General features: G+C 48.1%; 1 protein-coding gene across 2 annotated transcripts; it reads left to right on the forward strand.

The window, feature by feature from the left end:
* The first annotated feature begins 10978 nt into the window (after window positions 1-10978).
* KDR (kinase insert domain receptor) lies at window positions 10979-54843 on the forward strand. 2 transcript variants are annotated; one of them, XM_058667290.1, is made up of 30 exons: window positions 10983-11341; window positions 15530-15623; window positions 17422-17618; window positions 20377-20501; window positions 21087-21255; window positions 21797-21936; window positions 22821-22992; window positions 24552-24666; window positions 24756-24919; window positions 26840-26996; window positions 28361-28484; window positions 29071-29179; window positions 30528-30869; window positions 32827-32973; window positions 33272-33403; window positions 36763-36869; window positions 37304-37439; window positions 37783-37887; window positions 39406-39519; window positions 40110-40198; window positions 40695-40848; window positions 42623-42720; window positions 44663-44785; window positions 44927-45038; window positions 45284-45383; window positions 45735-45840; window positions 47251-47402; window positions 52112-52211; window positions 52712-52797; window positions 54442-54843. In XM_058667290.1, exons 1-30 carry the CDS (start codon window positions 11275-11277, stop codon window positions 54662-54664), a joined length of 4059 nt encoding a protein of 1352 aa, XP_058523273.1. In that variant the 5' UTR covers window positions 10983-11274; the 3' UTR covers window positions 54665-54843. The 2 variants fall into 2 exon arrangements, with proteins under 2 accessions (XP_058523274.1, XP_058523273.1); XM_058667291.1 differs by lacking the exon at window positions 54442-54843 and having other exon boundaries at window positions 10979-11341; window positions 52112-52215.
* Window positions 54844-70660: the final 15817 nt, after the last annotated feature.

Here is a 70660-nt window from a genome sequence, read left to right on the forward strand (position 1 = left end):
GGCAATCACTGGGTCTAGCACCTGCTCTGCCTGTTGTCTCCCCATCCTCATCTCATTTTTCATGTGCACAGATCTTGAATAGTTTAGTCATGAGAAACCCTGGGAACTGGTGAAATCCTGCTCAGCTGTGGCAACTCATGGTTCCCCTTGGTGCTGGGGCTTCAGCCGTGAGACACGATGATGCGACGGAAGCACTTTGTCAGGAGTTCTGCTACTCCATGACTGGCTGAGTGGCCTGGGAAAGGCTAGCTAATTTCTCTGGATGCCTCTTTCCTAGGAGGAGACGAATCAGGTGACATTTGGAAGGTAATGGATTCTGTTATGGATCAGCACACCCACTCAAGAGCATGCCCACATTCCCTCTTGAGTGTGGATTTTGGCTTTGCTTCTAAATCTTTGAGTTTGTTTATATGTCAAAGACAAGAACCTGGACCCCTGGCCCTTCTCTGACATCTGTGGCAAGTCAGCTAGAAGGGGAAAACCCAGAGACCAACACCCCCAGCATCACCCTGCCTGCTCTTGCGAGCCAACTGAAGATACAAGTTTATCTTCAAAAGACCTAAAGATAAGTAAAACTTGCATTAATGTGGCATTTCCCCACTGGCATCCTCCTCCTAGCTTTCCCAGGAAACTGTCATGGGTAGGGAAACTCTGGTAAACATTTGCACCATTTGTTTCATAGCAAAAGGAGAAAAGTCTCCCTATGTATCACAAAGTCACTTAGGAAAAACTGTCTACTGCTTTGGGAAACGTAGCCCAGGCCACTGGACTGATGGATGACCAGATTACAAGATTCTTGAGGTTTCTTAGCTAATGTGGTGTTAGGTTGTTGCCTGGAAAGGAGTTCTGAAAGACAGCCCTGACCTAGGTCATCCACTGGCAGGACTGGGTGGTGCATGTGGAGTGCTGAATGAAGCATGCCGCACGCATGCTAGCAAGGGTGAGCTGGTGGAGGAAGACACGGAAAGGAACTGTGGTCAGGCCAAGCATCCCCACAGCTTCGGTAGTGGACAGCGCTAAGCTTCCATCAACTGGGAAGCAGTTACAAGACTCCTCATTGGCTGGCAGGCCTTTCTCCCTCTTTGTTGGTTCAATTATACATATCCTAATTATCCAATCTGTCTCTGCCGAAGTCCAGCACTTTCAGTTAAAGGTAAGGTTATTCAGGGATTTCAGTTATTAACAACAGCTAAAGTCAAGCTCTGGCTCCTCCAGTGGAACTTCTAGATCAAACACAAGGGATTTCCATTCCCTGGCTAGACAGAAATATTGTCCTGACAGCACAAAGAAGTTACAGAAAATGTGCCCTACTTTGACCTTCTAAAGGTTTAAAGGATGAAAATCTCTGAAGGGGAGAAAGATGCTGGAGATATCAAGATAGTTAAGGATCAGAGAAAGAACTGGAGGAAATAGGTCAGCCTATCCTCCCATCAGGGTTAGCTGCAAAGCCTCCTGTGGTCGACTGCTCCAAATCAGCGTTATAGCAAAGCTGCTGCCCCGAACCAGCCACAGCCGAGAAGACCCCGCATTGGCTGCTGGCCACATCCTTGTCTATCATGATATCTTTAGGATAAAAGCACCATAGCTGATATTCTTGCTTCCGCCTTAAGCTTTGCTAATAGGGGGCTGGCATTATGCCAGAGCATGTAAAACCACTGCGTGTGACAATGCCATCCCATAGGGGTGCTGGTTTGGGCCCCAACTGCTGCACTCCCAATGAGTCATCTGCTAATGGCTTAGGGGAAGCAGGGGAAGAGCCCAGGTCCTTGAACCAAGGCTACTCATATGGGAGACCCAGGTGAAGCACTCAGTTCCTGGTTTTGGCCTGGCTCCATGCTGGCTGTTGTGGCCATCTGGGCAGTGACTCAGAGATAGAAGATTACTCTATTTGTGAATAACTCTGATTAATCTTTTTAAAATAAAATCCCTTTTTAATAAAAGGATTTGCAAATAGTCCAACCTTAACAAAAACCCTTGTATTCTATATAATAAAAAGAACAATTAAAAAATGAAATCTTGGGGCTGGCATGATGACTCAACTGGCTAATCCTCCATGTGCAAGTGGTTGCATCCCATATGAGAGCTGATTCATGTCCTGGCTGCTCCACTTCCCATCCAGCTCCCTGCTTGTGGATTGAGAAAGCAATGGAGGATGCCCTGGGCCTTGGGACTCTGCATCTGCACAGGGGACCTAGAAGAAGTTCCTGGTGTCTGGCTTCGGATTGTCTTGGCTTCAGCCACTGTGGCCATTTGGGGAGTGAACTAGCAGATGGAAGATCTTTCTCTCTGTCTCTCCTTCTCTACAAATATACATTTCTAATAGAAACAAACAAATTTTAAAAAAAGAAATGAAATCTTAAATGCATAGCCATTTAGGGTGGCATCAGAGAACATGAGATTCTTTGGAATAAATCTATCAGAACATAGTCAAGATTTGGATAATGGAAACCAGGAAACACTGATGATGGAAACTTTTATCAACTCCAAGATGACCTTCCCTAACCTCTGCTTCCTGCTATTCGCGCTCTGTTGTTATTTCTCTACTGCACTGATTGGGGCTGACTTGTGAGCTAGCAGGATACCTGGCAGTGCTTCTTATGGCATTCACCTTGCTCTCTTTGGTCATTTGCCATGAGGATATTAAATTCACTTATGAGAATAGCCAACTACCCAACGGAATTCTCAACAGTGAGTAAGGATCTGGGTCATTATGCCAGTCAGTGTGAGAACGGCACACACAAGCAATAGACTCTTCAGGCCAAGCTCTCACATGACTGCATCCCTGGTGCGAGTCTTGGTTCACACTGATGGGAGACCCCAATCGGCACAGCCAGTGAATCTGCTCCAACATTGCTGTCCCACAGAGATGCTGAGATAAAACCTTCCACCGGGCTTGAGCAGCCTTAGTGATGCAGGAATCATGGAAAGCTAGCCAGATTTTGACAACTGAAAATTCAACATTGCCAGAACAGATCTTTAAAAATGTAGGACTTTGCAAAATGCGAACAGAACCCTCCAAAATATGGTAGAGATTAGTTGTACTAGCCTGATTGCTTTTGATAAGTTGCTAGTGGGGCCTTGGAGAGAAGTGGAGACAGTGTTGTTGGACACTGGAGGAGGGGAAGTTTAGGATTGTTTCAGGAGATTGTTCAGGCAAACAGTAGAGCTTCTAAGAGACTTCCTTCCTTTGTGTCCCAGCAGTGTTGGTGGTACCCCGAGGCAGGGAAACAGATCACCAGGGATCTGTGGTTGTGGGTTTTGATGAAGGAGACTCTCAAAAAGAGTTTGAGGAGACCCAGAGAAATTTTAAGAGAACCACATTGGCAGAGACACCACTGACTTGGCGACTATCTGGTTACCATTAGCATCTGCTGATGGCTTCACAATTTAGGACACTGGCTCTGAAGCCAGAAAGGTGTAGATTTATATCTCAGTTCCAGATCTGGTAAAAGGAGACAATGAGATCATGTATACAGACTCTTGGGACAGTGTACATCAGGCATTTGTATGCATTAGGATTGGTACTTTAGGGCTCCTTGAAGGTCATGATTTGGTACCTACTGTAAACCACATGAGGAAGCTGGCAGTATCGGGGGGGGAGTGAGGCTGTGCCCTCTGAACGAACAAAGGTGAGCTCCTTTGTCCACCTTCTGGGAGGATGAAGATGTTCACCAGATCATCTCCAAGAGAGAGAATGAGATGTCCTTCACAGGCTTTTTAAACACTCAAATGTTAACAGCATTAATTTGTTATTTAAGTTAAGGTTTGTCGTATTTTAGGAAGTATTTATTTACTTGAAAGGCAGACCAACACAAAGAAAAGGAGTGAGAGAGGGTGAAAGAAAGGCAGAAGAAAGGGACATAGAGGGACGGGTGGAAGGAGGAAGTAACAGTTCTTTAGCAATTCACTACCGATTCACCCCCCAAATGGTTGTAACAGCAAAGCCTGGGTCAGGCCAAAGGCGAGAACCAGGAGCTCCATCCCAGTCTCCACATGGGTGGCAAGGATCCAACCCTTTGGGCGACCACCCACCGTCCTCCCAGGTGTATGAGCGGGAAGCTTGATTAGAACTGTGGTAGCCAGCACTTGAATAGAGTTCTGTTACAGGGTGGCTTAGACCTCTGTGCTACATCATCAGCAACTAAACTGTGTTTTAGAATTCTAAACTGTCAATGTTTTGAAATAGTAAATACATAAGAAAATATGGAGTAATAAATGGAATCCCTCTTATCTTCCCACCTCTCTACCCAGGTCCTTTGGAATACTGATGTTCCAGTTACATGTGCCCCACAAGACCTTTTGTCTGTGCGTGTGTGCATGCAAAGCAGTATGTGATCCTCAAAGAAAACGTAAGTCACTTCCTGATTTTGTGACTGAGGAGTAATCACTGTTTAACTGCTGATAACTAAGCACATGTACACAGATGCTTGTATGCGTCTTGAAACTCAAGCTCGTATGACACTTGAGTAGTGCTGTGTCCTCATGTTGGACGTTGGATTCTTTTTAACTCGATGTAAGGACTGACTCCACGTCTTAGTGTAATCGCAATTTGGCTCCTGACTTGAGAAACTGGGGGTGGTGACGGCTGATGTCACACACTGCACAATCTCCAGCAATGGTTCTGGACTAGAGTAGTGGATTTAGTGGATTTATCTTTCTTGGAACTCAACTTCAGTGTCTTCCTCCCACCTCATCTTCCCCAAGCAGTTCTCCTCCTGTCATTTGTGGTCGTATGTTAGCAAGGCGTAACTCAGGAAGAGCAGGGGTAGCTGTCATCAGGCCTGAATACAAGACACTTAACTTCTGTTAGAGCTAATCATGCAAAGTTTAATTCTTTCCTTCAGAATGAGCTATTATTTCCAGACTTTTGATTCAAACACTTCTACTTCTTCCTTGGAATTCTCTTCACTGGTAGATAGAAACATTTCATGCTGTCAAATGTTGGATCCTAATTTGAAGCCCTCAAGGATACTGGAAATGTTGTTATACGGGTTGGGTTGTGACATAGTGCTTTGGGCAACATCCCCGGCTGCCACCTGCAATGCCATCATCTTACATTGGAGTCTTGGTTGCTTTGCTTTTAGTCTAACTCCATTAGGGTGTTTCTAGGAAAGCAGCAGAAGACCCCAGTGCTTCAGCCCTTGCCACATGTGTGGGAGACCTGGATGGAGTTCCAGGTTCCAGACTTTGGTTTGACACAGTACTGGCCACTGTGGCTATTTGGGGAGTAAGCCAGTGGATAGACTCTTGCTCTTTCTCTTGCAACTCTTTTGCTCCCGCTCTTTGTCACTCTTTCAAGTGAATACATTTTTAAAAAGACATCAGCTGTTGATGATTGAGATTATGTCTGAAAGAGGAGTACAGAAGCTAAGAGAATAACGTGGAATGAAGATTATAAGACCTTGGTTATTCTAGAATTCTATCCTGGAGATGATCAGAATTTAGATGACCAACCTACATTAAGAAGAGATAAAAAAGAACAATTATGTCAGGAAACAAGAATTGGCAAGATTAAGTGATATAGGTGCTGGCAATTTTGGGTGAAGTTTCCACCTGTGACACAGGCATCTCCTATGGGGATAAGCTTTGAGTCTTGGCTGTACCGCTTCTTATCCAGCTCCCTGCTAATGAGCCTGAGAAAGCAGAGGAAGATGGCCCAAGTACTTGGGTCTCTGCACCCACATGGGAGACCTGGAAGAAGCTCTACTACTGGCTGTTGTGGCTATTTGAGAGATGAACTAACAGATGGAAGATCTCTCTGTCTCTGTTCCTATTTCTCCTTTCTATAATTCTGCCTTTCAACTAACTAACTAACTAACTAACTAACTAACTAACTAGTGTTGTTCTAAGATTGAGTGAAACAGCACAAGAGAAGGCAGAAAGACAGCAGAGCTTTCAGGGATGGTTTCAGCAGGTGTGTTTTATGGAGAAAAGCGGTATCTACGAGCCAGTGTAAATTGCTTGGGTGTAGACCTTGGATTCCCACTGCGTGGCTCCCACCCGGGCCCTGCCACACGGGAGCTGATGCATGCTAATTACTGCATGATGACATCACTGGGGGAAAGGAGGAAGATGTTTTTGTATTCAATGAATGTAAGCTTAATGAAGCGTCAAAGCTGTGCTGTTGCGTCCTCTACCTCATAAGGCAGCAAGGAAGACAAGTGCATGTGTTCCAATCATCTGATCTAAGGCATTTTCTACTAAAGCCTTCAGACCTTCTCTCCAACCAACAGTCCCTTCTCCATGTTGTCATGCCATTTTAGTGTTGACTTCATCTCAAAGGTGGACTCTGATGGATCTGAGTCTCTCAGATCCTTCGTGGCCTTAGTAGTTGGTTTAGAAATATGGAAACAGAATGTAAAATGTTTGGCTAGAGCAAAATACTTCCGTTTTTTTCAAGATGTTTTCTGTTGTGGATGGTATGGAATGAGGATGTGAAGTCTGTTTTGCTGTTATTTTAACTGAGGGCAGAAGTGACAAGGCCATGGAGACACATTGCAGGCTAACTCAATGAGACTGGATCAAATCGAGTCTGAAGCCATTTCATGATGACATCCACACAGCCTCTATATTTAAGCCAGCCTAAGTTGGTTTTCCTATGGTTTCTAACCTAGGGAATACTGACTTAATACTGCAGTAGTAAGTCAGATGTGGGAATGGGAATGGGCTGTGGAGATCTCTTGGGGCCTGATTTTGAAGAAAAAAAGGACAGCCCAGATAGGTCAGTCCTGGCAGAAAGCACTAAGCAGAGAGAACACACTGGCCAGAGACTAGAGAGCACGAAGCGTCTTCTGCAAGAGGCAATGGCTCCTTCATGGTGCGAGTGTAGAGAAAGTTTATGGTATTACAGGAAGCTGCATTCATAAGTAGGGAGCAGGAAAGAATGAAATCCTTCAACACCAAGCTGAAGACTATTTCTCTGTGTGTGCATGAACAATTATCAAATGTGAAGGGCAAATGAGCCCAGTGTTTTAGGAAGATTGTGTGGATAGCAGCGAGATGACTGAACTGAAACGGCCCAGGGAAAGGTAAGGGAGTTATGAATCAGGGTTGTCTGAGGAACAGAAATAAGATGACAGGAGAGATACACAGGTTTGGAGGAGGTTGGGTTTGGGTGACAAAAAGGATCAGGAAATAATATGGTCTTGTAATAGGGAATCCAAGCATCTGGAAGGGTCTAGATGAGCAGGCTGAAGCAGACAGTGAATGGATGGAGACACAGAGTTCAGCTGTGGACACTGTGAGGCTAAGGAACAGGTGGAATGTGTCCATGGAGATGTCTGAGGACTGGAGGTTGCAGCCTACTGCTAAGGTGGGAGGTCGGAGTTGGAGAGTGCTGGTTAGGGAATTGTCTCTCTAATAAAGACAGCTGAATGAGGAAGCCCTGGAGGAGCATGTGGTGGGTGGAATCCCTGTGTTCAGGGTTGAGCCACAGGGGCTAAGCCAGGGGCAAGCACTGACAGCGTCAATGTCAGTGTCAAGTGTCAGGTGATGAGCAGACCTTGGGGTGGGGTTCGTGGAGGGACTGGACGGGGTCACGACTGAGAAGAACTGTCCATCCCACTCTTGGACTCTGCTGTTTCAAGAACTTTCCTGAAGGAAGAGTAAAAGCATGAGATAGCAGCTTAGCTTTAGGGAGAAGCAAGGTTGAGGTTTCTGAGGATTGGGAAGCGTCAGTGCTGCAGCTGCAAGTCCACAGACAACGTGAGTGTGTCCTGTCCTTGTCGGGGTGCTTGGTGACAGCACATCTGGAGGTGGGGCTAACGTTATGGCGTCAGACATGTGAGCCCATTCTCCAACAGCCTGTCACCTGCCCACACCAGCCTGGCCAACTTTTAGAGGCTTATTAATCAGATCAGAAGTCAGACTTTTCATTTTATTTTAAAATTCCCCTCTCTGTGAGGTGTTTCTTGCTGAGTGGTTTTATTTTATCATGTGCACCCAGGCATGGTAGTTAGAAATGAACGGTCAGAAACATTGCTTTCAGAGAAAATTTTTATTTGCGCCTCTAGGGGCTATTCACAATGTTTTGGAAACTTTGGCTTCCTGAATTTATGTACAAAGAACATGTAACTTCTCTGCTGTCACTGACTATTTCTCAGTGTTGGGGAAGGATACCATTGGGAAACATTGTCTTTACCATGCAAAACCAGGAACAATCCCGCAAGTTCAGAGAGGATTTAACATGAAAGTGGGTATGCCCTTCCTGTGGGGGACTAGGGATTTGTGACTCTTCTCTGGGAAATGGAAAGAGTTTCCTTCTCTCTCTCTCTCTCTCACTCACTCTCTCTCTATCTGCATCATTCAGTTCAAGAGAGAGAATCAATCTTCTCTCAATCTTCACTCCTCAAATGATCCCCAAAGCTACTGCTGGGCCAGGTTCAAGCCAGGAGCCTGGGTTTCTACACCTGCATGGAGGACCCAGAAGAGGCTCCAGGCTCCTGGCTATGCATTGGCACAGTTATGGCCATTGCAGCTGCTTGGGGAGTGAATCATTGGATAGAAGATCTTCTTCTCTGTCTCTTCTCCTCTCTGTATATCTGCCTTTCTAATAAAAATAAACAAATCTTCCAAAAAAAAGTAGGCAGAACAGTAACATGAACTTTTATGCAACTCCCACATTTATTAACCTTCTGCCTTCTTCATATTTACTTGTTAACATATGAAGCCCAACAAACTGGTGGTGATGTAACCAAATTTGGGGCATGCAGAGCATCATTTATGTAGCCTGCTCCAAATCAGAACAATGTATATCCTGTGTGCAGACATCTCAAGGAGCAGCTGGAGACAGAGAGTACTCTGTGACTAAATCAAATTTGCCAGGGTGAGGTTGCTGTGGTGACCACCCCTTGGTGCTCCTAATGCCATGGTTTTCTACACAGGAACTCCAATTCCTGGTACAGTGCCTCGTGCATAGTGGGTGCTTAAAAGTTGTTGCCCAATGAATGAGTCTCATTAGCAGCTGCAAGCAGGAGTCAATGGGTTATAGCAGGCAGCCTTTGCAAAATGCTGAAGGTGCACCTGCTTACCTGTGCTGGGTCCTAATCCAGGGACCTTCCATACCGTCACTCAGTTAACCTTTGCAAAAACTGTGCTATGATATTAAGTTGGTCCAGACCACACCATAGAACTGATAGACTTGGGAGTCAAACTTGTGCAGGGTGGCCCCAGAATCTGCACTTAGCGGTCACTGCTGCTTCTCCATGGGCGGCGGGCGAGCACCACCTGTGGAGCCCTATGGAATGGCTATATCTGTCCGCTTTACAGTGCAGGCAATGGCAAGGCGCTGCATCAGAACAGACCTTTTAAAAACTAGGCTTTGCTATTTCTTCATGAACAGACTAAGTGCTGCGTGGGAGGAAACGGGGGTAGACTGATTTCATTGAGACTCTGCCAAAATCTGGTCTCGTGGTCATCAAAGACGCAGCGTTTCCTCTGAGGCTTCTGAAGGGGGCTATTACTGCGAGGGTCTGCAGGTTCTGGTTTGCGTTTGGAGGAGACGCTATCTTAAGGGAGACGTGTGTCACAAATTGTAAATAAGGCTGAGGGAGAGGCGGAGGTGGGGGGAGAACTGCCCGCTTCCAACCATGTTTCACCTCCCTCCCCTTTAACCAGGTCTGTTGGCGCCCACATCAGGAAGAGACAAATGTCTCCCAAACACCTTCAAGATAGATATGAGTACATCCCGTGCAGTGAGAAGAGGTGTTACTGTGGAAGAGATGGGAGCTTGAGGTAAGCTTTGCTGTGGTATGCTCTCCAAGGTACATTTCAAAGTGGAGGGGGAAAAAAAAGCCAAAGCTTAAAATAGCGTTTATACTAAACTACCATGTGTGGAAAGGGCAGGAACAAACTACATCCACGGGTGCGTAGAATTGACCAGGAGATAAGGAAACTTTAACCTATTTGTTTCTGCAGAAGGAAAGAGCTTTTTGTAAAGAATTTTAAGTTTGTGTCTCCATTAGGACTTCAGAATTAAAATATTCCAAGAGCCAACCAGGAAGCTTGGAAGCACACAGTAGATGTTGCCAAAGCGAGGCAGAAAAGTCACATTTGGCACCCAATGAAACGAGTTTGCGACGTAGAAAATAGTAATCTTGCGTCTTCATTTCAGAGCACCTGGATGCACCCCGGACGAGAGACGTGATGCGGGAGGCGCACATTCTCCAGGGGAGAAATGGAGGGACGCCAGAAGGAAGGGTGGCGATCAGAGCACTCAGACCCACAAAACGCCCGAGGAAGGCCCACGCGCGTGAGGCTTGGCCCCTTCGGGCGCGGCCGGGGTGAAGTCCGCTGTAGTCTGGCTTTCCTCCAGGGGTGCCTGAGGCTGACGGGGCTGTATGCTCTGCCGGGATAGGCCTGGAGCTCTTAGTCGGGCAAGCTACGTCTCTTAGAGGGGCGAGCCGTGGGTAGCTCCCACTCCCGGATTCCTGTGGTCGGGTTTTGGCCAGAGGCAGGCAGGGAAACGCCTTCCGGGGTGCGCAGGATAAATCCACGCAATCCGAGGTCGCCCGGACGCCGCGAAATGCGCGTAGGCAACTACCGCCGCGGGCGCTAAACCAGGCAGAACAGACAACCGATAGAAAACCCCAAATCATGGTCTAATCCGCTGCCAAGGTGAGCCAACAGCCCTATTCAAGATCCCCCGCTGGAGAGGGGCCCCGCGCTTCGACGCGCCTGGCGAGGGCGCAGCGTCCCTTGCCGCGCTCCGAGTGATGCTTCCCCAAACTAGGGCACCAGCAACCGCCCGAACCTCGCGGTGGCTAAGAGCCCGGCGCGGACTCTGTGTGCATCCAGCGAGCTGCTTCGCCTGGTCTCTCTCTCCCAGGCACCACGCAGGGTACTGTGCAGGGTTGGGCAGGTGGGAGAAGGGGCGCGGGAGCAGGCGTGGGGAGCCGGGGTCTCAGCCCAGTCCCTGGCAAAGGGCGGAGCCAGCTGCTCAGGGAGCCCCGCCTAGACCCGGTCCCGCCCTCGGCCCCGCCCCGCGCTCTAAGTTTTGGGCCCTGCTCCCGGACAACACTGAGTGTCCGGACCCCGGGAGCGGAGGTTGAGTGCGGACTCTTGTGCCCACGCGGGGCATCCCTGGGGCACGCTCCACAAGAAACCCCCAGAGCTCGTCCCGCAATCAGGATAGACTTTCCTGCAGCAGCCTCTCCGGGCCAGGGTGCCCTTTGCCCTCTGCGCTCCTGGGTCCTGCACCAAGACTCTTGAGTCCGACAAGGGGAGTCAGGCGTTGGCGCCTGAGTGGTGGGCACTGCGCCTCGCGCGAGTTGCGGGATGGCGAGCAAGGCGCTGCTAGCCGTCGCTCTGTGGCTCTGCGTGGAGACCCGGGCCGTCACTGTGGGTAAGGAGACCCCTTCCCAGGAGCCCAGGTGGAGAGTCGGGGTGGGGGTGGCAGCGATGGAGAGAAGGGGGATGCCCAGAGGACCGGGAGACTCGAATCAACTTGGAGTCACTGGCTTGGAGAGTTGGAAGGGGCTCAGCATCTTGTGTTCTTTCATTTCTTAATGGGGAAACTGAGGCTCCAGCGAGCACCCTCGCCCAGGTCTGTTCCCACTGTGCTGCTCTCCCATCAGGGCCTCTGCTGGAGCGTGTCCTGTACACACCTTCTGACGCTGGGGGACGCAGGAGTGGACCTGTGCCGCCGGGGATCACCCCGTCCCAAGATGCACTGTGCACTCCGCTTCGCCTCTGGGGGAGTGGAACCGGCCTGGGTCCACTGTCCCCCTCCGGTTCCAATGCAGGTGCACGCCCATTCATTGTAGGAGCTGAGGTTCGAAGTGGAGGAAAGTTTAGTTTTTCCTTTGGTGCGGGTCCGCCTGTCTCCCAGCAGCGAAGTGGGGAGAGAAATTGGGGCTGATGTCCCCTGTTGTGACAGCTTCCCCGAGTCTCTTAGTAACAGTGTCCTGCATAAAGTAATTTGACATCTTTCAAAGGGCTTCAGTGTTTGGGATTAGAGCAGGGACAGAAGCTGCAGTGCCGGCTCCACTCACCTCTCTTGCCATCTAAATCCCAGCTCCCAGAAGATGGGAAGCACACACATTTTTGATGTGATGGCTGTCGTCTCTCCTCCCACCCCACAACTCCTCTCTCTCTTCTTCCTCATCACCCCTCCTCCCTCCCTCCTCTCACAGTTTGCTGATTTCCAGGTTTTCTGCTCTTTGGAGGACAAGAAAGGGAAGGGACATCAGAAAAAGAAAAAAAAAAAAACAAACCCAACCCAAACCAAACCAAACAAACCAAAACAAAAAAGCCAAAAACAAGCCATCCCAGGAAAAAGTTTCTAAACTTGGATGGGTAGAAATGGCTCCAATGTCTTCCAAGATACTCACCATACATAGTGCCAAGATCATCTGTCAGCAGTTACTGAATTTTCTTAATAATGCCTTGGTTCATCAGGGTCGACTCCAGCAAGGACACAGGTCTCTCTCTCTCTCTCTCTCTCTCTCTCTCTCTCTCTCTCTCTCTCTCTCTCTCTCTCTCTCTCTCCCCCTTCTCTCTCTCTCTCTCCCCCCTCCCTCTCCCTCTCTCCCCCCTTCCTCCTTCCCCCCCCCTTCCTCTCCCTCTTTTTGGGAGGAAAAGGACAGGGGCATCTCGTTGTTCTACATCCCACAAAGAAGCGAGTTGCTTGGAAGGGCTGAGTATTTCTTAGCACTGCCAAGCGGGATGAGGGGTTGCCCTTTGGGAGTGAGTGACTCACCTGAGTGGACAGGACTGTCATTAGTGCCACCAATATTTGCAGACAGGGGCACTGTTGTTTTCCTTCCTGGCTTTGAGCCGGAAGGTACGGTGCAAAAATGGAATTCATGTTGGCGCTGGGGTTGGACCATCGAGGGCTTTTTAATGAGTGGTGGTGTATATAGCTCTTCGAATTATTTGCTTAGAAGTTGCTCCAGAAGAGAACTCAGATTTGCAGGTGAAAATGAAGGAGGATTAGTGGGAAAAAAAATGAGTGTTGGCTGTGCCATAGGCCGTTGGAGAGATGGTGGCCTCGTCAAAGTGTTGCCCTGGTGGATACATGTCTGGAATGCTCTGGTGTTCTCCTGGCTTCCCGTGAATAGAGGACATTTTTATTTTTGCATAGCTAATGTGTCTAGAGTGTGAGATAAGCTGTACTACTGATTTATGGGAGACTTCAAGCGTTCCTCTCTTGGTGTTGGGGTGTATATAGCTTACTGAAGGAGCCCACTCCTGCGACTCACACAGCAGCATGCTCACAGAACAGACTCCTTCCTGCGAAGACTGTGTGAGTCGTAGTAAATCATTGTTTGCAGCGTGTCCCTCAACCTAGAGTTCTCAGTCAGATTGGAAATCTGTGTCCATTCACTAGAATTGTTGTCATTTGTTTTTCTTGTCTACAGCTAAGGGAAGACTTTTCTTTCACTTTTTTGTTGCTGTTGTTTTCTGCTTTGGAGACAGTCACTTTCTTCATAATCGAAAGTGTTATGCTAATTAATTAAGTGTGTTGGCTGCCAAGATCCAGAGCCGTGTGTGCGTGTGTGAGCTTTCTCTGCTAGTTCCCGGGAACTCCTGTGAGAGTGTGAATGTGTGGACCTGGGGCTGGGGGTGGAGGATAAGGTTCAAGACCCACTGCTCCAGTCAGTACCAGTGTCAACTGGTTTCTGAGATTTCTTGATGTAATTCAACTTCCAGGTCATTTTAAAAAGAATGATTTGACCTACAAATCTACAGTTATGGCAGCTGATTTTGCACATCTGCGTGGCTGTGCGAGCCATGTGCAGTCAGTTGTTGCTGTGCGTGCTGGGGTGCAGGGACTCATTGCCCTGGGCATTCGTACTGAATAGTTGCTTGCACTCTCTTTATTCATACTGGCTCAGATTTGCTTGTACCCTCTTATTTGCACAACAAGGTCAATGCTAGTTTAGACCTCAGGAGTCATTTGTACTTAGTTGGTTTGAGTTGGAAAGCTTGGGTAATTACTTAAAATTTCTTTATTGTTTATATATTTGGGACACAGAGGGATAGGGACAGAGATGGAGATAGAAACACACAACCAACCCTAGCTGCTCATTCGTGCCCCAGACGCTTGTGATGACCAGGCCTTGCGAGCACTGAAGCTGGGAGCTAGGAACTTAATCCAGGTTTGCTTCATGAATGGCAGGAGTCTAACGGCATGAGCCTTTTTCTTTTTTTTTTTGGTCTGCTACTGTGTTTGTTAGCTGAAAGCTGCAGCCATTAAATCTCTAACATGGGATGTGGAATTTTTTTTCTCAAGACTTATTTATTTAAAGTCAAGTTTACAGAGACAGAGAAATAGAGATCTTTCCTCCATGGGTACTTACTCCAGAAAGCTGTGATGATTAGGTCTAGGTGAGCTGGAAACCAGAAGCCAGCACTTCTTCCAGGTCTCCCGCGTGGATGGCAGGGCCCAGACCGTGGGCCATCTTCTACTGCTTTTCCCCGACCATTAGCAGAAAATTGGATGGGAAGTACATTCAGCTGGGGCATGAACCAGCGTTCATATGGGATGCCAGCATTGCAGCTGGTGATTTAGGTTGCTGTGCCACAACCATACTTCCAAAGTGTTGCTCTTAATCTGTCTCTTGACCATTCCAGATGTCTACCTCAATGTTTAAGCTGTTATCTTGCAGATCTTGATGTCTGTGAACACCCTAACTTGATGGATGGGTTTGCTTTCTTGGATGCGTTTTTAACACATGGTAGTCCATCATGTGTAATTGAGCAAAACTCAGCCAGCCTATCTGGTGTTAGGGTGGCAAACGGTGAAGAGTCTGTCCTGTGACGTTTTCCTGGCTCTTTAAGACTTTAGGTGAAGAACCAGTTTCTTTTTCCAAGCCGGCTATCAGGTTAGGCTCTGAGCTTTGATGAGTAAGTTGAGAGCTCCCAATGGTCATTCATCATCATCATATTTTAGCACTCTCGAGAAAAAAGTATGTTAATACACATGCTTGCATATATGAACCTGGAAGATGCCTCCTCTTCCACAGCCCCTCTCTCCAGTTCAAAACACGGTCTTTAGGGGCTGTTGTTTCTGCCCCGACACGGAGGTTAGGGAGCAAGTGTGCCAGAAAATCCGTGAAGAAACAGGAGACGAGGCATTGTGCCCCTCCCCCAGCTTCAGGAACGGTGGCGCGATCTCCCTGGGCAGTATGCATTAATCAGCAATTTAAGCAAATGTGGACATCCTATGCTTTATAAGAAATGTCAGTGGGTCCTTTCCCAAGGGAGTGAGATCATCAGCTGAAGGTTCATTTGGTTTCAATGTCCCATATCCTTTTGTAAGACCTTGAAGTTGGCAGTGCAGGAAAACAGGAACTCCACCCGAGCTCCATGAACTGCAGACTGTTGTGTTCATTTATGAGCATCTGCCCATTCTTCCTGTTATGACACAGCTTGTGAACTTTTACTGGGAATGGTGAAAAGCAAAGTCCCATTTTTATACAATGCATGGTGCAGAGGCCTTTTCAACTATAGCGTGTGCATTGTTTCTGGAAGGTGTTTCCTAACAGGTCCAACTCAGTGGTCATGATATTCATTTCTTTGTCTCTAGGTTTTCCCAGTGTCTCGCCCGAATCACCCACTCTTAGCATACAGAAAGACATACTTACAATCATGGCTAATTCAACTCTCCGAATTACTTGCAGGTAAGGATTCATTTTAGATGGATATTTTCTGTGTGTGAAATAGTTCCTTGCTTTTTGAGGGAAAATCATTTTCATGACAACAGAATTCTAATAAAGTTGTAGCCATTGTTCCCAGCGAGGGAGATGTCTAAGAACTGATGTCTTCATGAAAAAAATGAGAAAAGTTTCCTCTCAAACATTCTCTACCATAGGTGGGTATCTTTTTCAGCTACTCTGTGCGCGCACGCACACACATACACACACGTGCACACACACATGCACGCTTCTAAACCAGTAGAGTACCTAGTATGTGATAATCACTCAATAAATAAGTCAAGTTGAAGACATACCATTAAGGTTTTATATATATATATATATATGTATATATATATATCCTGTAACAACATACTGTATGATAAAATTTTTACTGTATTAGTAGCAATTGAATAGGTAGCCAGCCATTTGACAGAATATTCTGCCCAAGGGCAGAATGACATGGGTTGCATGTGTCTCCGAATGCCAGTTACAAGTCGTCTTCACGGGTCTTAATGAGTGGGAAAACGTCTCTTGGACGAGAACTAGGGGTCTTTAGTTTTTATCTTCCTAGCTCTGCCCAGTTAGGAAGACTGGTGTGTAATTCAGTGACAGTGCACGAAAGACTTGTGGTTTGTTGGGGGCAGAGACCGTGATGGGAAGAGGTCCTGCTGCCCTTCAGGAAGAGTGTTGGGGCAAGCATCAACCAAGGACACATGACTGCTTTGGTGTCACACTTGCTGAATACCTAACGCTCAGTAGAATGATGCAGATCTACTGCCAGTTGCAAAGTGCACAAGGTTACTCTATGACCCTTGTCAAGGGCCAGTTGCCCATCCCCAGCCCTTGAGAAAGAATTCTGTGCAGGTGCTGTTTCCACAGTGTGGCTAATTCAAGGCACACTCTAGTAGACGTCCTCTTTGTTACCTTTGCAAACAATTATTGTTGAAGATCCCCAGTGGTTCTTCCATGTGCTGTCTGTGTAGACCTTCCCTATGTTCTGAAGAAGCCATGAAATGCGTTCACATAGTTGTCACTTCATTCTTGGCATGAAGGTATTGTTGGTACTGATTGTGCTCCCTGGGACCTGGGGGTGTAATGGTGGGTGGAAGCTGTCTGATTCTGAAGGGATGCTTGCAAGATCCTATAAGGCTTGTGGTCCCCACTTCCTTTCTTCCCAAATGTACCTCTTACTCTGCCCATGGTCCCCCTCTCATCTGCTTCCCTTGGCTTCCTTGCTAGTCCTAATCCCTCCAGATGTGCTCCTGTGCAAAGGCTTTGTGTATGCCGTTCCCCTGTACGGAGTCCTGTGACCCTCGAGGCTCACATGGCCACCTTCATCAAGCCCTTTCCTCCAGATCGCTTCACTCTTTGCGTCTTCTCTATTTTTGCTCCACTGTCCTAATGACCAACCTTGAGTACTTTTTGATTGTCTGTCCTCCAACTGGATTAAGTTCCCCTAAAGGCACTGGTTTTTGTCTGACCTGTCTACTGCTGTATTCCCAAGTCCTTAAAAATGCTTGGCACACAGCAGGTGTTTGGTCAGGTAATGAATGTGTGGTTTAATGAGAATGTTTAGAAACTCTTTACGTGGTGAAGTGGTTTCTGACATGGAATATGTGTGATTTGTATATGTATTTTTGGTCATGATCTAACCTGCCAGCATGAGTTGAAGGCCTGGAGGCTTTGGCTTTGAGGAGTTGGAGATTCAAACTCTCTGTTTTCTTAGAGACAGCCTCATAGTGCAGCACTTCCCACTAATAGCTCCCTGGAATGATTGTTTCAGAGGACAGAGGGAGCTGGACTGGGTCTGGCCCAACAACCAGAGCGCCTCTGAGGGAAGGATGCAGGTGACGGAGTGCAGTGACGACTTGTTCTGCAAGACACTCACAATTCCCAGAGTGATTGGAAACGACACTGGAGCCTACCAGTGCTGCTACCAGGATACCAAGGTGGCCTCCACTGTCTACGTCTACGTCCAGGGTAAGTGGGGAACCAGCATGCATTTCCCACATGGGCTTTCGGGTGAGAAAACGCAAAAGGTGTGGAGCAGAATCGAGGTCAACAGAAGTCTGGCACAGAGGCTGTTGGTCAGGCGGAGTTTACAAAACCCATCCTCTCCGTGGCCTCCCCCGAGAAGTGACTCATGGGCGAGCTGTGGAGCACAGGTCACGTTGCCTCACTTTCGTCCGACTTGTTTGATTCTGATCTTGGTTGCTGAGGGAAATCTGCATTCACCTTTGGCTGCAGAGGCCTGTAAGGAGCCTTCTGGTATTTGCCATGAGCTGGAGATCTTTGAGCTCAAGGCAGATTTGGAGGTGAATTATGGGGAGGTTTCTGTGGCGAGATAGGCTATCTACAACCCGAAGGAGATGTTCCCAGGAATGCAGAAGGAAAGCATCGTGGGGCCTGGAGTTCTGCTGTGTGTAAGAATTCTTCTTTTCCTGCTTTGGCTGTGTAGAAACGACCATCGCTGCCGTGTGTAGCTAGATTCAGACTGCTTCTAAGGTCCTTTGGTGACACCGTGTCCTTCCTTCCTTTACATGGTCTAGTTGAGTTTGAACGTTGGGCATGATACCAAGGAGGACAACTTCACCATCCTTGTAACACAGCAGTGCTGTACATATTTGGGATTCATGGTATGTGTGTGCTTGCTTCTGGATGCTTATGCTAACTCAGCTTTCCTAGGAGAACCCAGCTTAATTGAGATGCCAACAATGCCATATAGTATGAGGGCATGCAAGCCTTACATCTTATTTGGCTTGGAGATGGACTTATAAAAGACGTGGCATTTCTGTTTCTTTGTGTCCCAGAGGATTTGAGGCAAATAAAGAGGATTTGGAGGGTCCCCTGGTCAGGAGCATTCTATTTTTTGCAGAACACGTGCAACATCAGCTTCGAGCAACATCCTTGCATGTTCCCAGTTAGGTTTCAGTTGTGTGCTTGATGGGCAGGGCCAGGCAGCGGAGTAGTGGCGAGCACGTCAGGACAGCCTCTCTTGCTGCTGTCTTGCACAGCGCTGGAGACCAGGTTTTAGTTTTTGCCTGGGGTAAGCAAAGTCTCGCAGAACCCTAGGTGCCTCCCCGCTCCTCTGCAGGATTCTGGAGAGGCGAGGCTGGAATCTTGGAGAATTTCTTGCTCCTTTTGATCTAGCAGCCCTGGGGATGAGGCTGTCTTGGAAGATTGTAAGGATTTCCGGCTTGCAGCCTGTCTGGAAATGCACCAAGCTCGGCCTCTCCCACCGTATCCCCATATTTCCTTCTCTCCAACTCAGGAAACCTGGAGACAAGCAAAAAATCCATTCCACGAGTTACAGTAAATATTTGATTTTGAGAGGATGGGTGGTTGTTTTTTTTAATTATTATTTCCTTTTTTGTGGGGAGAGGAGTACTGAAATAGAATTTGGTTTATGGAATAGCTTTACTCTTATGCAAAGGATTAATTCAGCATCCTGGGGCTTGCTCTGTAAACAAGTTATGTCATATTTCATACCACAAGGGTGAGCGGTAGGCAGAGTTAAGTAGTGGCATCCTCCGGCACTGTTTATTTGTGTACTACCTGTCATTGGTATACCGTGCAGTTCTGCTTCCTGTGTAAGCCTAGTGTTCTAGGAGGAGAGCTGTCCAAGATTTTGGCCACCAAGGCTAACAGTGGGAATGCAAACACTGCAGCGTTCCCCGCGGATAAGCCTTTCATGTCCCTTCCGCTCCCCACCTTATTTCCTCCGTCTTCTGACTCCATTCCCTCCAGTCGTGGATGGAGCCAGGAAGTGAGTGCTGGCCTCCCAAGATAATGGCTCAGGCATGTGGGGAACTTGATTGACTGTGTTTTTGAGTTTTCCAGCTGGGAAGGAAGGAAGACTTGGGCTGCTGCAAGGGTGTTAGGCGCCTCTGTCCCCTTGGCTTGAATTAGCTCTTTCCCTGGCATAGACATCACCCAGTGCTCTGAAAACGCTGGGTTGGGCAGGCGTGCTGCGGACAGGGAGATGAGCTCTCCCCTGTCTGAGATTTCCGGTGCAACTCCACCCATGTCATGTCCGTCTAGGGGTGAAGCGACGCCCTGGCCACTCCCCAACGTATGAATTGCATTGGAACAACTATGGCATCTCTTCAGGTTTCTTCTCAGCTTTTTGCATGGTGGCATTCCAAATGTTGTTGTTCAAGAGCTTATTGACTGTTGAACCTTAGACTAAATGCAGTAACTATGTCAGGAACATCTCTTGTTTCTGGGGAGCATCTTCTGGGTAGTCCTCAGAATCTTATAACGATCCCCTAGAGAGTCTCTTGTATAACTGGATCAAACCTAAAAGTTGATGAATTGTTTCCTGTTCAAGATCTTTGGTGATCATTCATTTATTTTTATAATATTTATGCTATTCATCCGAAGATTGAAAATTAGTTTTGTAATGTTAGTAGAAGTTGCGGGTCAAGTCTACAGATTTAATTTTAAATTTGAAAGGAAAAGCGTTTTATTTTAAAAAAGAGTTTTACAGACTGTTAAAATGTGATGTCAATAAAATGTGTTTTATTTGATGAAGGGTCTTACAAAAGGAGTTGTCTTTCTCATTTTATACACAAACAGGGTCCGATGGCTACGAGAAGACCAGCCTGGGACTTCCTTGTCTGGATGAGGTGTAATATCTAATCCCTCACTTCTTCAGCAAGAACTTACGCACCTGAAAGGTGATCGGTTTTTCTAGCAAACAATATTTATTTACTGATGGGATTAATTTTCCTTCTAGATTACAGATCTCCGTTTATTGCTTCTGTCAGTGATCAACATGGAGTTGTGTACATTACTGAGAACAAGACTGTGGTGATTCCATGCCTGGGATCCGTTTCAAACCTGAACGTGTCACTTTGTGCTGTAAGTTGCATGTTCAATCACCTTTAAGTTTTACATTTTTAAAAAAAAGGTTTGTTTTATTTATCTTAAAGGCACAGTTACAGAGAGGCCGATATATATTTAGAGAGAGAGAGAGAGAGAGAGAGAGAGAGAGATTTTCCATTCCAGATAGTCATAATGGCTGAAGCTGGGCCAGGTGTCAGGTGCTTTTTCTGGGTCTTCCACGTGGCTGGTAGGAGAGCAGGCACTTGGTCCGTCTTCCATTGCCTTTCCCAGGTACATTAGCAACGAGCTGGATCTGAAATGGAGCAGCTGGTACTCCAACTGGTACCCAGATGGGATGCCAGCGCTGTAGATGTTGGCTTTACCTATTGCATCACAATGCTAGCCCTATGTTTTATAATTGTGAGGTAATCTTAAGATGAGTAGTCTATTTATAATATAATATCCACAGTGAGTTTTAAAAGAATCTCTAGGAAGGGTTAAAATGGCCATGAATAAAACCAGTTGCTATTAAGATGAATTCTTCAGTGATTATCAGACATAGGTTCCGTTTGTGGACAGTCCTGTGTTACATATTTGCTACTTTTGTTTTTAATTTCGCAGAGGTATCCAGAGAAGAGGTTTGTTCCTGATGGCAACAGAATTTCCTGGGACAGCAGGACGGGTTTCACCATCCCCAGCCACATGATCAGCTACGCTGGCATGGTCTTCTGTGAGGCCAAAATTCACGATGAGAGTTACCAGTCAATTATGTACATAGTTGTGGTTGTAGGTAAGATGACCTCGCCTTGGCATATCGCGAACACTGGACAGTTCAGTGCGAAATCCTGTGCTAAGATCCTGGCTATGAAGACAGAGGGTCAGGGACATGGAATATTAAAACAAAAAAAAAGTCTGAACTCAGGACATGCTTTTTGGGCAAGCCATTACACGAATTCATCTCTTCCATGCTCCTGAGGTTTGCTCCTTCCTTGCTAAGGGCAAGATGGAAAAAGAAATGTTCTCACATGAGTGTGTGAGCAGTTCAGTGGCATGACCACGGCTTGGCATCAGTTTCTCTCATTTGGATCTGTTCTGTGGAAAGTTCCAGTCTCCTGACCACTCAGAGCTTCCTTCTTTTCCAGCCCACTGGGACCCTGGAAGCACTGCTTTGTAAATCTATAGGGCCCTTTCCCAGAGGCTCCCAAATATTTATGAAACCTTTGGGGGGGAAATGTGGTGGAAATTTTAAAAGTTGCATTATTGAAAAATAACTGTGCCAAGCTCTAGGCGTGCATTGCTCACTGTCTGTCCCCCCACCCACTCTGCTTTAGGGTACAGGATATATGATGTGGTGATGAGCCCCGCTCACGAGGTGGAGCTATCTGTGGGGCAGAAGCTTGTCTTAAATTGTACAGCGAGAACCGAGCTCAACGTGGGACTGGACTTCAACTGGGAATACCCTTCTCCAAAGGTAACACTGGCATTTCAAAACCAGATCCCTGTAGGCTTTGATAATAAGCTCAACGAAGTTCGCTGGAGTGATCGGGGTTCTCTGGTCAGATAAAATGTAAGGGCCTCCTCACACACATACTCACATATGCACACTCGCTTAAAAAGAATTGCATTCAATGTTAGCCAGCAAGAAGATCTGCCCGTCACTGCTCCAAGCAGCCCATGAGTGTTGGTTTTCTGTTACAACTGCATCTTTCCATGTTGAGCTGTTTGCCCTCTGAAGGTTTTTCACCCTAATCTTATTTATTTGAAAAGCAGTGTTACAGAGAAAGTAAAAGAGAGAGAGAGAGAGAGAGAGAGAGAGAGAGAGATCTTCTATATACTGATTCAGTTTCCAGATGGTTACAATGGTTAAGACTGGGCCAGGGTTAAACCAGGCACCTGGAGTTCTGTCTGGGCCTCTCAAGGGGTTGCAAAGGGTTTCCTCTGCTTTCCAAGGTGCATTAGCAGGGATTTGGATTGAAGGTGAAGCAGGCAGTATTTGAATCTGCACTCATGGGATGCCAGCATCATAGGAGGTGGCATAACCCACTCTCCTCCAAAGTGTTTGGTCCATTTCCCCATTAAGAGCTGACACGACACAGCTCCCTTTAAACCAAGGTCATATCTGCTTGTCCTGCAGTTTACATCCATCTCATGCCTGCTCCTTAAGGCTTGTGAAATGGGTGGTTCCATTTGAGTCTCCTGAAACCTAATCTATTTGTAGTTTGATGCTAGAAGTCCCTATTAGTGTTTGCTGATGGTGAAGACTTGGTTTTCTGGGTCTCCAGAAGCTTCCAGGTCCTGTTATGCTGGGCTTTGGCAATTGTATCAATTCCCTTTTTTTTTTTTTTTTTGCATCAGCATAAGAAACCTGTAAACCGGGACCTAAAAACGCAGTCTGGGAATGAAATGAAGAAGTTTTTGAGTGTGTTGACGATTGAGAGTGTAACCCGGAGTGACCAAGGCTGGTATACCTGTGCAGCGTCCAGTGGGCTGATGACCAAGAGGAATCGCACTTTCGTCAGGGTCCATGGTAAGGCATAGTCCTCTCGGGAATGTGGCTGTGCTGGGAGAATTTAAGTAAGTTAGAGTTGACTAGTGAGAGAGAGGGAGAGAATGTATGGGTTTTCATTTGCAACAGCCAGGGCTGAGCCAGGCTAAAGCAAGAGTCAGGTGTCCTACGTGGGTGGCAGGGCACAGCTAATGGAGCCTTCACCTGCTACTTCCCAGCGAGTACTTGAGCAGGAAGCTAGGACTGGGAGTGGAGCCAGGATACAACCCCAAATACTCTGTTACAAGTGTGGGCCAAATGTCCTCTCACCTTGCTCCTGTTTGGCTCATTCAGAAGAGACTTTTGAGCTTTTAGCAGAGAGGCCACAGGGTGTGAAAGTCAAGAGCATAGCCATGGAGTCAGGGACTTAGTTTCAGAGGCACACTTTAGACACAAGATCAATTAATCTAGTAAATGTGCCCTAAATATTGTCACAATTGTCGCTGCTGTTAGCATGATTACCATGGTAATCCAAGGCATTTGTACTAATTTTACCACAAGCCTGAGAGGCATGCTTGAGTAATCATAAGCTTTGCAAATTGGAGAAAGTAGAATTCAACTACTCTCTGTGGCATTTTGAGTGACTTCATTATTCATTTATTCTTTTCCATTCAAGGCCATGTTTCAAAGTTCATGGTGTTTTATATGGCAACCTACTTACAAGCTTTAGTTATGATTCTGGATTCTATAAAAGGGCATGAATGAACAAGATAGAGAGAGGTGTCCTAGCTTGGTTTTTATAGGTTTCTCTGCTATAGGTAATACTTCGGGGAGGTAAGGGCAGACCTAGGCAGGCAAGCTAGGAGGCTAATGGCAATGATTGAACTGCAAGGTACAAGAGCGGGGTAGAGGTGCAGTTAGTGACAAGTGATATTTTCTGAATGAATTTAGAACATGTCCCCAAGACCTGCTAGTTGGTTCATTGGCTGCAGGTGCAAAAGGAAAATAGGGAAAATAGAGGAAGATGACTTTGAGCTTGATGGTATGATTGAGAGAGGGAAGATTGGTGGGACTGGGGGAGAAGAGAGAGGGATTTGGGGAGGCCATCTTGGGTGACATCCTGACTGGACACACGAGTGGGAGCTTCAGTATATAAACCTAGAACCTAGAGAAATCAGGCCGGAGCTAGAGAATCAGGAGATACACAAATGGTCATGTAGCTCTGAGGTTGGAGGATGGCGTAGAGAGTCCTGAGGGTGGGTCTTATGGCACATCAACGAGTGGTATGAGGAGGGTGGTGCGTAGGGAGTGTCAGGGGAGCAAGGTAGAAGGGGCACCCCAGGAGGACTTAAAGCTATCGAGAGGAAAAAGTGCTAAAACTGAGTTCCAAGCAACCAGCAGGCTTGCAGGGGTGCGCACTGGGACAGGAAAAATGGTATACCAAGTCAGGGGACATGGATGGAGTTACTGGCATGTGACCTGGGCAAGGAGAGGGTGGGGAATCCCACAATCTTACCTATTTTCCACCCTTAATCACCAAGGCAGGCACTCCTCCCCACATGCTGACAGTCTTGACAATGATGACGTCTATTTTCTTCCAGAAAAGCCTTTTGTTGCTTTTGGGAGTGGCATGGAATCTCTGGTGGAAGTCACGGTGGGGGAGCGAGTACGAATTCCTGTGAAATACATCAGCTACCCATCGCCTGAGATCAAATGGTCAGTGTGGGAAAGAGACGAGAAGGGTTGTTTCTCATGAAAAAAATCCTTCCATCCACACTAAATGCTGTATTTTTTTTTAATCACAGGTATAAAAATGGAAGACTCCTGGAGTCCAATCATACGATTAAGGTGGGACATGTGCTGACCATCATGGAAGCAAGCGAAAAAGACACTGGGAATTACACCATCATCCTCACCAACCCCATCACGGGGGAGAGGCAGAGCCACGTGGTGTCTTTGGTTGTGAACGGTGAGTCCACTCAATTCTCTCCACGCTTGACCCCACATTTGGTTTTGTCCTTCCACACCCACTAAGCCATGCCTTCATGCCTTGCTGTATCAGCCACACAAATGTGTATGAAAATGAACGGGGCGATGGATTTGAAATGAGATATGGGACAGCGTGTTCTCCAGAGCCGTGTTTTCGCTCAGCGGCCGTGCCCATGAACTGAGTGGTGGCTAAGCACAAGATGAAAACAGATGGTTCACTCGATGGCCAAATGCTGTGAAAACCAGAGTGCCTCCAGGGACAGCGGTCAGCCCAGGGCCGCAGGAGCTGTGCTCCTGTCTCGTGGAGCTGCACGCCTGGCCCACAGATGTGTGGAGCTTGTCTCCTTGAAGTTCAAAGCTGTGGCTGAGGTTTCAGTGAGGCATGGGGCAGGTTCCAACTCAGAGGGGCTTGGGGCTTGCTTGGAAACTTTCTCATTTAGGAGTCCAGCGATTGACTCTGAGCTGGAGGGAAGATAGTAGGTTTTTGATATAAGGGTGATTGGTTTTCCCAAGTGGAAGGGCATATAAAAGAGTTTGATACGGGGGAAAGAATGGTGCAGTGCACGTGGTGCATGCTTGTGGGGATGTGCAATACATTTCTTTATTGCAAAACTTCTTGGAAGCTTTGCACAGATGCTAACGTACATTGCCGGTCAGCAGGCGTGCAGAACACAGGATTTAACAAACCTCATCTCGCCAGAGCACTTTCTCCCTCGGAGCAAATCCAGGAATGTCTTGCTCTGAACATAGTTTAATGCTTCTGCGCTGCCGTTTGGTGTTCACAGCCACAGTCAAACGTCTGGATATTCTCTTGCAGCACTGACACCCAGGGCCTTGTAGCCCCTACTCCTTGGCATGTCGTGAAGCTTGGCACCCCTCCTTACCCCCCACCCCCTGTGCTGAGTTTTATCATCATGTGTTCTGAACAAATGCTTAGGTGCAGTGAGGGTGCAGGGGTTGGAGAAGAGAAAGACACCGGGACATTGAGAAATAGGAAGGAACTGTGGCCAGGGAATTACCCCTCATTTCATTCATTTGTGAAGTCCCCACGCACCTGACTCACCTAGCGTTGGCCCTGCTCTAGGAAAGAAGCAGAGAACAGGAGTTGGGTTATGAAGGTGCAGCCTGGGACATGTGGTGGGTTGGGATAGGAAAGAGGAAGGGAGGGAGGGGCAACAGTCGTGGCTTGACCATAGCTGTACATGTTCTAGAGATTTACACTTTCCTTTGTAACCCTGTGATTGAGGGCTTGGGCTCATATGTCTGTCCCATGTTTTGCTACTTGTTATCTGGTATCTATCTTTTGATACCAGGCAAGCCCTGTGGTGTTTCTGTTTTCATGTTTCTCACACGTACGATGGGACGGTAACTGGTTGCGAGGATTAAGTGAATGAATAGATGTAAAGCGTTTGGCATCTCTCTGGCTGGACTGCCCCGTACACGTAGCAGCGTGCCGGTCCAGCCGTGTCCTTGCCATAGCTTTGCAGCCATCTTGCCTGGAACAGCAGGGAGAAGCACCTCTGCAAGGTAGACAAGAAAAACCGAGGCCAGGTGGCAAGACTCGAGGAGCTCCCATCTTAGCCATTGCTTGCTGCTGTCTTGCTGTGTCCCTGCATCTCAGAGTTCCTGTTCTAGAAAGCAGACACAAAATTCTAGAAGATATAAGTGCCGAAGCTCCCCAGCACAGCGGGGGGAGTAGAGTTCACGAAACTATCCTGCCAGCTCCCTGTCTTAAAATATCACACTGGTTCCTTTAAAGAAAAGTTCACAAATACATTGCAGGCTGAGTAAAACGTGAAAAAGTTAAAAACCAAAACTCGAATGCTTAGAAAAGGCTGCTTGAGTTGCCAAGTCCTCCCTCCACTGCCCGTCATTCAAGAGTTGTGTTTCCCATCTGCAGTGCCGCCGCAGATTGGGGAGAAGTCTCTGATCTCGCCCGTGGACTCCTACCAGTACGGCACCTCACAGACACTCACCTGCACCGTCTATGCCCTCCCTCCGCCGCACCATATCCGCTGGTACTGGCAGCTGGAGGAGGAGTGCTCCGACCTGGCCAGGTACGTGGTCACGTGCCCTTTCCTGCCGCTGGGCAGGTGCTGTGATGCAGCTTGGTAGGACTGTGTTGGACACCATGAAGGCCACCCTTGCGGTGTTCAGAGCCGACTTTGCTGGGCCGGGGCTTCCCCACCTTGGTCCGGGGCTTTTCCCACCTTTGGTGGGTGGCTAGCTGTGTTTTTGGGGTAGTCCAGTGTACACTTCTCCAAAAGCAACTACTTTACTCCATTTGATGATTTTTGGTTTTTGTGAAGATTTATTTTAGGTATTTGAAAGAGTTGAGGGAGACAGAAATCTTCCATCTGCTGGTGCATTCCTCTAAATGTCTGCAACAGCTAGGGTTAGGCCAGGTCAAAGCCAGGCACATGGCTCTGCATTCCAGGGCTCCCATGTGGCTGCAGGGGCCAAGCGTTTGGGCCGCTTCCGCTGCTTTCCCAGGAGCATCAGCAGGGAGCTGGATTAGAAGCGGAGCAGCTGGGACTTGAACCAGCACCGTGATGATTTTCAACCTTTGCTTTTTCTTCACTGAACTGTTGGCTATCACAGTGCTCCTCCTGGTCAGTGAGTAGGGCTGCTTCTCCGAGGAAATCCCATGGAAGGGCTCTGGGTGCGGCTAGAGCCCAGCCCTCGGAGCCTCAGGCAGTGGCTCTGGGTGCGGCTAGAGCCCAGCCCTCGGAGCCTCAGGCAGTTTATCAAGCTCTCACATAAGTGCAGACATCCTCATGGGACACAACAGGACAACAAACTGTCCACCAACCAACCCGGCCAGCAGCCCACTTCCTGTTGTTGTTTTTGCAATGGCCACAACGAGCTTCTTCCTCAGCTGCTGGCCATTTCCTACACAAAGGCCACGGTCCTGAGAAATTATTTGGAGGCGCCCAGTGGCTTCCAAGCTTCCTTACCTTGCTTGCCTTTGAATGAACACAAGTCTGTCTGTCTCCTGGTGATTTTGAATGGAGGCTGTTCCCAAAATAGCTGCTTCCCTCCTGTATCCTGAGTCCGCCTTGAGCCTTCCCTGCTCTGCCCAGGCCTATTTTTAATTGGCGCCACATCTTGTGACGTGGCTGGCTGCCCTCGAAGCTGTTTCTAAGAACGCAGTCGCACAGGTCTGTGTTGTGTCTGTGTGGTTGATTCTAGTACTGTATCCTGCCACGGGCATGACAACACTTCCTTGAATCCTTATTTTGTGCTATAATCTCTTTGTTTTTAAGAAAAAAAAGGTATGACATCTATATGTAAGAATGGGGTATCTATGTATGATATGAATGTGGTGAAATGTTAGCAAAACTGTTCGATATGAAAGCTATTAAATACTGCATAAGAAAACCAAAACGCTAACATGCTGTCCTCCCTTGTTGCTTTTCAGCCCATCTTCCTTAACGACGAACCCATACACCTGCAAAGAATGGCGGCATGCGGAGGATTTCCAGGGAGGAAATAGAATTGAAGTCAACAAAAATCAGTTTGCCCTAATTGAAGGGAAAAATAAAGTGAGTTGGAAGTTCTTTAACTCGAAAAATCTCGCTCGGCTTCTTTCTCTTCGATGGGAGAATGGGACAGAGATATAAGAGATCTTCCAGACGTTCTAGGAAATGAATTATATACATATGTTTAAAAAAATCTGGGCATGGAGTTAAAACATTTTGGCGCTAAAATAAATGTATTTCTAAATTGCGTTTTCCACAAACTTTTTGAAGTTCCCTTGTATGGGAAGTATGTTGGGAATGTGACTGGGAGATAAAACTTCAGTTGGTTTTAGCAGGACTGTTAACTTGTGGATGGTTCAGCAGTGTGAAGTGCTGCCTCGGTGCAGCCCATGCCTCTGTTGTAAGGGACTCTCATTTTGCAAGCCCAAGAATGAGAAGTGTGTATTGCGTTAGATTAAAACACATCATTGCTGTCATGGTTAGAGAAATGGCTCTGTTGAGTGTCATATCAGCTACGTGCCAGTATCATCACAGTTCCAAGGATCTGTCTGTGGCCGGTGGGGTGGTGCGAATGCAGGAGGTGACGATGGGGGGCCCTGGAGCACACCCAGCCTGCACTGCTTATGACCTGGGGTTTTTTCTCTTGCAGACCGTGAGCACCCTTGTCATCCAAGTGGCGAACGTGTCAGCGTTGTACAAATGTGAAGCCATCAACAAAGCTGGGCGAGGGGAGAGGGTCATCCCCTTCCACGTGACGCGTAAGTACTGCTTTCTCACCAGCTGGGTGGGGTCCCTCCCACGGGGGTCTCTCTCACCAGCTGGGTGGGATCCCTCCCACGGTGGTCTCTCAGCTCCTGTTGTAAGTGGAATGACATCCTCGTAGAAGGATTGAATTGTTGTTGCTGCGTTTATGCGACCATCCAAACGCCATCACCACTGCCTCCCCTGGAGTGAGAGTGTTAAGCTGCAACCTGTGTCATGCTTGTGTTTGTGCCTTAGTCGGGAGGATCTGGCATGCTGTGTGGCTAACCAAGGATGGGTAGCTTGGTGCCCTTGGCTGTACAACAGCAGGCCAGTTTAATTTTCTGAGGGCAAACAGGTGATGCAGGAGGAGTCTCTCCTTCCACTGCTGATTTTGCAAACCAGCAAACCTTAGTTGCAGGTTCCTCTTGTATTATGGCTAAACCTCAGCTAGCTGTACTGGGTGAAATACTTAGTTTGTGCTAATTGGTGGTGTAGCTTCCATGCCATTGAGTGTTATGCACTAACAGAGAACTGAGTTTTCAAATTCTACATTATGATTAGCTCCTTGACTTACACTGGGGTTCCATCCAGATATCATCATCTTAAGTTTAGAGCATCATAAATTGAAAATGTGTTTTAATACCCCTACCCTTTGGAACACCACAGCTTGTCTCAGCTGGTCTTGGATGTGTCCCAAACACTTGCACCAGCCTACAGTCAGGCAGAATTACCTAAGTCAGAGCCAATTTCAGAATAATTTGTTGACTAGCTCCTGTGATGGATTGGAGCCTGTACTGAAGGTAAGGAACCGTGTTTGCCCAGGTACTCTTTATCACCACCATGAAGTTAAAGACCCCCAAGAGGCTTCATGGTAAGTCAGGAGTCATCTGAATCTGCCCTGGGGCACTACTTTTTTTTAAAATCTTAAAATCTGCGTTTCTGGGCCTGGTATGATGGCTCAATTAGCTAAACCTCTCCCTGTAAGTGTGTCAGGATGCTATATGGATGCTGGTTTGTGGTCCAGCTATTCCACTTTTTCATCCAGCTCCCTGACTGTGGCCTGGGAAATCAGTAGAAGACAGCCCAAAGCCTTGGGAGCCTGTACCTGCATAGGAGACCCAGAAGAAGCTCCTGACTCCTGCTTTCAGATTGGCTCAGTTCTGGCCATTGTAACCATTTGGGGGAGTGAACCAGCAGATGGAAAATTTTTCTCTCAGTCTCTCCTTTGCTGTAATTCTGATCTGCTTTTCCAATGATAATAATAATAATAATAATAATTCTGGAAGCTTTTTTTTAAAGTTCAACATAGAGATGCAATGAGTACCTGGGGAAACTCATCTACCATTTGGCTTTCTGTCACAGGCGGTCCTGAGATCACTGTGTACCCGAGCCCACAGCCAACCGAGCAGGAGAGTGTGTCTCTGTGGTGCTCCACAGACCGCAGCACATTCGAGAACTTCACCTGGTACAGGCTTGGACCCCAGGCTCTGCCCATCCACACCGTAGAGCTGCCCTCGCCCATCTGCAAGCACGTGGACACCTTTGTGAAGCTCAACACTACCGTGTTCTCCAACGGCACGAGTGATATTGCCATCACCGAGCTGCAGAACGTGTCCCTGCAGGACCAAGGCCACTACGTCTGCTTTGCTCAAGACAGGAAGACCAAGAAGAGGCGATGCGTGGTCAGGCAACTTCTAGTCTTAGGTATGATTTGCAGCTCATGTCTGTCCTGATGCTTTAAATGCAACGATCTTAGCTGCTAGGTGAAGCTTATTGTCTTAAAAAGTTTGCGAAGCAGATCGGTGCGCCCTTCTCTTATGCACTTAAAATCTTCCAGGCTTATATATAAAAAAGCTAATAATGGTGAAATGATGTATTAAACACTGGGAAGCAGGTTGTTTCCAATGTTTGTGTAACTTTTTTTGCTTTGTTCTTTATTCTGACTCAAGGTGACGCCTGCTTGTGAAATGCATGCTGTGAGCTGGGGGAGTGCCAGAAATTTGCAGGGCTGAATGAGATGGACAGGGTGAGATAAGAGGTGACTGCCAGCAGTTACAGCATAGTGTGGGCTTTGTGGCCATGAGGAGGGAGTTCATTGCCTACTTCGCTCTCTGCTACAGCACGAGCCACAGGACAAAGTGGTACGGCCTAGGTGCTTGGAGACGTTGCTGTGTGAGGGGTGTGACGATGGGCTGAGCCTAGGATCTGGAAGAGTTTGTGGGTCGAGTTCTCCACTCACTGCCTGGCCTTCTGAGTCCTGTCCCAAGTGGTCCAAGCCAATGGGATGCTTTTCCCATGTGAAGGCAATTTACAAATTCTCTATTGAGCTTTTGCACCTGTCTAGGACTGTGCCTAGCACATGACCTGGGCAGCCAGGTCTGTTTCTATAGGAAACCTAGTAGATCTGGGGAATCATTCTTTGTCCCATTTTCTGCCACTTTCCTTATCTTTCTGGTGGCATTCCCAGGATGCATCTCTCCTCTGTACTTTATTGTAGAGAAAGGGGACTGCCTGGGGAAACTTGTTTTGACCAAATGTTTTCAAGCAATAGCATCTTGCCCCAAGGCCTAGGCCTGCTTCCATGGCTGTTCCCATACAGGCGCCATGCAACATTGCTGGTTGTGACAGCCAGCTGCTGAGTGAAGGACTGCTCCTGGGTCATGTCCTTCCCAGGGCTTTCCGGTCACGCTGTGTCTATGACCACATAATCTCTGTTGACTTTGGTGACTGGACTGATGCCAGAGTCACGGAGAGTTCAAAAGACAGGCAAAGAAGCTCCTGTGTTGCTGTGCCTGGTGAGGGCATGCTCACTGTGAGCTGGCTTGCTTCCCCGAGGGCTCCATGGTTGTCTTCCTAAATTCCGTTCTTAGAACTAGACTGGAGTCCAGGACATCTTCAGTCCCTCATGTGGTGCTCTGGGAAGGTCATCTGTTACTAATGGATGCGATGACGACTGTAGTGTCAGGATCTTCAGTTGCTTTGCACAAGATGTTTCCATGGCTTTTTTAACAGCACACATAAGTCATCCAAAAACTCTCAAGTGTTGCTGTGTGTCTCAACAAATGCCCCCCAAATCCTGGGCCAATCCCGGATGGTTGTTGTTTTGTTTGTTTGTGTTTTATTAGAGACAGCACCTGGGAACTGGTCTTTTCAGCTCACTAGATTCTATTATTAGTGCCCTGCTTACTTAGTTACCGGCGCTTGGGCAAGCTGTTTAACTGCCATAAACTGCAGCTATTTCATTTGTGAAATAAGGCTAACAGCCCTATCCTGTCTGTCTTATAACTTGAGTAGTGAGCACGCATAGAAATAGACAAGTTTTGTCAAAAGTTGCCAAGTTAATTAGAAGGCATTCTTGGTTTTGGGAATTTTAGCCCAGTTTGATCTTTTCCAAAAGGAGCAGGGTAGGGTTCTAGAATGTTCACAGAAGGCAGATTTCCTCTAGGAAAAAGATATGTTGAGGTGACCTCCTGGCTTTGTGGTGTGATTTTTGCTAGACTCACTGGTGTCTTTGGTGAAAGACACTCAAAACTCCGAACAGTCCTATTTCGCTTCATCGCATTCTGCTCAGAGGCCAGTGCTATGTACCATGGCTGATTTCTGTTGTGTTCCAAAGTTGCAGCTGACTGTGTGTCCTGTGGCTCTCTTTTCTCGTGTGCAGAGCGGATGGCACCCGTGATCACCGGGAACCTAGAGAATCAGACGACAAGCATTGGCGAGACCATTGAGGTTTCTTGCATAGCATCTGGGAATCCCCCTCCACAGTTCACGTGGTTCAAAGATAACGAGACACTTGTGGAAGACTCAGGTGTGTGCACTTTCCTGTTCTCTGCAGGCTTTTCCCAGGGAAGTTTTCAAATGCCAAATGGTTTCTTGATTTGATTGAAGGTGGGGGACCAAAGCAGATTTAGGATACCTGGTGTGCCACGTGGCATAGCTTTGGGGCCAGAGCCTGAAGGTGCTGGCTGAATTTGCATGGAGGTTGTGTCAGCATTGGCCTTCAGAATCAGAAAGGCAGCATGTGCATTTTTGAGATTTTTTTTTCCTGGAGAACATCACAGACCACATCATCCTATGTCAGGATACTTACTTTCTTCCTGTGATAGGCATCGTGTTGAAAGATGGGAACCGGAATCTAACGATCCGCAGAGTGAGGAAGGAGGACGAAGGCCTCTACACCTGCCAGGCGTGCAGCATCCTTGGATGTGTGAAAGCAGAGGCGTTTTTCATCGTGGAAGGTCTGTGGCAGAGCATGGGCGCAGTGGCTTGTGTCTTACACAGCCTCACACACTTTGGGTGTTTTTGGTGTTCTTTCATTGGGAGATTGAGGATCCCTTATCCAAAATTCTTGGGGTCAGACACATTTCAGATCTGAGATGTTTTAAAATTTTGAGATATTTGCACATGCCTACTGGATGCCTTGGAGCTGGGCCCAAGTCTGCATTTATATGTCTGATACACTTTGTATATATAAGCTGAAAGTAATTATATGCACTATTTTTAGCGCACTTGCATTTTCTTTTGAAAATAGTTTATTTGTTTTGTTTGCTTGATACAGAGAAAGAAAAAGAGGGAGGGAGAGACAGAGATAGAGAGAATTAGCAATATTCCACCTGCTGGTTTACTCTCTGCATGGACACAACAACCTGTTCTGGACCAGGCTGGAATCATGAGCCAGGCATTCCATCCTGGTCTCCCATATGAGTGATAGGGGGACCAAGTACCTTCCCCAAGTGATTATCAGAAAGCTGGATTGGAAATGGAGCAGCCAGACCTTGAACCAGTGCCCTGATATAGGATACTTGTGCAACAGAGGTTTGAGCCACTGTACCACAAAGCTAGCTCCTGCACCTGCATTCTGCTGGGTGCTGTCATGTCCACACTCAAAACAATTTCTGTTTCTGTAGCAGTTGGGATTTGTTTACCTTTGGATTAGGGTTATTCAATCTTCATTTTGTAAATTTTCTTTAATAGTATTTATTCTTTTAACCCAAAAACTTAACATTATCTCAATTTTGCTTGTATTATATATGCTACCCCTGAAATTCTTGCTGTGAGAAAATTCTTAGCCAGGCCAGGCCCTCTTCTCCCTGATTCTGTCTTGGTTTGAATGCCCCAGTTACTTTATAGAAAGGACACCTCTGTATTTATTTTGAAAGCCAGTGGCCTCATCGTGAAGGTCAGAGCTATGCAGATCTTCTCAAGGCTTCGCAGTTCTCATGGGACTGAAGATAATTAAGATGCGTTCATGAACAATAGGCCCTTGCTTTTCTGAAATGGGCAATGTTGGGTTGTGCCATCAATCTGAAAGAAAACTGGTGTGCCTATGCAGGAGCGACAGGAAAGCAGACACTTTCTCAGATAGCAACAGGGACAGAATATTTTATCCCAAGAAGTGGATTTCTGTATCATTTTGTAGAACCCACCAGCGTGGGTTATGAGGGTGAAGTTGGGATAGAAGGGTGGTTGGGAGTTGTCTGAACTCAGCCTCCCTTGTCACTCAAAGTCTAGATGTTGACCCCTGTCATCTGCTGAATCTGCATTACCATGCACTGCCCTGGAAACACTGACAATGTCTCTCCACCGGTGGCCACAGTACTGTTTCCTTAGCTACACCTGCAAAGAGACATTTCTAAAGACATGGTGGTTTGATCGCTTCCAAAGTGAGTTGTGCTTTCAGGCGAATGTTAGGGAGACACCAAGCTTCTCTCAGGTGTGCTGCTCATCTCCGGAAACTGTTGGCTGTTGCTGTGGGTGCCTAGCTTTGGAGCTCTGGCACCTAGCTCACACAGACTTGCTCTTTGGGAAAGATTCCAAGAACAGGAGAAGCAACTATTTAGCACTCCAGCTAGATTCCCAGATATTCTTCTGGAAATATTAACACACAACCTAGATGGGCCAAGGAATCTGTGAACATTCTACTTTCTGTTGAAGTTCTGAGTAGAAGAGGACTTCCCAAGGCTCGCAAGACACAGAATCTATACTTCCAGATGTAACTTGCACTTGTCTCTCAGCAGTGAGCCGGTAGTTTGTAGCTAGCTTGCTTTTGTCTGCTACCAGATTGTGGCCTGGTTCAACTCTTGTTGTGTGCTCCTCTGATGGGAGTCGGCAGCAGCCACTACTCCCTTCTCACCGCCTGGTCAATCATGCTCCTTTCTGGAATTTTCCCTCTCAGAGACAGTCCTCTGGCTCCCTGAACACCTCCCTTCCCCAACATCTTCCTCTATCCTCACTCCGGTGGTTTTAGAAACCCCTAGCCAGGCCAGCCCTGCAGGGGTCACCTTAGCTCCTTTCCTAGCTCAGGATGTTGCACTGTGGCAGTGGCTACAGTGGTTCATGTGGGACAGACTTTGTTGAACTCTTGACCACACCGCTGCCTGATCTTGCCCATGATCAAGTAGCTAGATTTCTCTGGCTTTCTCTTTCTTCATCTGAAGTTGTCGAGAAGGCTAAGTAAGATGGCGCATTTTAAGAGATGTGTGTACGGTAGCTTCATGGTCATGAGAACTTCTGCGCTTGAAGGATTCCTTGTACTTCCCTATTTGATATCTTTTTATAGATTTTTCTTTTGTTTGAAAGGCGGTGAGAGACTCTCCCCTTTTCTGGTTCACTCTCCATTTCCATAATATTCCAGTTTGGGCCAAAGACAAGAGTCAGACACTTCATCCTGGTCTCCCACATGAGTGGGCCATCTTCCATTGCCTTCCCCAGGAACATCAGCAGGGAGCTGGATTGAAAGTGGAACCGCTGGGACTTGAGCTGACATTCTGAACTGGGCTGCTGGTATTGCAAGTCAACTCTGGCCCTGCTACTTGATTTCTTTAATGATTGCTTTTCAGATTCTACACAGATTAGAATGTTGATAGTCAGAAAAAAAGGTGGACTTTCATTTTCTTCAAGTAATAATCTTTGCCTCTTTTTAAGATGTGAATATTTTCTTTCCATCTGAGTCTGCTTTTCTTTGTTTTAGCAACTTTCTGTGTTTGTGTATTAAGACAGTGATGTTCCTTTTTCCTCCAAAGATTAACATATTTATTTGAAAGGCTAAGTTAGAGAGAGAGAGAGTCTTCCATTTGCAGGTTCCCTCCAGATAACCACAATAGTCAGGGATAGACCAGGCCTAGATCAGGCCTGTCTGGGAGCCAGTAGCTTCACCTAGTCTTCCACTTGGCTGTAAGGAGCCTAAACACTTAGGTCATCTTCTACTGTTTTTCCCAGGCCACCAACAGGGAGCTGGATTGGAACTGGAGCAGTAGGGACATGAACTGGCACCCGTACGAGATTCTAATATTGCAGGATGTGGCTTTATCTGCTGTGCCGTGATGTTGTCCTTTCTTCCCCTCAACAACAGTGTCTCTCCCCTCATTTACTTCTGGATTCTCTTGTCGAAAGTGTTTATGAGCAATGCTTCACACGCTTCTCACTTTCCTGTGAAAATCCTGCAGTCTCCACCTGAGTTAGGGCTCTATGGGTATTGTGCTCTGGGCCTTATCCAAGTTAGTAAATTTCAACACTTGGGTTAACATTGAGCTTTGTCATCTTAGGTCAAATGCTGTGCATTTCCAACACTTGATGCCCGTTCAATTGTGTGTCTCAGGTGCCCAGGAAAAGACCAACTTGGAAGTCATTATTCTCGTTGGCACCGCAGTGATTGCCATGTTCTTCTGGCTCCTCCTTGTCATCGTCCTGCGGACCGTGAAGCGGGTACAGAATCCTCGCCCTTCTGTTCATTGCATGCTGCCTCTCCTGATTAATGAAAGTTGACTGGGGTTCTTTGAATTGTTTCTTCCCATTGTTGTTGACTCAATGGGCACATTTTGATTGCGATACAATAACATTCTTGCCCACTTTTCTTTGGCTCCACCACTGGGCTTTAATTGATAGGAGCTGTTAAAGGGGAGGAAAACGCTTGGAATGTCCAGTATAATTAAGATTTTAAAAGCTTAATTCTGAGTCTATTGGAGGGAGGGCGGAGGAACCCTGGAAGCAAGACCATAATAGGACGACACTTTGAGGCCATGTGTTTTGTTGGGAAGCAAGACCTCAGGAATGAGGCCTCTATAAACAATAATAACAGGCCTGCAAAACAACAGTCCAACAACGAGGCATGTGTGATTGGGAGCTGAATTGCTTTCCAGGCCAATGGAGGGGAACTGAAGACGGGCTACTTGTCCATCGTCATGGATCCAGATGAACTGCCCTTGGATGAGCACTGTGAGCGCCTGCCTTACGATGCCAGCAAATGGGAATTTCCCAGGGACCGGCTGAAGTTAGGTACGTTTACCGTGGTGGTTAATGTGAGTTTCCAGGGTCTTGTCTTCCTCCCTTAAGATGATGACAGATGTAGGCTCTTCAACTGTTGAATTTTGGGCATTTCTTACAGTTGAGTAATCAGCTGTGTAGACACACTCAGAAGTAGAGTTCTTATATAGTCATCCAAGGAGGTATTTTTCAAGAGTGAAAATGGGTTGTTCAGTAACTAAGCCAGGTCAAGGGAGCGACTGTGTTGTTTCTGATAAACTTGGATGTTTAAGGCTGTAGTTGAGATCCTGGCAGGTGATGTGGGTGCTGAACTGACCCTCGTCCATCATGGTGTTGCTGTTATTCCCGACTCTAGGGAAGCCTCTTGGCCGTGGTGCCTTTGGCCAGGTGATGGAAGCTGATGCTTTTGGAATTGACAAGACAGCAACCTGCAAGACGGTGGCCGTCAAAATGTTAAAAGGTAAAAGCAGAATTATGTAGTGACGCATCTCTGTCAGTGGCGTGGTGGTTTGCTGGGCGTACCAGCTGAACGTGCGCGTAATCTGAGCAGTGCCTTCATGTGAGATGCACAGTGGAACCCCCGTTCATGCCAGGATGTGTGGCCTGGCAGGCCACATTGGAGACAGATCTCACCACCTGCCTGGGAGCCCTGGTGTAGGGCTCTGCTTGTATAGTTGTGGTCTTGGTTATGGCATGGGGCGTGGAAAGGGAAGTATCTTTTTTATATTAAAATTGTTTCTTAAAACATTATGGTGTGAGATAATTTGAAACTATCTAGAAGTAAGGAAAATAATTTGCTGTAAGTAAACACAAAACTCAGAAACATCATGTTCTCTGACATTTCAAATTGTCAAAGGCCTGTATGCATGAGAGAGACTTTGCAATACAAGTTTTATTGTGCTGGAAAAGAGAGGATTATGAGTGATCTTTAAAAAATTAAAAATTATTAGGGCTGATGGTGTGGCTCAGTGGGTTATACTACCACTTGCGATCTCAATGTCTCATATCAGAGTTGCAAGTTTGAATCCTGGCAGCTCTGCTTCTAATCCAGCTTCCTGCTATGCTCCAGGGAAAGATGTGGAAAAGGGCCCAACATTGGAGCCATCTTGGAGACCAGGAGAGATTTCCTGGCTTCTGATTTTAGCCTGTCCCAGGTTTGGCTGTTGTGGCCATTTAGGCAGTGGACCGTAGATGGAAAATCTTTCTCTCTGACTTCCAAATAAAATTAATAGATCTTGAAAAATTGAAAGTGGCTTCTGCTCATGACAGCAGAATGCTGGTCTTGCCGTCTTTAGGGTGCACGGGAGGCTTTTGCCCCTCACGTGGTACTCCTCCACTGGTGGAGAGGGTGCTGCTGACCCTTTGCCAAGAGGTCTGGTGTATTCAAGAGCTCTCTCCTTTTTCTTTGTCTTTGTTGGGCTGTTTGAAGTGGCTCATCAGCCTGTTTATCCTCATGCCTGGTAAGCCTGGGGAAAACATGGCAGTTTCTACAGCTGCGTGAGGTTAGCCCCCTTGGCCTCAAGTGTCACCCAGCCTTGCCAGAGGACCTTGTTAAGCTATCTGCTTGGCCCAGATAAGCCAGAATGTTAGTATTACCTACCCCTGGTACACAAGGCTATTTAATTCAGGGTGTTGCTTCCTTAGGGGTTAGCTTTGACATGATCTGGCCCTAACCAGCATGGCATACCTGAAGCATAAAAATCCAGTTTGGCAAAAGCAGAGAATCTGCAGTTGTGTTCACTAAGTGGCAAAGGCTTCACACTGAATCCCTTTAAATGGCAACCACTCTGGGGCCACTTACAGGAAGATTATGATGTCTAATTGCAACATGGAACTTGTACTTGACTTTTAAGGAAATTCCTCTAGTCTGTAACTCAGGTTGCAAGGCAGGTTGCACAGCCTTCTGCAATAGTGAGGGATCCAGCCTCCTCAGGTCATGCCCATATGTGTAATTCTGCTCTTTGTCCTGTATTTGTAGAAGGAGCAACACACACTGAACACCGAGCCCTTATGTCTGAACTCAAGATCCTCATTCACATTGGCCACCATCTCAATGTGGTTAACCTGCTGGGTGCCTGCACCAAGCCAGGAGGTGAGTGACTGACTGATTTTGACCAGTGCTTCCTGGCTGGTCTTGAGGGAGACTGCCCAACGCCATGGCCTTGGAGTCCTGCACTCAGAATGCCCTGAAGATTCCTAGATGCACTGTAAATCCACTTCATGGAGAGGCAGTAGGCACCGTGACTAAATTACCCCAGAACTGCAGCTGTAGGAAGAAATGTACATAGCTTGATTGTTTGCTATGTGTCTGTCAGATGCTCGTGAGGAACGAAGGTCCCCCCACCAAAACTTGACAGTGAAGCGCCTGAAGAGTATTCCTTTCTTCCACCCCATCCCCCTTGGGAAGTCTCAGGCCACTGAAAGCAAGAGGATGGACTTCCATTTGAGTTCTTGATTAACCTTATTGTGGAGTTGCCTTGGGAAAAAGGAAAAGGGGGTTGGGACTGCTTGATGTCGCTGATCCTATCCCAGTGGAATACACTGCTGCTCGGAAGGCATTTTTAATTTTTTTTTGGGGGGGGGGATGATGGGAGGGAAGTCCGTTGATGTCTTATATATACCTTCAGTGAGAAACATGAGTAAAACGTATTTTCCTTTCTCGGCATGCCGTGCCTTCTGCAGGGCCTCTCATGGTGATTGTGGAATTCTGCAAGTATGGAAACCTATCAACTTACTTACGGGGCAAGAGAAATGAATTTGTCCCCTACAAGGTACGGCCTGTGTGGTAGAGGCTCCTCCAGTGGGACGGCTTCATCTTTTGTAGCTGTGATTCCGGGAGGGATCTCACCTTGCCCCTCAGCCATCATAACTCTTCGACTTTCGAGATGGGATGGGGGTGTGCTTGATTTTCAGGACTTGAACCATGATGGGTGGTGCTGGAGTGGGGGAGGAGCTTGATGCGACAGAGGGAAGAATGCGCTGGGTTGTTCCATCTCCCCCAGCTGTATTTAGCCCCCAGAGTCCTCCATAAAGCACACCCTATCATTGGAAGGGTGCCTGAGTGTACCCAGAAAAGGGGGTGCTTATCTTTAGACACTAACATGGGAGTTTCACGGAAGACACAAGTGTCCAACCCAGAGATTGCATGGCCCTGCAGCCGATGCTTTGTTGTCCAGTTTCTCATAGCTGTTTCTCTCCATGGCTGACCACATCCTCGGGCTCACCTGTGTCGTCCAGGGGTCTGTTGATGTGCTTGCTTCTTTGTAGACCAAAAGTACGCGGTTCCGGCACGGGAAGGACTATGTTGGGGAAAGCCCAGTGGATCTGAAACGTCGCTTGGACAGCGTCACCAGCAGCCAGAGCTCAGCCAGCTCAGGCTTCGTGGAGGAGAAGTCCCTGAGTGACATGGAGGAAGACGAAGGTAGCTGTTGGGGCTTCTTCCGGCAAAGTCAGCACAGGAAGTCCTCAAGGAACTGGTTCATGGATGCAGCCTAGAGGAGCCGAGTCCCAGACTGCTTTCATTCAGTCTGCCCAGGGTGGGAGAGGAAGCTCCAACTAAGCAGTAGGCTGGGTAGGAGGGCCAGGCAGGGCTAGCTGGGATGGTATCTGTGCTGCCCAAGTGTGCTAAGCAGCTGGCAACACCAAGGCCAATGCTTTTGAAACATGGACTGAACTTTTCTTAGCAGAAGAGGCAGAGTGCTATTTTCTGGTTGCAGAGCGGGTGCTCTGTCCAGGATGCTTGGTGCCACGTTGCATTCCTCCTGGGCACAGCAACCGTCTTTCCGCTCATCACTGCCAACCTTCTCCGATCATCCTAGCAGCCATCTGTTGTTTCACCCCCTGCCCCAAGCGGCTTGGCCAGGCTTGTAGCCTCAGAGAGCATCTCGGTCTGTATTCAGTTATGATTCTGGTGCTGGTTTCGTGTCTCGGCATGGATCCCGGTGTCCAGGACTTGCCCAGCTCCAGAGTATCCCTTGGAGGGAGCAGAGGCAGCCCAGACCGGTAGACCTGAGACTCCTGACTTTAGGCTATTCCTGAAGCCCAAGCTGCAAAGCATGTGCTCATAGAGTTCTGTAGCCCACCAGCCTCTCTCACCCCAGGCCCCGAGGCTGTAGGTGTGAGCTTAGTTCTGGCTTTTCCCCTGGAGTGATGAGCAGGAGCAGAGGCCTGGGACGTGTTCTCGGAGAGCATGGAGTGGGCTGTCCAGGCTCTTGGGCCTGCCTTGAGTGGACTTGACACTACCCACTCCTTCTCCATTGCAAAACAGTGGTAGGGAGAAAGAGAGCCTAAAGTGCTGACCAAGGTGGCGTGTTGGAATAGAATGGGCATTGGCCTGGAGTCTTGCCTCCATTTCTTCATTTATGGTGATGGTGGGACTTTACCAGCTGTTCTGCTATCAGCATAACGAGTCATTGAGAAAAGGCCTTGTCACCCTTTCAGTACCCATCAGGTTGTTATTGTAACAGTAGTCTGAGATTTGTCCCCAGACAAGGAGCTGGGTTTGTCTTGGCCAGTAGTTGGGGTTTCTTTCTGCAACACCCATTCATGTCTTTGGTATTTGCTTGTGCCGGTGGCACTGAGCTCAATCACACTGGTGCACGGAGCCTCCTCTTGCAGCCCGGGTTCTGGTCTCTCTCATCCACATCTTTAATGGAAAGGCACTGTAGCAGGCCAGGGCTGTTGTATTCACAGCACTTTTAAGTCTGAGAGTGACAGAAGCAAATCTGTTTCTGGTATTTTTAGTTACTCACTGTAGATCACAGTTTGACCTTTGCTCTCTGTCCCAGGACAGAACCTGGAGAGAAAGGGTCCCATGACCCTGAATGTTGTCTTTTGTTTCTGGATTTCATGATGTGAACCCATTGTTTATCCCACTGGCCACATGATAAAAATAAAACAAAATAGGAACAATTCAGGCACCCGATTTGAAAAAGTTATCCCTGTTCATTTTCTCCTTTATTCTACTTGTTGTATTTTACTGGCTCAACTTTGGCTAAAATAGAAAACCAATGTTTTCTCTAGGGAATGGGATGAGGGCTGATTCCACCGGGATTGAGCAGATCACAAACGACTGGGGCATTTTCCAACTGCTCCTGTTTTCTGAAAGTTAGCCTCCCAGCTTGTGATTGTCACTGTAGACCAGGCTGTGCTAACCCGTGGGGTGCTCATGCTCACCTTCTGGCATCTTCTCGCAGCTTCTGAAAGTCTGTACAAGGACTCCCTCACCTTGGAGCACCTCATCTGCTACAGCTTCCAAGTGGCCCGTGGCATGGAGTTCCTGGCATCTCGCAAGGTAAGCCAGGTCAGGGGCAAGGAGGCATCCCAGGCGGGAGGAAGGTGCTTGGTGCCTGCCAATGCTGGGTGCTTGGAATGGTCACTCAGTCACCATTTCTGAGCTCTTGAAGGAACACTCCTGGGAAGGCAGTGTTTCTGCTACTGGAGGGTATTACGTGATTGGTGTGGGAGCCAGCTCTTTGTGACTGTAAGAGAAAGCCCAGGGCAGTTTGACTTTGTTAAGGAAAGATGTTCATTTTGGTTCATGGTGCTAGAAGATCACAGTGCAAGATTGGGAGGTTCCATTTGTTTGACCTTTGGTAGCTCATGACATCATACATCTGTCTGTCTGTCACTCAAAGCCGTCAGCATTCAGTCATGGGGGCTGTTGCCCTTATGTTCTAATCCAGTTACATAGTTGGATTAAGTTTCTATCTCAGTACAATTTAGTTTAAGTCTCGGGAGTTTAATCTCCTGTATGTGATTGGGGTTGGGAGAATAAACTATGTTAAAATCAAACTGTAGCAGGTGTAGAGGGTTTCGTGAACGTAGTTCTTGTAATAGAAACTCCCAGTGTGGGACAGTCTTCGGAGCATGAGGAGACTGTGGGGAAAAGAGACAAAGCTCTCCCCAGGGTGGGGTTCGTGTTCTCATGCGGTATAACCAGCAAGCTGCGTTAGGTTGGAGCAGGGACTGTAGGGTGTGTGGGAATGAAGTAGGAAGGGACACCCAGCAGGTCAGTTCGTGTGTGTGTGTGTGTGTGTGTGTGTGTGTGTGTGTTCGCGTGCCTCAGTTTCCCACATGGTTGGTGAGGAAGCTTTTCCTACAAATGTGACATTTGGGCTGAGAAGAGAAGAGAGAGCCTCTGGGCTTCGCACATCTCTTGGTGCACAAAAGTCTATTTTTAATGTCTTCTCCATTCATCACCTTCCATCAAAAGTATTTGTGAGGAGTATAATTAGAAACCAGGAAGGACAGGCTTCCAATGAGAGCTAAAATTAGAAAATAGGCCAAACAAAGGCAGAGGTGGGGACGTGACAAGTTACAAATATTCCAAAGGTTGTAAACACTGCCGAGGTTGAGGGGTGGGTGGAAGTCTCCCCTCTGGGAAGGGGAAAATACAGAATTTCAAGTTCAACAAGGAGCCCTGGCATTTGAGGAGGATCCAGTGTGGATTCCAGCCCTGGAGGAGGGCTTGTAAGCCTGGCTCCCATACGGCAAGAGGATACTCCGCTGTGCCTCTCATTCATTTGGAACTGCCCTGAGTCCGTGGTGCTGGAGCTGCCTTGCGAGTTAGATAGGGACATAGAGCAAGAAAGGAGAAAGGTTAAGAAAAATAAAAGGAGAAAGTTGAGGGCGAAGAGAACCTAAGGAGCGCCAAGACAAGCTCTGCCGGACTCGCTAGCGTGCTGGGCTCTGCGTAACCCTTGGGGGCCTGAGCTCGCCTTAGGAAGCATTCCTGACGGCCCCACACTTTGCACACCCGGGGAGCACCCCGGGAATTGTTGTCAGGGCCAGTCCTGCCTCTGATCCCCCACCTGTGAGAACCCTGCTTTCTGGAGTCTGTGTGTTCATTCAAAATCAATCCCTTTGTGAAGCCTCCTGTTTGCCATATATGGCACCAGGCAGAAAGGGATGTGTGGATGTGACCAGAAACACATTTTAATTGTGGTCCTAGAAGAGTCTATTTATGACTCTGTCATCATACTGTAACTCAATTATTTGATTGCAAAGACCAGGACTGTTTATGGAATAAACAGATGTGTCTCAATCAAGTGCAGCAACTTTTTTGTTTTGTTTTGTTTTCCCCTGAAGTGCTGATAGAAGATTCCAGCCCAGTGCTTGTCCATTAGTTTGTTTTCTGATGTGGGATTTTTTTTTTCCCCAAACGTGAGATCACGACAGGCGTGGAAGAGCTCAGCTGTGCAGGGACACTAACACACACACGGTTCTCTTCGCAGTGCATTCACAGGGACCTGGCAGCACGTAATATCCTCTTGTCAGAGAAGAACGTGGTGAAAATCTGTGACTTTGGCTTGGCCCGGGATATCTATAAAGACCCCGATTATGTCAGAAAAGGAGATGTAAGTTTCGGAGATGAGCGCTGTGGACCGATCAGGTTGTGGAATCCGAGCCCGCCTCGCAATCGGTGCTGCAGGAGCCTGTCGTTTTTCCTTCTGTTATTTGCTAACTTGGGTCCCATGCTTTGCCTTGTCCCGTGCCAGGCTCGCCTGCCTCTGAAGTGGATGGCCCCGGAAACCATTTTTGACAGAGTCTACACAATCCAGAGTGATGTGTGGTCCTTTGGTGTGCTGCTCTGGGAAATATTTTCCTTGGGTAAGTCACCTTCCTTGTCTCTGCTGAGTCCAAGGAGGTGGGTAAACTTTGGTAGCCTCTGTCTGCCTCCTTTCTTTCACCTTTACCAGGTGAAAGAAAAATTCCTTTACCAGGTGGAATTTGGAGACTTTGGATTGAAAAGCTAGAAGAAAAAAAAAATAGATGATGAGGATGCGTCAGAATCAGGCTCAGAACTTTCTGGAAGAGAAAAATCAAATCATGCTCCCTTCCTGTCTGGATTCTAGGTGCTTCTCCCTATCCTGGAGTAAAGATTGATGAGGAATTCTGTAGGCGGTTGAAAGAAGGAACCAGAATGAGAGCTCCTGACTACACCACCCCGGAAATGTAAGACTCGGGGAGTGTACTGTCTGCTTTTCTTGCTCACCTACTTTTCCCACCTCTGCAGTTTCCAGTGGAAGAAAGCTGTAGGGCCCAACTCAGATCCTTCTTTTCTCCTGACGCTTTCTTGGCTGATCTCAGGCATACAGCGTGGTTCAAACGGGATGCATCGTGATGACACACACCTCCTGTCTGACTCTGTTAGATGCTGAGTTGTAATGTCTGCTTTCCTATGCATCCCTGGCCTAAGTCAAGGATGTTGTCTCTTTCTGAATGTTCACCTGTAGCTTCCTCATTTTCAGCTTCTGATCCAGGAGGAAGGTGACAGTTCATGACACAGCTGCTTTGCATCCCTAGGTATCAGACCATGCTTGACTGCTGGCACGGGGAACCCAATCAGAGGCCCACGTTTTCCGAGCTGGTGGAACATCTGGGGAACCTGTTACAGGCGAATGCTCAACAGGTTTGTAAACCTCCATCTGAGAAGTTTCTGCACATACTGGCATGTCCAGGACACTGCTTCTGCTGGCCCCTGCTCTTGGCCATCATGCCGTCCCCTGAGCCACAGGCTGAGGAGCAGCATACCTCCAGATTTGAGCAATGGTGCTCTCCTGAAAGCCCCTTTTAGACAGATGACATATTCAGGTGTGGCCTGGGAGCCAATGACACCTATTCCTGCCTACTTACAAGGCAAACTTCAAAATATTCCTGGATAAATTAAATTAAATGTATGTTTATTTTGGTACAAAAATCTTTGAAATCCATGCATCATTTTTTCATAACATGTATTTTCCATGAAACTTTGAGGATTCCTCCCTCCCTCCCTCTTCTTCATTTCTTTCCTTTTTCTTTCCAGAAAACTCCAATCCCCATTCCTTCCATTAGGGAATTTAGTTTGTAGACTTTGCCTTTACTGGTTTTTTAGATTTACTATTATTATTGAAAATGCAGGGTTATGGGGGCAGGGAGAAAGAGAGAGAGAGAGAGAGAGAGAGAGAGAGAGAGAGAGAGAGAGAGATCTTCCATCCACTGGTTCACTATCTAAATGGCTGCAGTGGCTAGAGTTGAGCCATCTGAAGTTGGCAGCCAGGAGCTTCTTCCAGGTCTCCCAAAAGGAAGCAGGGGCTTAAGCACTTGGGCCATCCTCTGCTGATTTCCCAGGCTATAAGCAGGGAGCTGGATCAGAAGTGGAGCAGCTGGTACTTGAACTGGTGCTGCAGATGGAGGCTTAGCATGCAGTGCTACCATGCCGGTCCCTAAAGTTTTTCATCATTCATCTATGTCTTGACCTACAATGACAACCAATTTCCTCCTCCTCTTCTTTTCAATGGCTGGAGGATAGTGGGTAACATCTGTTTTTCTCCACCACCTTGCAAACATTTGAAGCTATTCAATTTCCCTTTATTTCTTTCTCTTAAGGAACAATATTAAATTGTGCATCGTCTTCTTGGAAGACCCATTTTCCAGCCCTCCTACTGCTTTTCTTGAACCTGTTGTCTGCTTTTCTAGTGATTGAAAGGCAGAGGCTAAAAGCGGATGTGCTTTGTGGGGGCTGCCCTGGCTGGCCAGGGCTGTGTGTGAAGAGACAGGTCTGGGCTGTGCATATCCTCTGCCTGTTCGCTGGTTCCGTCTAGGCTGTCTGGGCCCACAGCATGTCCAGCCTGCTTGGACTCCACAGTTCTCGTGAGCCCCTTCCCCTCCATGTGTGTAGTGCCCTCTGCACACCCAAGCTTGCTTCTGAGGGTCTCTTGTGGGTTAGGATAGGACAGACAGCAGTGCATCCACAGCCAGGGAGCCTCAGGTCTTTGTTTCCCTGTGGAAAGGCTCTTGAGGGACCAAAGCCGTAACAACAGGCTTCTGTTTATGGTTGCAGGACGGCAAGGATTACATTGTTCTCCCGATGTCAGAGACTCTGAGCATGGAGGAGGATTCCGGGCTCTCTCTGCCTACCTCACCTGTTTCCTGTATGGAGGAAGAGGAAGTGTGCGACCCCAAATTCCATTATGACAACACAGCAGGAATCAGGTACCGTGGAAGGCCAGCTTCCCCTGGGCGTGGAAAGAGGGGAGCTTCACAGCCCCGTGCGGAGGCCAGTGGGAAGAAAACAACTCCTGCATCCCACTTCCGCTTAACCTTGGCCTCGGGACTCCTGTGTACGGGCAAATGGGGGCAGTGAGTCTGCTTGGAGAGGCCCTGGGCACTGGGGCTGTCCTGCTGTAGTCCACGTTGCTATGGCCGCTGTCCTTTGAGAATCCCTAGCCCAGCAGCTGCACAGAGCCGCAATGCCTTGGGTTTGCTAACCTGCAGAAAGAGAGGCTGGTCTCACACAGACTTCTGTGTTGCAGTCTCCCCCACATGTGCCTTTGGCCTTGTATGTGAATGGCTTGAGAGAGATGTAGGCAGGTGCATGTCTGGACACATGTGAGGTGCTCTGGTCAGGGAGCAGATGGTATAGACCCAGGGCTTGAAATCAAGTTGATGCTGCATCTCGGGCTCCTCCTCCCATTTTGTTGGCCCCATGGATCATCTGGGCTTCTTTGCAGCAGGTGTACAATAGTCCTTTCCTGAAGCAGCTTGCTTGTTTTCTCTATCCCAGCACCTATGATACGGGTTTCCATCACACGATGCTGGAATGGCCTTTCCCTAGCACTGGGGCTGCCTCCCCTTTGTTTCTGTCCAAGGACTCTGTGGTTGTTTCCCTCCTTTGGCTGCATCTTCCAGCAGTACATGTCCAGCCTGCCCTGCTGGTGTGCTGCAGTTCTCTTGGGAACATGTGGCAGATGGCCACACCCAGGGCACCAGAGGAGGGGTCTGTGGCCAGTGAGCCCCATGGAGCACAGTGGGATCATGGCTGTCCAAAGCTGACCTCTGAGAACAGTGAGATGCTAGCAGGCTGGTGTGGGTGTGATGTGTTTTTATGACGTTTCCATACACAACCCTTCTCAGTTTGTGCTCATTTGGTGTTCATCAGCAGGTGACATTAACCTGCTTTTGGATGTAGATATTGAATTCCGGGGTCAGCTCCCTTCCCTGTGGCAGCTTAAGGCTGGGGTTCAACATCCAGGTGTTGGGGTCAGGTAGGGATAGGTGAGGCATTGCAATCTGCCTGTGGGCAGCCATTGTGACTGGGGCTTGTCAACCAACCTGCCCCTCAATTCCGTTCTGTGCGCCATGGCACATGGCCACGGTGCTGTGTGCATGTGGCTAATGTGAGAATTGCATAGTAGGGCACTCTGTGGGGTGCCTGGAGTGGAGAGTACCTGGGGAAGGTGGGCTGCCCTCGGTAACCAGGTGGTCTGCCCTCGGTAACCAGGTGGGCTGCTCAGGGTCACATCTCTGACATGAATCCAGGTCCTAGGACCCTTGGCTCAGCGCTCTTTCCTCCTGTCCCGAGGAGAAGTCCTCAGAGAGCCAAGTCATGAAATGATACCTCAGTTCCACTCCCGCGCTGGCCGATGCCTAGCTTCAGTTTGGCTGGCCTTCGAGTGTGAGTCACACCACAGCGGCTTCCCCCTTTCTCAGAGAGTCACTCACTTCTGGGGCTGCCCTCCTGGGTTTCCTGTGACCTTGTATGGAGTGAGTGTGCGAAGCAGACTGCCTCTTAGCTGGTGTGTGTGGGGGGGGCAAGCAGGAGCTGAAGTCACGTGTGTGTTGTGGAAGTGCTAGAGACGGCACTGTGTCTGAGAAAGGACAGCTCACATTTGTCCCTCGATGCACAGAGCAGTGGGACGCCATACTCCCCCCACAGGCCGCTCACATTTGTCCCTCGATGCACAGAGCAGTGGGACGCCATACTCTCCCCACAGGCCGCTCACATTTGTCCCTCGATGCACAGAGCAGTGGGACGCCATACTCCCCCCACAGGCCGCTCACATTTGTCCCTCGATGCACAGAGCAGTGGGACGCCATACTCCCCCCACAGGCCTGGCTGCTGTTTCCCAGCTGAGATTTTTGAATTGATCTCTCCAGCCTGGTTTCTCTTCTATCCATCTGTAGCCATCATCTGAAAAATAAAGTGGGAATTGGAATCTTTGGTCTGTGGGCCCTCCCAGTTTTCCCACCCCCTTTCCCATTCTCCCTTTTTATAAAAATACAACTCATAGCCACCTTGTCATGGTTGGCACACTGGAGACATCCATGCACTTGGTTTTGCTGCTGCCTTGAGGTTCAGCTTCCGTGAGGGAGCAGGGGGTGCCTCTCGGGGGACTTGTTCTGCTCTCCTTCATATCTCCAACCAAGGAGAACCAGCACTTGCCTCTTCCATCTCGTTATAAACAGAGCTGGACTGGGGCGTCACTGTAGGAGCTAGCTGCGTGCTTTCTTGTCCCTCTCTAAACAGTTGTAAAAATATTTGTGCAGCATGGATTGAGAGAGGAGGCAAGTGTGCGGGGGAAGGATCTCCTCCCGTCTCGACTTAGCCTGGTCTCTAATTTCCCTCCCGCGGATCAGCTCTGACCCCAAGTCTGCATGCTTCCTGTGAGAAAGCACGTATTCTTGGGACTCATCTTTCTTGGGGGGCAGCTTGGGGACCGGTTAGGGATTATGACCTCCCACGCCAAACAACTTTGCAGCTATCCCACAGAGAAGGGGCTTGGTTCACATCGGTGTCTTCCGTGGGCTAGATTGTAGGGTTGATGATGGTGCCTGTGAGATACAGCCAGCTGGCTGCTCCAGGATTTAGCTTGGAGACTCTCTACTTGAACGGGGACTGATGTTTATTCAACTCTTGTCTGTTTCACACCACCCACTTCAAGATCAGTGCACACAGGACATGCACGGCAAACAGCGCCCCGCACGTCCTAGGTGCTTAATAAAGATTTGAACAATTGAGTCTGCTGCTCTGTGCTTCCTCTTCCTTCCTGATGCTCTTCCAAGGGAGTTCATGGAGGGAAAGGACAACAACAACAAGGACAGATTTCCCCGGCTTGGGCTTGGAGTCCCAGACCAGCCTCTGTTGGCAATGCTCGCCTCCCTGGGCCTTGGCTTCCTTATTTCCAAGGGGAGAAATCAACGGCCAGACCTGTTTCCGGAATGTGTGTGGGGCGGAGGCCGCATGTCTGCAAAAGTGCTCTGTGAACTCTGAAGGACCGTGGTGCTGGGCTCAGATTCCAAGGAGCTTCCTGTGGCAACTGCATTGTTCCTGGAGCTCACCACCTGAGCAGCTTCCACATCCCAGTTGCCTCTTGAATGAGCCTGCTTCTCCAGTTGGGCCTTGCCTGTGTTCCACAGGCTAACCTGTCTTCCTGGATCAGGTCCATATCCTTCCTGTTCATGTCAGACACCCAAAGTCAACTTTCTGAGGGCATGTCTGCACTACATGCTTACAGTCTTGCAGGGATTCTTCATCGGCTTAAGAATACTAATCCAGACATTCTGGTGATGTGTTTTGACACCAGCTCCTTAACCTGTTCATGCCTCAGTTCTGCAAGGCTGGGATGACAATACCCACTCCTGGAGCAATACCGTGGTCAGGGTGCTGTATTGGCACTGGAAGAGCATTTGGCATTTCCCGGAGCTGGGAGACTCTGAACAAGGGTTTCCTGATGAATGAGAGAGTGAATGATTGACTCTGGGGCACATTGACAGTCACCCTTTGACCTAGGGAGAGTCATGCCTTATTTCTCACACATTGGGTTTTGTGTTTGGTAGTCGCCTGTGAAACTCATGTCCCCCTTCCTTGAAGGGGATCAGCCAGCCTCTTTGCGTAAAGAAAAGAGACTCAGTTTCCCTTCTGCTTTGCTGTAAGATAGGTCAGTGTGAGAGACGAGTTGGGGTAGGCGTGAAGAAGGGTTGTTGTCCCTATGGGGACTTCTCTGCTGCTCAGTGGGGCTGTATGTGATTTTGATAGGATTGTGCGGGTCCACTCACAGCCACGTGTCAGGTAGAGGGCAGTGCCCATGGAAGAGGTGATCTGGTTTCTTCTTCGGACTCTTGATGGAAACTGGCTTTCCTTTGGCCTTTAAAAGAGAAACGCAAGCTCTGGTTGGTGGCACGTTCGTGTTCCTAAGGAAGCCAAGGTCAACCTTGGCCGTCTCATTCATCTTCCCAACATCTGTGGGAGGTGGGGAAGCTGTGCCTCATGGCCGTCCATCATAGTACAGAGCCTTGGAAGCTCACGTGGTGTCTCAAGTTTGGGTAGGCAATGGTGGACTGAATAGAAAGACAAAAGACCACTCTCAAAACCCTGTGCTTTCCTAGACAGGCAACACAGCGGGCTGAATGCGGGGGTTCCTGAGCCTCAGTTCAACGCCAGGCTTCCATTACCCACAGAAGGAAGGTGTCTTCAACACCCTACTGGGTTAGCTGGAGCTCAGAGAAGCCTACAGGTGTCTCCTCAGCCCAGGTCCTTGCTCTGTTTGAGTGTGATCTAGAAGACGTGAGAGCCCCACAGTGTGGCCACAGGCACTCAGGCGGGCCAAGCAGAGGGCAGCAATTCCTTCAGCCCGTGTTGCTCTTGTCCTAAGGCCAGTGCTGGACCTCAGAAGTAAGATGCCAAAGATCCAGGCTCATCCAGGCTCCCAAGTCATATTATACTTTTAAATGGACTCTTACAGGAAATTAAGCCTTCAACGTGTGCTAGCAGAGAGATTGTGTTTTGTTTTTCTTTTTTCCAAGGGATGTTTTGAAGGTTGCTATTAAACTGGTGGTTGCAAGATAATGAACATAGGTATCACTTGTGGTATCTGCAGCCAGTTATGCCCACTGCTCAAATATAAATATTTGTTCTTTTGCAGTCAGTATCTGCAGAACAGTAAGCGAAAGAGCCGGCCTGTGAGTGTAAAAACATTCGAAGATATTCCACTGGAAGAACCAGAAGTAAAAGTAATCCCAGATGTAAGTACATCTTTTAAAAATAGGCTCAGAAATAATACAAATGCTGAAACCCTAGCTACGTAAATATTAGCCTTAGCGTTTGTGTCTTGGAGCCTCCCGGTAAGGCTGTCCTTGGTGGTATGTGCCATGGGGTCATTATGGAGAGGGAACTTGGGTTTTTCCATGAATAATCCCCCTCAAGTCCAAGGTTCAAGATGAACGGACTTCATGCCCATTTTTCCTAAAGTGCAGAGGCTGTTGTAAGAGAGGGATGGGCAGACACACTCTCGGCTGCTCCATTTAGTTTCTCTGCTCCCAGGCCAGGGTGGTCTGAACCTACCTGTAGCACCCACTTGCTTCCTTTCACAGCTTATGCCATTTCTAGCTGTGGTACCCTCCCCCTCCATTGCAGGACGTTGGAACATATTGTCTGCTAGCCAAGCTGGGAAATCAGTTGAGCCACACAGCAGTCCAATGTCCACACTTGAGCCAGCTGAGCCATCTCCTTTTTCCTTTCATAGGACAACCAGACCGACAGTGGCATGGTTCTCGCGTCAGAAGAACTGAAGACTTTGGAAGACAGGAGCAAATTAGTTCCATCTTTTAGGTAAGACTAAGCCAAAAGAAACACATCTCGGCAGGAACTGTTGAAAGGTGTGAGTGCAGTTTTCCCTCTTCGTGTCTTGGTTGGTTGGAGAAGTTAGCTAGCATCCTTAATGAGCAAGAACCCAAACCAAGCAAGCCGTGAAGTGACAAGTCTAAAAAGCAATCGGAAGGGAACTGGAGGACTTGGCTGATTTTTAGTAGAATTTCTGAGTGCTAGGAAATTTCTGAGCCTATTTACCATGGCTGGTAGAATAAATGGAATTGGCCAAGCAACAAGGAGAGCGTTGGCTGTGATCCTTACAGATACCAATAGATGAAAATCTTTGTGGACTTGGAAGATTATCCAAACCAGTGCATAAATGAATGATTTTACAAGTGTGCTTTGTGAGCAGCCAGTGTCTGTTTATTTAAGACACTTAAATATCGTCTGAATTATTAAATACTTAATGGTGGACAAAGTATTATATTTGATTGTCGGTATAATCTCTCCCATATGACTCAATGGAAATGTGCAGTTGCTTGGAACAGGTATAATTGCTTGTAACATAACAAACACATGAAAATCTGTGTTAATAAGAATAATAGGGTAAGGGAGAATAGAAAACATTTTGATCTGCTTGGAATCTGACATTCCTAAAATGGGGTTTTGAGTGAAACACATGCAACACCCCAGACACCCTCACCCCAAAAAGCTCGTTAAAATGTGCCATTGTCCAAATTAATCATCTGTAAGACACAAAGTGAGAAATTGTGAGAATCAATCATAAGTTTCATATAAGGATTCAAAAAATATTTGTTTGGCACCTGCTGTGTACCAGGCACCATGCCTTTGAGGTCCTTGAATTAGTTTTATTAGGGTTGGACTAAAAAAGGCATTCCACGTTCAGTCTTTGGAATAACGTTCAAACTATTTCTCGGCAGAGTTAGCAAACCATTTTCTTTTTTTTTGGAGTTTTTAACTTGGGGAGTTTGGGTACAACACTGACGAAAGATATGCCCCTGAGAAGGGCTTGAAGCAGGCAGGCATCATGGTTTTGATCTACATGGTCCACAATGCCAACTTCTGACACGGACACTGTCTGTGAGGGTGCCAGGCCACAGAACACGTGCTCGGGGTGGCGCTGAGTGACTGGGTCCCCGGGCCTTCCGAGGAATGTGCATCTGATGATACAAAGCAGTTTTGGACCCATCTGGCTTGCCTGCACACATGTCTCAAGGGATGAAAGTTTCAGGTTGCTCGGGGCTTTAGTCTCACCCTCCGTGTGCCTTGCCATAACCTGACCGAGAGCACAAATGGAGGAGGCCTCCCGGTGCCTCTCACTGTAGCTAGACTTGTCCGTCAGCAAGGCACAAAAACTGTTCCACGGTTTGGCATCTTTGCCTTGCTCAGAACAGTCTTTCATCTTGGGCAGGGCTTCAAAGACTTGACCTTGCACGAGGAGACTTATCTTCAGACGCTTTGTTCATGCTAGAACCTGAAAATAGATGTTGTCCCGGAAAACCTGATAGGCTGCTCAGCCAGCGGGGGGGGAGGAAAGGAGGTCTCCAGCCCACGGACCAGGGTAGCTGAGGCTGGGATCTGGGGTGCCATGCCAAAACACCACCTTCTCTCCGCCAACTCACGGGCTTGCTGTTTCCTCTGCAGTGGGCTGCTACCCAGCAAAAGTCGGGAGTCTGTGGCATCGGAAGGCTCCAACCAGACCAGCGGCTACCAGTCGGGGTACCACTCGGATGACACAGACACCGCAGTGTCCTCTGGCGAGGAGGCAGAACTTTTAAAGCGAGTGGAGGCTGGTGTGCCTGCTGGTGGCTCAGCCCTGGGACTCCAGCCTGGCTCTGGGACCAGGCTGAGCTCCCCTCCTGTTTAACGGAGTTATTGCCTGCCCCAGCTCCTGGTACTCACAGGAGAGGCAGGGCTCAGCTGACCAGCATTAGGAACAGTCACCTGTGACTTCATTTCCCTAAAAATCCACACCAAAAGGACCTCACTCGGACTGCAGGGAGGCGCTTTCTGAGCGGACGCTTGCGACCCAAGGATGTGTCGGCATCTTCTCTCTTTAGGCCATTTCCAAGGTGCTTCTCAGGCATGCACATGTGGTCCTCAGACGGAGAAGGGGCTGCATGTCTGGAGGAAGTGGCTGTGGAGCGAGGAGGTGCAGCAGCAGCGTCAGTGCTGCCAGTGATGAAGACGGTGATGAGTGGCAGGGCCGGATTCAGCTGCGGGGCTGGGTTTGGGATGCGGGACTGAAGCCATGCTCAGCTGTGGCAGTGGGACCCCTGACCGGAGAGGAGGACCTGTCCTGCCTCGTGAGCCTGGGCGGAACGTGCAGGCGCCTGGCTGAGGTGGCTGTGTGGTCTCTCGGGAGCAGCGCAGGCTTAGTACCAGGATCTGGTCCGAGGACGTGGCGTGCTGTTTGCAGTTGGACCCAAAGAGAGTTCCTGGTTGTATTTCCGACCCCTAATGAGAGTTCCTTCCGGATCTTGACGTGGCTCCTGGCCGAGCCCCAGGAAGGAAGGAAGTGAGACAGGCCTGGCTCCTTGTCTCCCAGGCTGACCCGCCATTCACAGCACCGCAGAGATGAATGTCATTCAGCCGAGGCTCCCTGTGGTGGACAAGAGTGTGACTCCACAAACTGACTGCTAGATCCTCTGGATGGTGCATGCACCGAGATGTCTGAGACTGACAGCGGCAGGTGCAGTGTCAAGGTGGGATGTAGAAGTTCCCGGAAGGCTTTTACCTTCCTGTCCCAACCCCTTGCTCCCACTCTGGGCCCCCAGTTTGGTTCTTTGGAGCCCTGAGTACTCCAGTGAACCCAACTTGACTTGTTTGCTCTCTGTTAGCCACTTTTCAGCATTATTTCATAGCTAAAGTCCTAACAACACCTACTGTATTATTTAGGCGTTTAACAAATGAAGCTACTTCTAGGTTTTACCCTATTCTTTCTGTCCTTTTGTTTTCTTCCCTAAAAGATCTATTTTTCCATTGGTACCACAGCTTGAGATGCTGGGAACAATGACTCTAGAACATGCTATGGCACACATATTTATAGTCTGTTTATGTAGAGACAAATGTAATATATGAGAACCGTATAATATATATAATGAACTTTGTACTATTCACACTGTAGCAGTATTATGTAGCATAACCGTGGTCATGACGCTTGCAGCAATTTATGTCATTTTATTAAAAAAGTGCAGAACTTGAAGGACTGTCTGTAAGGTTGCATAACCACACCTGGCACTCGGTGTCTCAAAAGGAGGAGGGGGGATTGAACGGGTGTGGTTGTTTTGGCATTCTTGTCTGTTCTCTTCATCTCATAAAGGGTTTTTTCATGAAATATTTTTCTACTTTGCAAACCAATAAAGGCATTCATAGTCAAAAAAAATACAAAGGTGTTCTCACCACCCTTTTGAGGACAAGAACTTCCGTCTTGAGTTTTCACTGTTCCCTTACTGCACAAATAATTTTCTCACACACACGCGCACCCAAATATATATGTAAAATGTGGGCCAAGAAATACCTGTTCCCATGGTCTCTTAGAACAGTTGTTGGCACCACAAATCTCCCTGCATTGTTGTGGTTTCTTCCTATAAGTCTTTGAAATACACCTTTTGTTGATTGCTTTGCAATTCTTTATGTTATTGAGGAAGATCTCTCCAATTCTATTGCATTTTAATTTTTATTATCTTTTAAAGATCTATTTATTTTTGTTGGAAAGGCAAATAATACAGAGGAGAGACAAAAAGAAAGATCTTCCATCTGCTGGTTCACTCGCCAAATGGCTGAAGCTGAGCCAATCCGAAGCCAGGAGCCAGGAGCTAGGAACTTCTGCAGGTGTCCCACACGGGTGCAGGGTCCCAAGGCTTTGGGCCGTCCTCGACTGCTTTCCCAGGCCACATGCACGAGCAAGGTCTGGAATGGAGCAGCTGGAATATGAACTGCTTCCCACATGGGGTGCTCCTTGGAGGATTAGGCAGATGAACTTCCACAGCTCCCCCTATCCCCTTATTGCATCTTTCGTCATTTTGGATTGATTCTCATGTATGAAGTGTATCTCAAGGCAACACTATGATCTGAATATGCCCCTTTCCCCTGTGGCTGTGGCAGTGCCTCCTGCATCATTGCTTAACCCCACCATCCTGCACAGCTGGGTGGTAGGGAAGAGGCTGGTTGGGCATGTGACTGCTGTGGTCTGGGGACAGTGGTGGACAGCTTGGGCCATGGGTGTGGGGGCTCCCACCAGAACTTGTTCAGCCAGGGGTCAGGCTGTTCCTGAAGAGAGGCGCTCGGTGCTCCCTGTTCTCTGAGCCTCCCTCCCCCAATGAAGCGAAGAAGAATCCACGCCCATCTGGGTGGATTAGACCTCAGGCCAAATGCAGCAGCTTTTGCTCTGGGAGAAACTGAAGAGGCTCCCAGTGCTGGTCCCTCTGCCAGGAGCCTGGAGGCAGCAGGGACTTCACAGTGGGCAGAGTAGTATGTGCTGCATGTGGCAGAATGAGGGGGTGGGGTTGCCCTCTGCCTTCCTCCTCTTTCTCCCCTCTCGGTCTTAGCCCTTCTCTCTTGCTTGCCCAGGTTTTGAAGACAGATTTGTGGCCATTCTAAGGAGCTTCCTGTGTGTTCTGATTTTCGAGCTGTTTGCAGGCAGGCTTGGGTGTGATTCCAGCAAGGGGGCTCCCCTTTCCCACTCGTTCCCTGAGTGCCTGCTCTCCCATGCTGCCCGTTCCTCCACCCTCACCATCTCCTGGCTCCCATGATGTCTTCATCAGCCTCTGCCATAGCCTTGCTGCTCTGAAGATGGGCATTGTAGGCAGGGTACGTCCACTGCCCACCCGGACTGTTTTCCTAACAACACACAGATTCTGGGCCTCTTCATGCAAGGACAGAAAAACTAAAAGCCCACACGGCGTGTCCACAGCCTTGCAGATGCTGGTGTAATCCGATTTCCTCATTTTGCTCTGTGTGTCTCTCTATTCCTGACTCAGATACTGAGCTCCAGGTGATGGGACGCATGCAGTCCCAGAATGCCACATGTTTTGCAGAAATAGCTCTCCATACTGGCATGTCCTTTGGCCAGGGAAGCCAGTGGGCATGTCTGCATGTTAGAGCAGCCCTAGGAGCCGCTGGTGACATGGGCTCACAGCCGAGTGTGCTGACATCAAGCCAGTGACAAAGAGAAGGCATCACATGTCCCCTCCCAGGGCAGGTTAATCCTCCCCCTGCACCACTGGCATCCCATATGGGCACCAGCTTGTGCCTGCTGCTCCAGTTCTGACTCAACTCCCTGCTTGTGGCCTGGGAAAGCAGGGGAGGATGACCCAAAGCACTGGGACCCTGCATCCATGTGAGAGACCCAGAAGAAGCTCCTGGCTCCTGGCTTCAGATCAGCTCAGCTCCAGCCATTGTGGCCATATAAGAAATGAACCAGCAGATGGAAACCCTTTCTCTCTGTCTCTCCTCTCTGTAACTCTACTTTTCAAATAAAAATGAATAAATTGTTTAAAAATTGTATCTTCCATCTTTGCATCCCAACATATGATGGCTATATAACTTTTCACAATCTTTAACATGATATTAAATTCAGTAGTTCAGGGCCCAGTGGCGTGGCCTAGCAGCTAAAGTCCTCGCCTTGAACGCCCCGGGATCCCATATGGGCACCGGTTCTAATCCCGGCAGCTCCACTTCCCATCCAGCTCCCTGCTTGTGGCCTGGGAAAGCAGTCAAGGACGGCCCAAAGCTTTGGGACCCTGCACCCGCGTGTGGGAGACCTGGAAGAGGTTCCTGGTTCCCGGCATCAGATTGGCGCGCACTGGCCCGTTGCGGCTCACTTGGGGAGTGAATCATCGGACAGAAGATCTTCCTCTCTGTCTCTCCTCCTCTCTGTATATCCGGCTTTCCAATAGTAATAAAATCTTTTAAAAAATTCAGTAGTTCATTACACATTTTTTTTTTAAAAAATAAGAGAATGAAGAGAAAACATATGGTTTATTTTTTTTGTTATTTTTAGTTTAGCTTCCCCTACTACTGCCATTGGGAGTTTCAAAATGTGTCATCAGTCCACTCTCCATGTCTAATCTAAACCCTCAGATTTAGGCCACCTCAGTGAAGTGTATTTTTAAGCATCTCACCTGTGCTGAGTACTTTTTTTCCTGTTGTTACTCCTTAAGCAATCTAGTCCAACAGCTATTTCTTAGTATTTATCTGATATTAGGAATCATAAGTCACCTCAAAATGATGTAATGATTTAAGTGGATGTGTATAGTTCTATAAAATGCTATGCCATTTCAGAAAAGCACCCACGAATTTGGTGGGTATTGCCAGAGATTCTGGAACATTCTGCTAGAGTTGCCAAAGGATGTGTGACTTTGTGAACCCCAAACTGCTGACAGCCTAGCCCCAGGCCTTAACTGCTGGAAGCTCTCAACTTCCACACCCTTCACTATAGGAACATGGAGAGAGGAAGTGGTGCGCAGCCCAGCAGTCAGACGCCTGCATCCTGCACCAGCCGCCTTGAGCTTCCTGCCAGTGCAGACCCTGGGAGGCAGCCTTGCTGGCTCAGGGGATGCAGCTCCTGCCCCCTTAGGCAGGAGACAGGATTGGGGCTCCTGACCTATGGTTCTGGGCCCAGCTGCTGTAGGAGTGTGGGGAAGTGAGCCAGAGTGTGGGCACGCTCTGTCTCCCTTCCTTGTTTCTCCAATAAAAAAATTATTTTTTGAAAAAGAAGCAGGAAATAAAAAGATTGGAACGTGCTCTAGTTTAGTTTCATTTGTGCTTCGGGAGTTAGCACGGGGTAGATACATTCAGGAAGGGGTGTGTTCTTCAGTTAGAGTCTGGCTCATACAGCCTGACTCGGACCAGCAGCAGCCGGCGTAGTGAGCAGCAGGAGGCCTTGCACCTCATGCTGCCAGGAGAGCTTGGGTGGGATCCTGGTGCCCTCGCAGGTGGTCTCGTTCAGCCCAAGTGATGGATCCTGACCAAGGGCATGGAAAACATTCCATTCACGGCCCCAGAGAGAACAGTCCGGGGATGAAAATTCACAGAGAGGAGGCAGAGAATTCAGGCTATGTAAGGTGAGCAGTCTTCTCCTCCCACCACTGCCAAGGCTCAGAGGGAACGCAGCTTACAGCAGAACATGCCCCCTCCCCCCGAGAATTCAAGCTTCCAAGATGCAGCCCTTGATACTGAACTTCAAATGCCAGCATTGTGTCTGTTTAGATTGAACCACATGTACCATGTGCTAAGTTTATTTATGTTAACTCATTTAAGTAACAGGGATCCTGCAGGAAGCAAGAGGCAGGCATCCTACCAGGGACTGGCTGAACGGATTTCCTTATCTGCATGGGTGAAGGTTGTCAGCAGAAAAATCCAGGGAAGGAGCTCCACTGTTGTCCCTGAGCTTTCTCTCTGTCCCTGGGGTTTCAGCTTAGGCCACGGGGCTTGGTTCTCATCAGGGGCTTGGTGATCCTTGCCTTGGTCGCTCTTGAATAGAGATCTGGGTTCGAGAACCATGCCGGGCAGCATAGATTCCCATGGAAGCACCTGACTGTCTGAGGAACAGGGAGCCCACGGGAGAAGTCTGGTCGGAACCTTCGCTGTCAGGCTGAGGATAACAGGGTGATTTCTGTCTGTTTCACTTCATGCTGCCAAATGTGCATTTCATGAGGGAAGCTGGCAGAGCTCCGGGAGACTTTCACACGTGCAGGGCTGGGTGGGCAGCACCCGAGGAATCTGGGGAATTGTCAGGAGCAGTGCTGTGCTCCCCTCCACGCCACTGCTTCGTGTCTTACACCTGTCCAGTGCGTGAGCATCCACCATCCAGGAAGAAGCAGGTTTGCTTGGAATGACTTAATAGGGACTGTTTCATGGAATGATTTTTTTTCCTTTGGGCATTCACAAATACTGCTAGCAGGAGCCACATGGCATTGTGCAAACATATCCCACTTCACAAAGCCAAGCACTGTCCTGTGGGAATCACCTTGAAACCTCCGAAGCCACCTGTCCTCGAAGGCAGAACAAAGGACTTGGCCTTCACTTCCATCAGTGGGGACAGACAGACCGCAGTCCATTGCTGGGTCCTACTTGCCTGCCCCGTCCTCCTTGCATAACAGATTCCCTTGAAAATCTGTCATGACGAAACAATACAAGGACCTCTGCTCGCCTGTCCTCACCTTGCTCATCCGTGAAGTCCAGAATCCTGCCGAGTTTTTGTCTCTGCAGCATATTCTGTACAGGAGGAGGAAGATGGTGACATGCCAGAAAGTGCCTCTACGTTAATCACAAGACTAGTTTATAATGCTCTCTCAAGATAATTTTGGATGACATAGATATCAGAGCAAGTGTAATGATGATAAAATAGAACTTGTTAACCAGTTATAGATTTCACTTTCTAGGGATGGCCACGTGACCAGCTTCGTGGTCATTCAGGTCTGAGTAGAGAACTAACACAGCTCACCTACCTACTCCACATCCTGAGCCCGGGAGGCCATCCTGGGACATGTTGGCTGTAGGCCCTGGTGTCAGGCACCCTTGTTACCACGTGACAAGCCAAGATCGGCCGATGAGGCTTGATGGCTCCACACACAAGGCCACGTGGAGGCTGAGTCACGTGTACTGAAGGCCTTGGGCACCTGTTCTCATCTGGAATAGGAACCAGGATGACGACTCTGTGTTTTGTGGGAGGCGATGAGCTGACTCCTCCTGGACTAAATCAAACCGCCACATGAAAGGTACCGGATAAGGTGACCTGGCACCAACAGGTGTCTTCATGTGGGCTAGCATTTGATACGCTACTAAGTAGTGCTTCACCATGAGGTGCTCAGAGCTGCAATTAGCATTCAGCTCCCAGAGGAAAAGAAGTGTATTACTGCAGGGCCTTGGGCAACTCACTGTCTCCCTGTGAGCCTCACGATCTTGAGCTGTGTGAGTGTTAGATGAGGTGTGTGTAGAGCAAGCGGCACAGTGAGAGTCATCAGGTTGCTGTTACTATATTCTTAGAAGATGTCCAGTGTTGGTAAAATCAAGTGGGCCTATACTTTGTTCAGTGATGGTTCTCTCTCTCTTTTAAAGATTTTTTATTATTATTTTTTGAAAGTCAGATATACAGAGAGGAGGAGGGACAGAAAGATTTTTCGACCCACGCGGTTGCAATGGCCAGAGCTGCGTGGATTCGAAGCCAGGAACCCAGAACCTCTTCAAGGTCTTCCACATAGATGCAGGATGGCCTTGGGCCATCTTCAACTGCTTTTCCAGGACACAAGCAGGAAGCTGGATGGGAAATGGGGCTGGGATTAGAACTGGTGTCCATATGGGATCCTGGCGTGAACAAGGCGAGGACTTTAGCTGCTAGGCTACTGCGCCGGGTTCCTATGAGGGTTCTCAGTTTTGATTGGCTCACTTGTCACTTTCCAGCCAGGTAAAGTTCTCCAGCGGGACACACGGCTCACTCTGGTCCATGCGGCCTAAACAGCTTGTGAGAGGCTCTTCTTAGTCTGAAGAACAAACTGCTAGATGGTGGCTGCGGAGACAGACACACAGAGTGCAGACAAGGCTCAAAGACTCAAAGCAAAGAAATTTCTTTTTCAAAAAATACAATCTTTGAGGTGAGGCAACAGGTTTTGCGATAACTTTGAGATGGTTTACTGCATGGCATCTCATGTGAGTGGGGTTCAAATCCCAGCTGTACCATTTGGAGAAGCAGCAGACAGTGGCCCAAGTGCATGGGCCCTTATCTTCCACATGGGAGACCTGGGTGGGTTGCAGACTTCTGGCTTTGGCTCATTCTGGCTGTGCCCTGGGCATTGTGGCTGTTCGGGGACTTGGTTTTTCAAATAAACAAACCTTGAAAAAAATAAAATTGTGTTTTAACAAATATCATTTTGCAAGAAAAATTAGCCAGTGATCAACTTATTAAAACTCAGGCTGTCAAATGATCAATTTGTCCAATGATTAGGTCATTATATTAAATTTATCAATAATCTGAAATCTCTTGAGTGTTACTTACAAAGTTTGCAACAATTTCTACTAAGTTTCCTTGCAGTCTACTAAAGAGTAGACTAGTTTTCCTTCTGTCTTTATAGCAGGATCTGATGGGAGTTCAAGGTTAGGAAAATTGAAGGATACAGAATTAGTTATCCCACGAGTATATTTAATTACTTTTGGTTATTAACTCAAATGTATCAATTTCAGCACAAGATTGTTATATGTTTTCCATGCATGCAAACCTTTTATGGATGCATCCAAACCATGTCACATATATGAAATTCAGCAGCACTTTTCTCTCCAATTGCTAGAAATGCAGATTGAATGCTTACATGATAGTTGAGGCCTCGGGGAAAGAGTAACGGAAGCAGACACGAATGTTACGACTCTGCAGTGGCGTTCACCAGAAACCAACAGAGCATCTCAGAAGTGGCTGGCGCAGTTCCATTACACGTAATGCTTTAGTTTGCCTCATTCACCACTTCATCTTTAGCACCTAAAAATAGCAGGCACCAATAAATGTTGTAACTATCACTTCGCTGAATGATAGTATGTAAATGACGTCATACTCTGCTTCTCATGTTGCACAACACAGACTTGGAGGGAGGAAGAGAGGGCCTAATCTGTGTGTTAGCTGGAAGTGTGATCGGAGGCCAGAAAGTCCCCACCCACCTGTATGCTCAGGTGTACCTATTGATATCTACATTGTAGCTCAATTAGGTATTTTTAAAAGGGAAAAAGAAGAAAGATTTTCTGACTTCAGATTAAAAGGTAGTTGTAGCAGACAGAACAGCTATGGAACACGGCAATAAATCAGTCATTTAGTGAATCTAATTTCATCCTCTCAGAGAGTCATTCATCAGCATTTTGACCTTGCTCTGAGCACCAGCAAGAGCAGAGATCCTTGGGGGCATTTGTTGGGGGTGCTGTCAGGGACGCTGGATTTCCTGAAGAAGTTGCGTAGGCTTTGGAAGCTGTGCGAGGAATGCACTCCTGGAGCCCAGGGAGGGACTTGTCCTGCTGTCTGCAAGCTGCCTAGATCCGCTTGGTTTCTGAAATTCAAGGCGAAGGCAAGGAATAGACTTCGATTAGCAGATAGCAACCAGACACGGGGTGCCTTTGGGTCAGCAGCTGCCCAAACGCGTGTCTTCCCTTTGTGCTTTGTGGACACGCGCCTCCCTGAGACACAGGGAGATGGCACCTGCATGGTTGTGGGAGACGAGTGAGGTGTTGTCAGGAGTGGAGGGGTCAGAGTGACACGGAGCCAAGCTACCTCCAAGCCGTGACTAGGCTGAGCGCATCCGAGATTCCAAGGCTGCGTTCTTTCATTGAGTGGATCCTGAACCCACCGTTTACCCTGCCAATTATTGAGCCTTTCTGTCAGGCTCTGTGAAAGAGAGATAACAAGGAGTCGTAAGTGTTGAATACCTCCACTGAGTTATCCAACAACTGTTCCTATTACACCTGACTCCTAAAAAACTTCTCCACAAATGCCTTCCCTGTTAAGCATCAGGAACAGATAGCCAGGCTGCAGTTTGAAAACATCTAACAAGAGCCCTGCTCAGAACTGAGCAAGTTCTTTAGAGGGCAGGGAAGTTATTTTTTTGTTTTCAAAATAGCTGCTTCCATGGATGACGCCCAAATGTACACACAGCACTTCAGCCCTGGCCGTGGGCTCCAGACATATGCTTTGTTCAGGGGTCGGGGCAGGATGGAGACAGGAAAAGGAGCTGACACGCAGTGGCCAGGAGAGGCAGGGCTAAGCCTGGCAGGGAAATGACTCCATGAGTCACAGCGGCAAAGCTCCCACAGCCTGGGGTTCCCGGGCTGTTCACACAGGGACGCATCCAGGAGTTTTCTGCACCCCGCTTCTCCACATGCTCCTGGAGGTGTTTAAGATGAGGTCTCTACATGGTGATGGGTGTCTCTAAGACTAAGGCTCTCCCGCCTGTGTGTGTGAGGTCAGCTGGCTCCTCCAGAGTCCTCCCTGGCCACCACGGAGGGGAACCGTGGCATTGGTTTATTTCCTCTGGAGTAGTGGACAGACTTTGCTTGCTCCATTTGAAGCTGCAAACCTGTCCTTTGCTACCCCAGGCCTCCCACAGCACCCCCTGGACAGAGCCAGCTTTGCTTTGACCCAGTTAGCACCACCCACAACTCCTGGGAGTTGCACGCTCCAGCTCCAGGTACATAGGAAGCTCTGGCTGCGCTGTGTGGTCATCTCCACCCAGTCCCTCTGCCTCTGACAGGTTTATAGTGGACAGAACACAGGAAGGACCCCCCCCCCCACTTGGCTTTGGCCTCCCAGGCCCCTCGCCCTGGCTGTAGATTGATTAGGGCCCCAGGAGGCTTTCCTGGGGTCACTTGGAAATAGCCCAGGGTCTGGAGCATATGGCATTGATAAGGATCTCCCTAGCTGAGATAATGAGCTGAGTAAGGGACTTAGAGGCAGCCTGGGGCTTGTTTCTATAGAGCTGGACAATGTAAAGGGGCAGATACAATGAGCTGTTAGGCCTAACAGGTCAGTGGGCAAGGGGTAAGCCCCTCATATGGCTCAAAATTGCTGCCAGCCAGCTTTGCCCAGGGTTCCTGCGGAAGGCAGCAATTGGGGTGCTGCTGGCTGGCTGGAATAGCAGCTAGAAGTGGAACAGGAGCAGAGCTTGTGGGCATTCCTGCAACCACTGGGCTCCTGCTGATGACGATGGGGCAGTCCCAGCCACAAATGACCAAAGAAGTCACAATACAGCTCAATGTGGTGGTGGCTCATTGTGATTTTCTACAACTTCAGGGCTTGGCACTGGGACGCTAGTTTCCTAGTGGGATTTGGTGAGGCTCTTTTGGGGATGTCCAAATGGACAAGACACTAAGGCTGGTAGATTTGGGGTGTGGCTAACAGATTGTCAGAGGGATGAAGACTCTTAGGTCTTCTTGCGATTGAATGGCTTCATGCTGTGTGTCCATGCCAACTCTTTATCATGTACATGGATTGGTTGCAAACAATAATCGTGAGTTATCAGATGCTTAGATGTCTCTATTACCCGTTTTTTCCCAGCAGTGCAATGAACAAGCTACTGCTTATGTCACTGGCTAACAGATGAGAAGACCAAAGTTCAGATAGATTGTCATGTTCATCCTAGTAGAAGCCCTCAGAATGTGTAGGCAGAGCCTGGAGCCGTATGTTGCTCTCTCTGCCCTCCCGCTCCTGGCCTGATTTTCCCCACGCTTTTGCAATTTACTTGGGGCTTTTCTGTCACTGTCCACCTATTGTTGACCTGGGAACTTGCTAAGATGGGGACAAGCACAGAGTGAAAAGCCCTTGGGATTGGATCCTTGGGTTTGTTCAGTTTAATATGGATGGAGCTTTTGAAGTAAACTGTCAAATAGTTGGATGCTGGAGAGAAATGGTTGCAAGTTAACATTGGGAAATATTATGCAGACTCTGGAAACAGGCTTTTGTTGTTAGGAAGGCTGTGTTATGAAGGTGTTTAGAGAGGACAGACACGTGCCAGGCATCTCGCTTGCCTTCCCACGAGTTGGCATGTTTCTTTTCTGGTCTCCTCCATAATGGGAAACACCTTGAATGATTGACCTGGGTCAGACCATTTTGTGTCTCGCCCACCATCTTGGGACCTGGATTTCCTTTTTCCCGCCCCTTACAATACAGCTCAGGCTTCTTTCTCTTATTATCATACCATACCTTCACAAGAATTTTAGATATGTATCCAATGAGGTTGGGTATTTCTTAAGAAGGCAATTTTCAGTAAGCCCCAATCATTGTACCTGCTTACCTGTTCTGTGTTGATGAGCTAAAAGAACTTCCTGCACTTCTGTGAGCTGCTGCCCTCTTTGCTGCAGAGGGGTAAACTTGCTGGATTGTCCGAGCTGCCCAGAAGAAGCCCCTTGTGTGTTTTTTCCAGTGTGTGGTGTGGTTTTGTTGCCCAACTTGCTAGCATTGGTGCCATGACTCAGATAAACTCTCAGATAACTCAGATAAACTCATGACTCAGATAAACTCTCCCACTGGCCTGCTCTCCCAACTTGGGGATATTTGAACTTCTCTGGGAGCCTGTTGTGTCCAGCCAAAGTCCCCTTTGCTGTCCCTCACCGTGGATTGCCTTCCATCTCACCGAGCACCTTACCCTTCTTCATCCACCAGCAGTCCCCGTGGAACAGGCCCCAGCTGTCTGGGGTGTGAAAGTCTGGCCATACCCTGATGGGAAATTCCTCCATAAAGGTTTGGTCTCCTGCTTAATGCTTACAAAAGCCCTGATGTTGGGCACTGAACTCCCATGGACCTCTAGGTCCAGGCCCCCATGCTGAAGTAGTGACAGTTCTCTGCACGGACTGAACTCTCCCTACCTGGTCAGTGGCAGCAGGGGATGTCTCTGTTACCCTCATCTGGTTTCCACTCTTTGGTGTTCTCAGCCAAATTTCCTTATCATGGTGGCATGAGGTGGGGCACTGCCTTGACCATCTCTCTAGATACTCCTCTGGGTTGTTTCCTAGCAAATTTATGTCCCCTCTAACTCACTGCTGACTTGAAACCTCAGCGACTCATTCATTTACACATTTATGCAGTACAATTTACCCCAATATTCCCTAAATAATTCCTCTGAATGGCCAACAAATGATACATTGGCTCTCACTATACTGTGTGATCTACTCAGCTTCTGTGCATGCTCAGGGAAACGGAAAGCTCCCCTATGCCCAGGCTTTCTTCTATCTCTATCCAAGCCTGCCCTTTGTTCCACCTGCTCACCAGCCCAACTGTTTCTCACCCTCAAGAATCCATCATCTCCAAACTCAGACCCTAAATCTACTCCTAGGCCCTAATCCTGACTCTTTGCCTCCAACTCTGACTTGGACTCTGCCAATGAACCCACTCCCTATGGCTCACCTGAGCTGCCGTCTGTACTCCTGTCTGTCTTACCCAACTTTAGCCCTTCCTCCTCACACTCCCAAATTGCCTAGCTCACACCTGTATTTTCTCTATCAGAGGTGGTAGCTGCAGAGGGCACTGTCTAGGTCCATGTCCCTTTTTGCTTTGGGGTATCTCCCAAGTTCAGGAGAGACTAGTTTCTTTCACATTTGACCCTATTTGAGCCTGGTGCATCACTCTAACCTCAGGCTGCGACCTGGAGTGGATGACAGAATTCTGGCGAGCCCCCGAGACAGTGAAATCCCTGCTGCACCGATGAGGGACACAAGCCAATATTCCCCACCAAGTAAAGGCCAAAGAGATACCTGCTTGGCTGCCGTTTCAAGAGGGGTATAAACCTCCTTTGCATGTCTCTTCCTGGATTTCTTACCTCTCTAGCTCCCTGTTTCATCTCTGCCATTCTGTTGCATGGGGAATTAAAATCTGTGACTGTGGTTTAGCCATCTAAATCCTTTTCTATACGTGGCTGATGTGTTCCTTCCCTCGTGGTTGGCAAATCTAACATTAAGTACATAAAGGAATTCTAGTTCCTAATCCAGTCCTACAACCTAACTTAGCATGAGGTGCATACTCTACTCATCACATTCTTGTCTCCAGATGAGCAAGAATATGTCTGAGACTAGGCCTGAGCCCACCGCACGTTGACCAAATTCATCAGATTACCCTCAACCATCCCTTGGGGGTGGAATGCAGTCCCTGAATGTGAGCTTAATTGTGATATGTAAGGAGGGGGGGATTCTCAGCAGGAACAATTTGTCACCTGTACTGGCTGCTTAAAGAGGTTTTCCCAAAAGGTCATTAACTATGACAAACTTCAACAAGTAATTCAGGACAGTTGCCTCTTCCTGTACACCAATTTTGACCCGTAAACACAGCAATGGGCAACAGCTCCTGATAACTTATTTTTTCTCTTTTCAAATTGAGGAGACTGGAGAGGGGACCCCTAACTCTTCAGTTTGATGTTCTAAGTGTGGCTTTTAAAGTCTGCAATGGAAGGGATGAGAGGCCTTCCCTGATGCTGGGTTCTTTTCCCCTGGGGAAATCTCTCCCAGGCTGTGCTTCAGGTGTTGTCAGATAGGACATTGGGCCAGAGAGTGCCCTAATCCCCCCAAGCCTCCAAGGCCTTGCCCCAAGTGTCAACAAACAGGACACTAAGGGATTGACTGGCCATCTGACTCACCATCCATTCCACAATGACCTACTGGATCTGGAGGCAGAGGACTGAAGAGCCCAGGGATCTCATCGCTGGTCACTACCTTCACATTCATGGAGCTCCAGGTTGCCATGTTGGCAGTAGAAAAGTCCATCACCTTCCTAGTGGACACAGAGGCCACCTACTTGGTCAGGAGAGAGTTCTGGGTACCTACCTCCATTTCTCAAGCCTCCATAGAAGGAGTGGATGGAATTCCCCAGAGACCTTTGCAAACCCCTCCCCTCCCATGCATTTTCCAATCATTATCTTCTTCTCACACTTCACTTTCCTGATAATCCCCCACTGCTCAGTTCCTTTTCTAGGGAGGGAATTCCCCAGAGACCTTTAAAATCTCCTCCCCTCCCATGCATTTTCTAATCATTATCTCTTCTCACACTTTCCTGATAATCCCCTACTGCTCAGTTCCCCTTCCAGCGAGGGAGCTCCTAGCTAGACTGGAGGCATCCATTTCTTCCACCCCTCACACCTGCATTTCCTCTGACTCGCCTTTGCTTCATCTCATATTAACCCTTGATAATCACCTCCTGACCCACCTTAATGGTAAGCTCCCCTCAACCACTGTAGTCCAAGGTGGATCCCATGGTGTAGGATATCCAAAACCCCTCAGTGGCTTCCCTGTTCTTGTCTAACGCAAAGACCATGCTCGGTTTCCTATTCAATCCCTGTACCCCTTCCCCTTACAGAATCTCAAAGGACTCAAGCCTATCAGCGCCAATCTCCTCTGACAGGGTTTTCTGCACCCTACTCGCTTCCCCTACAACACTTCCATACTGGCAGTAAAAAAAACCCAAAAAACCTAATGGAATTGATCCACTGGTTCAGACCTAAGAATTACCTCTGCATCTACCCCCGTTGAGCTCCATGTGCAAGTGTCCCCTTCTTCTCCATCTCTTGGCCTCACAGCCTCCTCCCCTCACTCCACTCTCCTAACTCCACTCCTACATCACATCTGCCAAGTTCTCTGGCAATATACTGACAAACTTCTCGCTTCTTCCCATCTGCTCTGCTCACCCTTAAGCCATGGTAATATGGTCCTTATTCACCCTCTATACCCACTTCACCCTTATAGCCTAAGTGACAGGGCCTGATTAAGATAATCTTAACCACCCTGATAGTGGTTGAATTCATAACTTTCATTTAAAATTATTACCTCCTACCTTATATATTGCTACTCCTATAGGCCCACTGTCTCGCCAGCTCTCACAAACCAAACCATCTCAGAGGTGGGTGCCACTCCTGATCATCCCAGAGGAAAAGCTACCTAATCTCTCTGAAGGAGGAGCTCCTGTATTATAGGATGAGTAACTCATTGCCTTACCAACTCTCCCGCTCCTCTGCTTCCTCCCTCTGGCCCTCTCCTCAGGATATTGGACATTTTAGATCTGTGCATCCACTTTCTTACTACCCCACTCCCTCAACCAGCCTGCATGCCCCCCACCTAGGTGTACCATGGTTGACCCATATTTCAATGCTTATGCCTCTACTACTGAGTGGGGGTGGGGCTCCTATATGTGTGTGTGTGTGTATATATATATATATATATATATATATATATATATATATGTATGCTTCAAACACAGAGAGGAGACTGTGATAATCCTCAGGAGGGATACTGTCCATTCTGGAGTTGTCCTGATTCCCATTTGGGATCCCTTACCTCCAGCCTGGAGCTCCTATGTTCCAGCAAGAGTCAATTGCCCTCTGGGAGAATGTAATCCAATCAAATATACTATAAA

This window comes from Ochotona princeps, chromosome 7 (genome assembly GCF_030435755.1).
Source record: "Ochotona princeps isolate mOchPri1 chromosome 7, mOchPri1.hap1, whole genome shotgun sequence".
Taxonomy (NCBI): Eukaryota; Metazoa; Chordata; class Mammalia; order Lagomorpha; family Ochotonidae; genus Ochotona; species Ochotona princeps.

What these genes read in the sequence shown, in the direction of transcription:
- KDR (XM_058667290.1), top strand. Translation starts at nt 11,275, where the DNA reads ATGGCGAGCAAGGCGCTGCTAGCCGTCGCTCTGTGGCTCTGCGTGGAG. An exon ending in CACTTTCGTCAGGGTCCATG is followed by an intron (nt 22,993 to 24,551) that starts GTAAGGCATAGT and finishes ATTTTCTTCCAG; the next exon opens with AAAAGCCTTTTGTTGCTTTT. An exon ending in GACTACACCACCCCGGAAAT is followed by an intron (nt 45,384 to 45,734) that starts GTAAGACTCGGG and finishes TTGCATCCCTAG; the next exon opens with GTATCAGACCATGCTTGACT.